The 72,089-nt window shown below is 36.0% G+C and overlaps 2 protein-coding genes across 3 annotated transcripts; both read right to left on the bottom strand.

The window, feature by feature from the left end:
- Positions 1-19,641: 19,641 nt before the first annotated feature.
- On the bottom strand, positions 19,642-34,631 carry LOC139137660 (tumor necrosis factor receptor superfamily member 1B-like). The gene is made up of 6 exons (XM_070705865.1): positions 34,220-34,631; positions 25,598-25,673; positions 24,949-25,224; positions 23,338-23,431; positions 21,684-21,802; positions 19,642-19,864 (listed from the first exon to the last, which is right to left on the bottom strand). Exons 1-6 carry the CDS (start codon positions 34,283-34,285, stop codon positions 19,674-19,676), a joined length of 822 nt encoding a protein of 273 aa, XP_070561966.1. The 5' UTR covers positions 34,286-34,631; the 3' UTR covers positions 19,642-19,673.
- Positions 34,632-40,299: 5,668 nt separating this feature from the next.
- LOC139137661 (tumor necrosis factor receptor superfamily member 11B-like) lies at positions 40,300-49,838 on the bottom strand. Of its 2 annotated transcripts, none has more exons than XM_070705866.1 (10): positions 49,549-49,838; positions 47,247-47,340; positions 46,176-46,448; positions 45,424-45,517; positions 45,126-45,226; positions 44,240-44,463; positions 43,378-43,576; positions 42,938-43,020; positions 42,370-42,447; positions 40,300-41,222 (listed from the first exon to the last, which is right to left on the bottom strand). In XM_070705866.1, exons 1-6 carry the CDS (start codon positions 49,606-49,608, stop codon positions 44,387-44,389), a joined length of 699 nt encoding a protein of 232 aa, XP_070561967.1. In that variant the 5' UTR covers positions 49,609-49,838; the 3' UTR covers positions 40,300-41,222; positions 42,370-42,447; positions 42,938-43,020; positions 43,378-43,576; positions 44,240-44,386. The 2 variants fall into 2 exon arrangements, with proteins under 2 accessions (XP_070561967.1, XP_070561969.1); XM_070705868.1 differs by having other exon boundaries at positions 44,240-44,460.
- Between the last annotated feature and the right edge of the window lie 22,251 nt (positions 49,839-72,089).

Genomic DNA, 72,089 nt, shown 5'->3' with positions numbered 1-72,089 from the left:
ACACGTACGCGACGTATGGGTATCACTGATCAGCTGATGATGGAACGTAATCATTACGTGTAACTAAACTTCTCCATAACGATATGTTACCGGCAGACATGGAGATAATAGCGAGTGAATAGAAATGGCGGTGACTGGTTTAAAAAATTCACAGTGCTGGTAAAAATTCTCACAGGCTTCTTAAGTAGTGGCCGACATCATCGGTGATGTCAGTTTGTGTTTCGATGTTGCGAGGTCACCGCTCAGGTGACTTTAGTGACGGGCTGCTCTGAGCCTCGTCAATCGCTTGTACGCCAGAAAAAGAACGGTCTGCGAGTAGTCATGTCGGAAAAAAGCTGGAAAAACTGCTGATAGTTTGGTGATTTTTGAGCGGATTTCTGGTAGTGGTAGGCCCCTAATAGGCCTAACCATGTTGTCGATGAGTGTTGGCAATTTGGTTGAAAAATTTTCGAAATATCGACAAACAAAGTTGCGACAAGCGTGCTGTCGGGCAGAACATGGACGTTCCCATGGCTGTGGTGGTGACGTTAAAGTGAAAACCAGCCGTAAAAGGCAGAAATCCCGTCCGAAAACAGCACAGCTATGGACCCAAAGCTAGCCTAACAGTACAAACGAAGTTTTATAGCCCGTGCGCCGCTTCTTTCGGGAATTTTGCTGAGCATAAGACACGATTGAAAATCGATGAATTCCTTAGACTAGTAGCGACCATGGAGCTAGAAACTAGCTCCACGTAGCGACCAACTCTCTTTTATTATGCGAAAAAAGAAACCGGCGGCTCTTTGACGCCGTACTGTCATTCTAGTCATGAGCTTGGTTGCTACCGTATACCAGAAAACAACCGACTTTAACGTCAAAGGCCTATTGCTGGTACGTACTTTGAGACAGAAAATAACGATATGTTAGCGGTAGACATGGAGTTAATAGCGAGTGCAGAGAAATGAAGGTGACTGGTTTAAAAAATTCACAGTGCTGGCCAAAATTCTCCAGTGTGTGCTCCTGCTAATGTGTCACCATTGCGCCTTGAATCACGACACGGTTTGTAAATTATACTTGGTATATACACTCGCAGAAAACGACGACGTGAAGCATACATCTATATAATTTTGTTGAAAAACTCATGAAACGGCAACTCCGGCGATCTTTTTCTGCTTGGTCGGTCGATACTTTCTGGGTGGCATTTGTTACATGGAGCAGGACCATGTCTGCTTAGTTATGTTAGAATTTGGCGCTTGGCAACGAAAAGCATGCGCGTTTCCAGCGTTCCTTTCGATCTAACTTCCCGTTTATTTTTGAATAATGAGCAGTGTTTGTTTGCGCATATCATGAATATATAAGCGTCCACTAGGTTTACGGACGTCCTCGGGACATGTTTCCCAAGATCTTCATACCTTCCCTTTTTCATTAACATCACTATCTTTCCGATGTTGACCAACCTCTGATAAGTCCACGGATTAGCATAATTAGTTGTGTTGACTAATTAATTACAGCATGTGTGTATGAGAGATATACGTCCTTGTAATGGAGTGTAAAATAAATAAAGAGTCACAGAGGCTAGGTTAGGTTATATAAACCATTTATTTTATTTATTCCGATCATTCAGAGCATGAAGAAAGAAGAGAAAATGATAGAGAAAACAGTGTGAAAAACTCAGAACCTATTGGGTCGCCTGTGGTATTACATCTGTGATTTCACAGATTCGGCGTGTCGAGACGCGAGGCATGTCATTCTGGAATTGTCCAGTATCGATTATGAGAGTCCCAAATCGCCGATAGGTATCAACCCGAGGTAAAATATCGGCAATTACGAAAACCTGGTGTGTCGCGACAGAAGGCAAGTCATTCTTGTATCGTCTAGTATCGATATTAGATCCGTATATAGATTGTTATGTATGACAGAAATATTTTGGACGTCAAACTTCGATACTAGAAAGTAAAATGTCCCGAGATTTAAACATTTTGCAAAATCGCGCCTTGATTGTAATTTGACCTTGATGGTCATTTGCCTTGGTCACATAAGATTGCATATTTGTGATTCGTCTTTTCACGTGGGTTCCTATACTTCAGTATTTTTTTTTTTTTCATCAGTTGCCCTAGTTTTTTTGTATTCCCTTCCTTGGATTTGATGATAGTCATCTTCCTTCAAAGAGGAGAAGCCAGAATCGTTTTTGAAATAGTCAACTGTTGTAATGACTCCATTTGTGTGTGATCCGGTGTTTGTACTCATCCCTGATCGGAGTTCTGGACGCTTAGCTTTTTCGTGTTAGCACATATTTCAAGCCCACGCTCATGCTTGTTTTCTCAATGTTAGAAATACTTGTTGTTAAAGGCTGTTTTAAGAAATAGAAATGTTTTATGTGTTTGTGCTTAACCTTTCACTGATTTCATGTTTTTTCAGTTGCCCAAATTTTTGGTTTTGATAGTCATCTTCATTTGCTTTCCTTTAAAAGAATTAAAAGGCACAAAATCAGTTTGATGTTCGGATGTTGAAGTGGTGTCTTTTTATTTTTTCGATCAAATTTTCTAGGCCCCTATACTGAGCGCGGGTAAAAAATCTGCACTATATTTGGATTTGACCTGAGGATCGGACCAGTTGATTTTCTTTAGGGCCAGTGATTTTCTAAAGTTGCTGGCCCGCTTGGCCAGTAGAGATTTTGTGTGACTTTCACACACTGAACCTGAGCCATGAACACCCCCACCAGTTTATGATATGACCCATCACAATGGCATGACGTCAACGGATCTTGACAGACAGAAGTCTTAACAGACGGAAGTCTTGACAGCAGCATACTGGTTTTCAACTCTAATACCTTCTCTGTCTATAAATAGACACGAGAAGATAAAAATCATCACATTTGTGTTCATTTAAAATTGGCATACATAGAAGTAGAACCACATACCAGCATTCATCTGTTTCATTCATTCACATCTTGTCAATTCAATTTTCAAAGCATCACCATTAAAGAGAGGTAAACAGTTCATTTCACACGTTATGTATTACCAGGAAGATTGAGTATAATTATTGAAATTCTCTTACAGACTGATGCACCTGAATGTTAGTGTGTCCTTTGCATTCCAAAAACAGGGATTCTGCAGAAAGCCAAGCAAAGACAGTTACACATAAAAACAGTCATGGGTACTCTTGATGTTTTAGAAATGACTTTTTATCGCCGACAATTCAGGCAAATTATCCACCGAACTCTGCATGAAACCCTGGTACTTGTTACGGTGGCAACCGTCTTAAAAATGCCCCTGAAAATGATGGCACCACAGAGGTATTTCAACTCCCACTTTTTTCATACAACCAGTGGGCTTTAAGTAGTTTATAGTAAGATTTTTTATCATGGCGTTCTTTGAATTGCTTGTCTTTGTGTAGGAACCTTGAAAAATGGCAGATCCTTGTAAGCTAAACATTATTTTAAATGGCATCTTCCTGGTAAGAATAATCATTTCTTCTCAAGACTACCCAATCTCCTTGCAGAGATTGAAGGGTGGTGTGGCAGCAGTGTGGCGAAGATAATTCTAACAAAGTTAGATGGTCTCTGAGTCATTAAACTCAACTGCTGAGACTCCCTAGCTAGATTAAAATTATCCATGCCCCGCACAATCTCTGTACGGATATTGAGGACTACCATGGCCTGTTGGGCCTAGACAACTGATGACTAAAAAAGTATACCTTTGTTCTTTAAGCAAAAACAAAGAAGAAAATTTACTCAATATTTTTCATGATTGTCAACATGTGCAGTTATTTTGGAAAGCAAATTTATATTATGGGGACAAAAATTAAAATTGAGAAAAAGACCAAAAATATGGCAGAATCATACTAGGTGATCCCAAACTTTCTGTTATTGTGAATTTCCTACTTCTTTGGTAAAAGGTACATTTATATCTATCGTAGTAAAAAGGAACTACCCAGCTTTATAGCATACAAAAGATTTGTTAACTCTGTACAAAAAACTGAGTTTCACATTGCCTTTAGAAAAGAGAAAATGTCTGCACATAATAAGAAGTGGGGAATTTACAGTTCTAATATCCACCGAGACCCATGCACAGCAGGCATGACACATGATAATGATAATGTATGATGAATGTTCAATATTTTATTGGCTTCTGTAATGTAACATTCTTTTTCCTCTCAGATTTTATGAAGAATGTATTCAAATCTTTTTGATAACTCCAATAAAAAATTATTAAAAAAAAGTATACCCTCACTAGAAGTGTGACAAGTTTATCGTAATGCATTTCCGACTATAACTCAATTATCCATAAAACAGTCCATTATCATTGTAAACAGTTCATAATGAAATCATTATAAAAAGGGTTATAAAAATGCTGGGGGAAATAATGAACTAACTATTAATGTACATTTAATTTCATACAAACATGAAAACTTGGAGTTAGCTGTGTAAACGACATATCAAATTCTCATAAGTTTTCTCAAAATAAAATATATTTATAAAGCCGAAAATACACTATCTCTAAAGATGATGAAGTCTCTCCTAAATTCACCCATTACTGATTTAAATATTATTGTAAAAATTCATAGGTCACATGAATATTAATCCCAGCAGTTGAAAATGACCATGGTCTGAAGTACACTTGCTGACCACATACTGTAGTGACCATTCCTGTAAGGCAAAGACAGATACATGTGTAAGCACAATTCAATATACAGGAGAGTATACAGCTTTTATCACAAACATTGCTATGCTCTATGGGTTGACAATTATAAGTCACATAATAGTTTTTGTAATTTTACTGAATATTTGTATTTATGACGCTATATTGTCGGGCTGAATTAACAACACTTTGAGGACTTTTTTCTCTTCTGTTCATGAAGTGCCTGCAGTGTGATGTAGCTAGCATACTTGCATTTAGTGAAGACATTACTCAGTTTACAGTAAACAATAGATGTGACTCCATGGTAATAATAGTAGGAATAACAGCCTTGCAACAAAGAAACTACAAAAACAAAAATACACAGAATTAAAGAATGATAATATTGGTCCTGTGTACAGAAACAAAGAAACTAAACAACACTTTATATTGATAACAAGCTTTAACAACTTATACAGAAAATAGAAAAAAACCACCTTTGATGATACCAAGATAAACGTGTAAAGACATAAATTAGTGAATTAAAAGGTATATAAGTAAAGGGAATGAATGGCTAAGAAGAAAAACAAACAAGCAAATAAATAAAGATAATAAAGGTAAATAAAACAAATAAGCAACTTCATTAAAACCTGCAAACTAAAGAATGCCATTGCAAAGAATCTTACCTTCCATGATTGGAGTTGTCACTTGACAAACCGCTTGTGATTATATGTAAATAATAAGTCACTTCACTTGTGGAACCTAAAGTAAAGATGAGGTACAGATGGGTAAAAATGTCTCTTATGTTCCATTTGTAAGTTTTCTACTGCATGTTTGAAGTTTACCTTTCTCACATTCTCTGATAATTGCACCTTACTGGTACTAAAAAGGATGGAAAATGGGCAATGATCAAAATCCTGACTCATATTAGACCAGTATTGTGATGTTTTCACAGTGATTGGGCAAGGCATGCCTACGCTGTATTGCATCATACCAGTTGGAGCCTGTCCCAGTGGCCCTGAACATGTATTAACCCTTCGAGTGCTGTAATTCTTTCCAACCAAAATTTTAGTACAACATTTTACCAATTTTGATGAATTTTTCTGTAATTTTTGGGACATTTTTGCCCAAATGGACATTGCATGTTATTGACTAGAGTCTTTTATCAAAATTTTGGCAAAAGTCTGAAAAAAAATTGACAAGGGTATATTATCTTTAGATGACAAAAATTCAGTTTTGCTCTCAAAGGGTTAATTTCATACGATATAATAATAATTATTGATTATTGAACAAATACTGAATATTGCTAACAAAAATGAGGAGGTTATGAAATACACGTAGGTTTACTGATTTGTCAACAGAAATTAACAAATAAGCTGGGGTATAATAATTACAATTTAAACTATTTTATATTTGAAAATGGAAGGTACAAATTTTTATTATTTGTGACATTGTTTGCAGGATCACCTTGCAGTCACTGTTGAGCCCCAGTATACAGAGAAACATATGACAGCTGTGCAGAAATTGGTCAACTGTAGTTAAGCAATACCAATATAACCAATATAATATATACAAATGCCTCTTGAGAATAATAACTTTCTAAATTTGCTTCAAAATATCAACATACTGTTCTCATATGAAAGCATAAACCATTCAAACAGGTATACTGCTCATTTTTGTCTGGTTTAGCTCCACACACAAACAAAGGGCGGTGATGGTGTGCTCTGGTCAAAATCTTATTGATACCGGTGGTTGGGGTAGTTAAATCATTACTTCAACCAGATATGAACTGAAAATGCTCACGTGTTTCATTATATATTGAAGTTATGTGTAAATTTGAACCTTTGCCACATGTTTGCAACTTCATTGAAATTATTATGATCAACATAATGAACAATAATCACCGCTGATTAATTCTAAAAGGTCATGAAGTATACAAATATGTCATTAGCTGAAATAAAAATATTAAAGTTATTTGACTGCTCTTATTGTATCACCACTTTATTTAGCAAGTGTAATTACCATTGGCCAAGTCCTTCAAGCCATATATGCCGAGCTGTGAAAGCTCATTAGATATGCAAATTATAAATTAGCTGACATGAAAATGTGAAATGACTTTCGATATTGTTTTAACCTAGTACCTGGTATAATCATCAATGTACATAGCATGTTTTGCCAACTTTGATCAAGTAAATTCCGGTATATATCCCTAATAAGCAAAGTTCATTAAATATGTAAATTAGGAATTGGCTTAAGTAAAAATGCTTAATGATTGTCAATAATGTTGTATCATGGTATCTGCAATATGTGTAGCAAATTTTGTCAACTTTGGTCAAGTCAATTCAGATATATATCTCTAATTAGGAAAGATCATTAAATATGCAAATTAGGAATTGGCTGAAGAGAAAATGCTTAATGACTTTCAATAATGTTGTATTATAGTGTCTTTAATGTACATAGCAAGTTTCATCAATTTTGATCAAGTCAATTCAGATAAATATCCCTAATTATGAAAATTCATTTAATATTCAAATTAGGTTTTGGCTGAAGTAAAAATGTCTTTTGAGTTTCAATAATGTTATATCACAGTATCTTTGATGTATATAGCAAGTTTCAACAACTACAATCAAGTTAATTCAGATATATATCCCTAATTGGGAAAGTTCATTAAATATGCAAATTCGGAATTGGCTGAAGTAAAAACGCTTAATGACTTTCAAAAATGTTGTATCATTGTATCTTTAATGTATACAGCAAGTTTCATCTACTTTGGTCCAGTCATTTCAAATATATATCCCTAATTAACAAAGTTCATGAAATATGCAAATTAGGAATTGGCTGAAGTTAAAACGCTTAATGACTTTCAATAATGTTAAATCATAGTATCTTTAATATACATACCAAGTTTGGTTAATTTTGATCTAGTCAAATCAGACATATATCCCTAGTTAGGAAAGTTCATTAAATATGCAAATTAGCATTTATCTTTCATGTCACCCCTTAATGGTTCCCACTGCTGATATATCTTGGTGTGATCAACATTTGTAGCAAATCTCATCAAATTGTGTGTAGTCGTTTTTAATGTATATCCGTTTTTTTCTAAAATCATTAATTATGCAAATGAGCAAAAAGTATGCAAGCCACACCCACCAAAAACTAATCAGTTCTTGCCATTTACTAACTGAATATATGTACCAGATTTGATTCTGATCTGATGAGCCGTTTTTGAGATATCAGACCAACAGACAGACAGACAGACAGACAGACAGACAGACAGACATCGCTGCGACATATGCTCACGTGGGTAACACGTGAGCAAAAAACTGATGATACAGGACTGTGATGGTGTATACAGGATTGACGTAGAGTGTATAGAATGGACTCCGGAAAGTTTACTAACTATGGCTTGGCAAGCTGTTTACGTGGGGAGGGTAAATATTCCAGTAACTTCACACTCTGGAAGGCAAGAGTACAAGTACTGGGATCAAGTGAGAAACAGAAGACCAATAATCTCATTAATTGATTTGGGATAAAACACAAAGGCAAAAAAACCAAATTATTTAATTATAACGGCTAGTAGGAAAAGGATTGACACTTCTGGAACACTCACCGTATTAAATGATACCGGTACACCAATTTCTGAGGTCACCTATTCTTCCTTTGTCAAGGTTACTATTGATGGTCTGTCATGGAAACAACAAAATAAAATTAGCAAGTTTACAGGAGTATTTTTGCTTTTGCACTCTGTTGTACCACAATCTATTCTTGTCACGTTATACAATTCTATAGTTCTTCCACATGTTCTTTATGGTCTGGAAATTTTGAGGAGTACATATCAAACGCATTTAAAAGAGATTTTGAAAATACAAAAACGTATGGTACGAATCATAACTTTCAGCAGTAGGAATTCATCGTCAAAACCACTATTCAAGAAACTTGGTATTTTAAATATATACCAACAACATAGTTTACAATTGGCGGTTTTTGTCCATGACGTTTTACACGCGAGGTTACCCACAGAATTCTCTGACTTTTTTATTTCCATTAATCATTCTTACTTCACCAGACAAAATGCTAGAAATGATCTTATAACCCAAAAATCAAACATTAATTGGGTCAATTCAGTTTAAAATTTGCAGGAGCAAAACTTTGGAACGCTCAGTACCATTGAATATTAGAGATATTAATCTCAGGTTACACAAACATTCGGAGTACAAAATTTTCTGAAAACAGAAAGTTAATTACACTGATGGTATTTATTCATTTTAGTTATGAACACATGTGCTTGTATGAGTTGAGGCGATTTGACAGAGTTATACAGTATGCCCTGTGATATGTTCTATTCAATAAAATGTAGTTAAAAGGGTTGGACTAGATTAGTTCCTAGACAGCTGTTTTCAACCCTTTTCCATTGATTGTATACTTATACTGTCCTGGATTTTGTAATCACCTACATTATACATTTATGGAAATAAAGAATTCAATTCAATTCAATTCAAAAGTAATCTTGTGACCGTCTGTAAAGAAAAAAAACCAGGTTCCCACTACTCACCATATCATCATAGAGTAACTGTATTCTTAAATGATGTAAGTCCCTTGGCCAGGCCTTGGACAACTTTGCAGGTTTGGCACATTTCTGATGAGTCAAGGTGATGAGACTGTAGTGCTGGGTTTTGGCTCACATTCAAGTCAGGAAGTAGGCATACACTTTGGATCAGTATAGCTGTACTTGAAGCATTTGAACTCTCCCTAGACCAACGGCCATCACTGGTAATCTTGACACAGGTTCACAATAAATGAAATGTCATTCACAAAAACAGCTTGGATGGCAATACACAACATTCCCTGGAAAGTTTCAATCCAATCCTAGTGTAAACTGCCTTAGAACACATGTAACCAAGTTCATAATTGTTTGCAGCTCAATGATGTCATTTTCCATCTTCCTAATATGGATTATGTACATGATAAAGAAAAGAGGTGTGCTCTCTCTTTTCGCAGATTGATGTAAATCTTCTCTTGCAATTCACAAGATTCACAGCAATATCCTTGATCCTGCGCAGTCTTTGTTACGAACACCCAACAGTGACACAAGAAGTTCGTTGTTCTGTCTCACCTGCTCACTATCATAATGCCCAATACATGCCAATACTCTTAATGAGTGTCATTTGAAAATGTAAATTCACTGCCAATGAGTAATTATCAATGGTGAATATTCATCAACCCAAAGAAGTACATTTGTACAGAATTCGTGATGTAAATTCAACCATTTCACTTGCTCCAGTTTTAGGCAAATATGGAAGTATTCTCTTCTTGGAGATGTAGCAAATATCAGCAATAGTTACAGAAACCAACAAAGTTATTGCTAATTATTACATAATTTCACTGACCAACTTTCACAAAACCTAATACTTTGAAACTTGGTTCTGATACTTTCCATCCCTTCATGCCCTTCAGTAAAGGTGAAAAACTGAGATTGTACTTTAGGAAATTCAGGCCAGCTTAGCACTGAACTTTTGTTAAATCCTTGCAATCCTCAACTGGATATAACAGTTTGAAGAGCACCACAGGATTGCATCTTAAAAATGCTAACTTTACATCATCCCCATCATTAGGGAGTGTTGGAATCTCAGAGATTTGACATTGCAACATGAATTGGGAAGGCTTTCTTGTAGCATTATCAGATTCCATGTTCACTGAGAGAAAATATTGTTATGTGAACATTTTTTGCACTGCTTTGATGATAGCACATTGAAAATGTCAACACTGTCTTGTATTTTGCTGATCTGTAATTCAAATGCATAGGAGTATTTCCAAGCTGAACTGCTTGTGTCCTGCTTTGGTATGTATCATTTGTTTCACTTCTCTGGACGGAAGAAAAATAAAAATGAAATAGAAACCAAGGAATAAAGCACAATATTCTAGTAATTATTAAATAGCAAAGTGCTTTTTTACAAAACATTTACCGCAAAATTCCTAATTTTTTTGTAAAGCCTGTCACATCTTTTTGTACCACAACTAGTTTTGAGAAACTAACATTTTGACTTCTTTACTTCTAGTAATGCTGTACTTTTTAACTTCTGTTATTTTTTTTACTTTTGCCAAATTTTCCTTGTACCTTTTTGTCATATTATCATATTATTCTTTTCAATTGGACTTTATGTTGCCATATGTACAAGGAAAAGTATCAAAATAAATTACATTGCACTGCACAAGAAAGAAGTTAACAGACAAAAGAATACAAAGCATTAATTCTTTCTTTTAGATTGTTAAAAAACATTATGAAGATGAGTGAATGAGAAATTGTATACAGATGAAGAAAAACTTATGAAATCCAATTTATGATTTGCAAAATGTAAATGTGGAAAACAGATCAGATGTACAGTGTATAATATATGGACAAACAAATTCCTTTTTGTACAAAAAAGTAAAAAGAAAAGCTTTTGCTGATTTTCACTTCAATTTACAACCCTTTCTCAAATACAAGATTCTTAATTGGTGTGGATCAACATCAAAATGATACATGTTACCTCAAATTAGGATTTGGTTTTAGTGCTCATGTAACTAATGGGTTGTTCATTAGGCTATTTTGAACAGTAGTATAATGCACATATTTACCAGTGTTCAACAATTCATTTATAATTTTAAATAATTATTGAATCATGACTAAAACTATTTCTTCCCGTGCCTACCAAACTTCCTTGTTCTTGAGGAGCCTAAAGACATTTCTCTGGCAAAAAACTCATGCATAAGAACTGAACTGAGTTGTGTTTTGGATTGCATAGCAGCATAAAAAAACAATGGCATGGTTTATCTCTATCTGTGAGTTGTCTCCCTGAAAATAACCATGCAAAACTTACACCAGATGTTCCAGTTTGATACTGAGTTATGTTTGAAAAGTAATTTTTGTGATTTGTTTTCTGAAGAAAAAGCAATCTAAATACTAGATAGGTTACTTATTGTTACTACGACATAAAAATGGTTCTGTATCTTTACAGTGAGTGAAAATATTGACCAACTAGCTTAAAAATTAAAAAAAAAGACTTGTTTGTTTACCTTTACAGAAAAATGATATGTCTAACTACTGCTGATCATGTTTTGTCTCTGTGAATACACATTTAGATATGTTGGCTAAACTTCTAAATCAATTTTGATTCGTGTTATAAAGAAAAACTGAAATGACTATGGGGTAGCAATAACTATATGTCAGTTTACCTTAAAACCTCTTAAGTACAATTTTACTGCAATGCGATAAAAAGTGACAATAATGAAAGTTTAATTTTTTTCAACTTGCATCTATCAAACTTCTGATATGTCTTGCAGAACTGCAGTACCTTAACACCAATAAGTATTGCTGCCACGTAGTGAGTGAATTTTCCTGTTTTAATTGTCTCCGTCATCCTCATCAGTATCAGAGTCAAGTGGGATCTTACTGTAAGGTTGTAAAAGTCTTTGCTGTTCTTCGACACCACCCTGAGTACTGTTTTCATCAACTGGAATTTCTGGTACAGCATACCCAGCCTCTTCTGTGGGTAACAATGGACAAATTTTTGGACTGTCAAAATCATTCATTCCATTAACAGCTCGTGCAGGCTCATTTGAAACATGAACATAGTTTTTGCTGTTTTCTTGTGAAACAAACGGAATGACAGACATTCAAAATGTCTTTTCCTTTAATTTAGTGTTATATTTGCTTCCTAATCCAAAAGTGTGTTGAGTGACCCTGGTTTTTTAGTCTTTATGAAAAATGAAGAGGTTTAAAAGGTTCTTAAGCAAAAGTAACGATCAAATGTGGAAAGATCTTCAGAATGAAGCTATCAATAGTGTTTATACAGCAATGTTATAAGCTGTGGTCTACTGACTGAAAAATGACACTGAATGTGAAAAGGTTGATTTACCGGTACCAGGACTTGAGATGTTATTGTTTCATGTTCAGTTTCACAAGAGAAAAATTTTAATACCACAATGTTTGTACTTACTTTCATGCAGATCATCAATGTTGCCCTCATTGTCTTGTGTACACTGTGCATGAACTTGTGGAGCACACTCAGCATTGCTGTTGGTGTCGGTATCAGCTGAAAATTGTTACAAATTTACAACATTAAGGGAGCCTTCAGTTATTATGAGGGAGTTCCATCTTGTAAATAGTGACCCTCCCCAATCCGTACGGCACACCCCCTCATAATAACTGAAGTCTCCCCTAGAGTTCTTAATATCCAATTATAGGATCATCCACTGTACAAGAACAATTAATTACACAGCTTGTGTTTCTTACTGGTCTAACACTCAAAACGTATTTATCACGTAAGATTGAAGAATGCTGGGTCCATTCTTAGCTGTAGTACAATTCAAAGTATCTTAGGGGGTTTGCTTATATTAATTCACCTTTAATGGTACCCTCAGACATACAGTGATTACTGCCATGAGGGGATGTGGCTCAGTATGATGTTCTTCAGGTGTGCCTTTGTCTCTTTATCAACTGTTCTAAAAATGTGACTTTCATGCAGGTACCCTCTTTTCTTGTCACCTCAGCTTAGTAATTCATTTCTGCAGCATTAGCAATGTAAATATCAAAACTGCAAAGTGGTCAATCCACATCTATTACTAGCCTGGATCCCAGCCTCCGCTTTTGGCCTTCATCTACATTCCGTCACCGTCCCTCCACCCACCGGTCCGAAACGCGACACGTGCGCTATTGTTTAAAGGTGTTAATTGCTCTACCGTTGGTACAAAGCACGTTACGGTGTAAATGCTTGCTTGGGGACGCCATCAGTAGCGTTTGGCAACATCTTGCGGTACGGAGTATTTTTATTTATCGTCATGTCTTTGCTCCTCAGGTAACTTTGTTACCATAGCCAGGATTTCTGCTACAACTGAGAAACTGTGTTTATTGAGAGTAATTTGTTTTTAGATTTTCGTCCATGATTTTCCGTGTTTTTCCGTCGAATTTTCGCGCACCAAATTTGACCTCGCTAGGTAGGAAGAGGCACCCTATTGTACGAAAGTTTCCCCGCCCCCCTTTCGCTTTTAGAAATAAGAAGAAATCGAAACGACTTTGGCGTGATCAATCAGCAATGGTGACATTAAAATTGGTAGTATGCGTGTTTTTGTCGTTTACTCTGCTCTGTTGTAGAAAACGCCTGAGTTTTCAACGATGCATTTGTTGTTAAAAATCAAGATGGCGCCCACATACGTCGGCCATGCGTTTTTTGAACAACGAAAATGCCAATCAACCCATAAAATCCCCGTGCATTTTACTTGTGAGGTGTATACCTTCCTAAAAGTTTATTTTCTAGAATCGATTTTCATTCTAACGTTACTCGAAATTTATGCTTTTCAATGTTTCGCAATGCTGTTGCCATTTTGAGACACTTAGTTTGATGTTTTTTCTTCCGAAACGATGATTTTTGGGATAAGTGATTTTGTTTGTGTCTTTGTTTATCCGTTTTAAGACTTAGGGGTACAGTCGCGTACAGTTGTCTAGCGGCGATTCCTTGCAAGCTCAATCCGTTTTGGAGGCCAAAAGAGTATGCAACAGCTTTGAAAAGAAACAAATTTTTATGTATAAAAATGTGAAAGAACCTTGAGGCTCCCATCTCAATATCGAAATGTTTGTGTTACAATATCGACAAGTTTATTCAGCAAAATCGCTGTAATGAATAGTGCAGTGCATTCTGGTCATTTTGGTTAAAAATTAGCATATTTTTCATGCAAATTCACGTACTTGTCACATTTAAGGTGTCAGAGATTCACAGATTTTTTGTAATTGATATGTTTACCCGCAACGCCCATCAGAACAAAGAAACAGGAGCTTTTTCTAGCCCGGTGGGTGGAGGAACGGTGATTCCGTCTACCCTGGAGATCCATTTTTAGCGGAGTAGAATAAAAAACAGCTCATTTGAAAGTGATTGCTCTCCAGGAGAGACGATGATGTCAGTGGCCTCCCTTTTGAAAGTCAGTTAGTCAAAATGTTCCTCTCATGATTGGCCTATGATTAAATTGGTGCCGCTCATTAATATTCATTATGCCATTGGCACACATTCTCTGGCTAGTTTATGAGCAACATCCATTTAATCATGGGCCAATCATGAGAGGATCATTTTGAGTGCTTGACTTTGAAAGGTATGCCAGTAACGTTATGGTCTCTGTTGGCGACCATTCACAATGAAATAAACAGTTTTTACAACTGTAGCTTGATCACTGCTCACGAGGCTAGACGGAGTGTGGTCTGAGGCACGGAGGCCAAAGCAAAGAAATAGGGTCTAGGCTAATCTATACATCTATGAAATTAGCTAGTGGTATTAGAAGCCTTGGGATAACAAATGAACATATCAGAATATAATACTACTAAAGATATTTACCCCTGGGAGATTCAGTTTCTTGCAATCCTGATGCAGATGCACCATCATCTATCAATAATTGACATGACACATCAATGATTACAAGATATTCATACAAGTAAGTGCATTCCTTCTCAACACTCCTAACAAGATGGACTTGGCTAAGGTATAGGCTTGACAGTGAGTAAAAATTTTAAGAAGCAAGTTGAGATGAACTTGGAGGAACAAAACCCTGCACTCAAACTAACCAATCTTCGTCTGTCATATGGGACTACCACCTAGCTGTTTATACATGCCATTGCATGGTATAGTGACAGTTGAATTGAATGAATGACCTTGACATTTCAGCTGATCTCAGCTGCTTTGCAAGCTTTTCAAAACCTGATGCAGTTATTTCTGAATGTCTTCTACTGGATAAAAGATTTAAGCCAGCTTAATTATAGAGACTGTCATTTATGTTACACAAATGTTTTCAGCCAATCAGGATACGTAGAGTGGAGGCAGACACAGATGGTAATTGTTCTATAGGAAATAGACATGATTATTTAGATCTGGTGCCCAAAAGAATCCCACATGCGAAAGCACTGCTTTTTCTCTAAAATTTTAAAACTATTCCATACCACAGGTCAACACAAGTTGACTTTGCAACAGAAATTAAGGCACAAACACTGCATTTCCACAAACCACAGCCAGGTGTGGGAGAAAATATTGAGCATCATCTGAAGACAGCACAGAAAACCCTCATGATAAAATGGACAGTCACAATTCCCCAAACAATGAGTTGAGTAAGCTGAATCAGAAAATTTGATGACAAACGATGAACATGCAGGGACTGCCAATACCAGTATGACACTGAGACTGATGTCATGAACTGTACACATTTGTAAACATAGGGCTTCTGCGCAATTTTCAAATAGAGTCTCATCCTAAATACATGCAGAGCAATTTTTGGACTATAAGGGCATTCATGAATCCACAGAGCTGCTCAAAGAAATAATCAACAAAGTTAAAATCCACACCATCTGGTGACCACTGGGATTGGACAATTAATGACCATGGTGGTCCCAGTGCTTATACTCCATGATGTGAATGACTTGAAATAATGTTTTGGACAAAATCATTCATTAATTTTCCCAAATTTGTTGACAGAAGAGTAATACTGTGAATTTTCAAATTGGTAAAAATTAAATTTTGTTCACTATATAGGTGAGTTACTGCATTTCAAACTCTCCTCCATTGTTGAAACAAGCAATATTTAATCTGTATTGATCCTCTACTGCTAACTTGCCTCGGTAGGCAAGGAAAAATAATTTTTGTAAGAGTGTTACAAGAATGTTGTCCTAGCTGTGACAACATTTTGATTTCAAAAGCCATGCCTTGCCTTATCTTATCAGTGTACATGTACATGGTATGGCTCATACATTAGAGCTTTGCTTGAAAACATCTTGAAAGCAAACACCCAGAAATACAGATTCACAAATTTCACTTCAATTGTTAGGGACTTTTACTGGTGAGGCTTACTGTTTTTTAGAACCAAAACCTAGCGATTCATGTAATAGAAAAGCAATGGGTTGACCATCACAATGGTGCTGTGGAAAAGCTGACCAAGACTGGCATAGGAAAAGACTGATTATAATGCGGTATGCCACTTGAAAAAAGTGCAAACTTTCTACATTTTGTTTCAACTTGGTTTCAGGGACGGGACTGACCTCTTGCAAATTTATACTCCCTCATGATATGTTCTTCAGCTGACATGTCTTTTTAGAATAACACATGTTGCCAAAACCTATGGTGAAAAGTATTTTCTCGTTCAGGGCCGAAAACATGGAATAATGACTGTTTGTTAACCTACACCATCTGAATTCATATGATTCATTCTAAAAGCTCGTTTCTTTTGGGAGTGGTCTAGTTTTGTCCTGTGCCAAGATTGGGTGCATCTCAAATATTCTTTATAATTATCAATCATTATTCCAAACACTAATCCATGCAAAAAATTGAGGGCACATTCAGTGCATTTCGAAATAAAAGAAACAAAGAATATTCACCCTTGGGAGATTCAGTTTCTTGCATTCCCTTTGCAGGTACAGAATTATCTGAAATAAATGTAACATTATAGATGAAAAAAACCAAATTTATAAACAAAAGTAATAAATGTTATCCGTCTAATTCTCTGCAGTAACTAATACTACTTATTTCTTATGTTTTAATTTTATTTTAAGATGATACTAAGATGAGGTTCGCACAGATCTTCCGACAGATAATTTTTTGCGGAATATCAGAATAAACAAGTTATCCCTATTTTGCGTGGTACCATTTGTGGCAGTTGGTTTGACAGTTAACATATGTTTTCAAATCAGTATTCAGAAAGATTAAATCTGTCTTAATCGATATTTGCTTGACAATTATCTGCTGAAAACCCTGTTTTTAGATGATCTGAAATGTATTCAGACTATTCTCTGTTGTTAAAAATTGTACTGATTTGTATGTGGAGTAGTGCTTTGAACGTCAGGGACCTCCTGCTATTGAAATCTTGACAGCTTGGCCTACTCTTAACTTCAGATTAAAAGGCACCATTTAGTTTACACACACACACACACACACACACACACACACACACACACACACATATATATATATATATATATATATATATATATATATATATATATATATAAAACACAGACATATATGCATAGACACACGATAAACAGGTCAATATGCATATGAATGGATATATAGAGGGATTGATTGATTGATTGATTAGATTAGATTAGATTAGATAGATAGACATTAGACACACACATATAAAGAGCTATGAATGAGAATCTACCTTCGTCATCCCTTTCATTACGATCAGTGTTGTTTTTATCTGTTGAAACTGTATCAGTCCTGGCACTTATGTTGCCTCCTGATGGGGGACTGAAAGAACATGTAAATAAAATAACACATACATGTTTTATCATGTGAATTATCAAAAGCTGCATATTTCCAGAAGCGAGATGTTCAGCCAAATTATTCATGCATGCAATTTATGTGACCAATCAGAACATTTACGATCAGTAAGGTAATGTTTGGTTTGAATAGTGAAATACCTTAACAACTATGATGTTCGATGTGGGAAGTATATGATCATTTTTACACAAGTTGAATTTATATTTATTGGTTGTTCATGCTCCCATCATCTTCAAAAATATAATAATGAGAATGTATAATTTTGATATTTTTGTAAAAAGTTAAGCCTTAGTTTACCGTATTCACAAATACAAGGCTTTAGGTCTGACTACATTGAACAACAGAAGTACACGTATCGTGCACGTCTCAAATAATGCTAAAGCGTACAATGTATGAGGACATATATATCCCTGTATTTTGTTAATAACTTATTAGTTTAGTCAAATTTCGAAAGTCGAAAGTATAGCATTTTTGGACACTTCAAAGTGTAATTGCATGTAGACTACAAATAGGTTCAACAAATCTGAAAAGGAGAGAAATAGAAAATACATAAAAATATTTAGTTCAGGATTATTTCACATAATTATAAATTCAAAGCTTTGGCCATCTTTTAACCACTTGGCTTAACCATGAATAGATTACATTTTTTGAAAATAATTGTGAATCTGTCTTGTGTTCCACATGTTTACATAAAATTTGTGAGGTCAAAGGTCAAATAGTCTCCAAAAACACCAAAAGTTATGGGACTCTACTTTAATGTTCCTGGATTCTGCATCCACTAATACTAAAACTTTCTGTTCTGTGAAACGCTATAGTTACAGATGTAGGTGTGCAATAATTTAGATATGAAATGACATGAAATGAATGGAAGATATTTTTATTTGTTTGTTGATTGGAGTGGGGTATCCTTTCAACAATATTAAGTCTATTAAGAGTACCCAAGACTTAAAGATTCAGTCAGGCACTGTCATGCCCTAAATGTGACCTACAACTCAAAACTGGTAGAAAGACAGGACAGCATATTGAATCAAAGATTTTACCTCCTTGAGTCATACTTTATATTCACACTCATATTATTGCCGGTAATAGTTACTACAGTTTGTGGACCACCATTGGTTGTTGGAGGAATTCCATTTGCCTGGTCACTTGTTGGTGGCTGACCATTGGTATGGCCAGATCTGTCACCTGGTCCATTAGTGGCATTATGTACATAGCCGTTCTGTTGATTTTCTCCTCTGCCTTTCAGTGAGTGGAAGTCTACAAAATCCATGTGAAAATAATGCTTGAGAAAGAAGACTACAGTTTGGGTTTGATAAAAGGCTATTCTAGAACCAATTATATAATGTAGTTGTATGGGAAGACTATCCAGGGATATCTGAACACTGTTGATTTCTATGTAAAGGTGAACAATATTTAATTGACAATGACTTATTTGTCCTTTACACTATACTAAAGTACCCTAAAACACTCTTTAATGGTAACAGTTTTCCTACGGGGTTGAACAAAATCATTTTACCAACCTGCCACATACATGGATATGTGTGATAATAAATGTACAACCTTCACTGTTAATCAACAAATACAAGTTCTTCTCTGTAGTTTGATTAATTTGAATATTAACCGATTGTTTTGTAAACTTTATGCGATGTGACCATTTTTTTGCAAACACTGAAGCTATAACTTCATTTGAAATGAAAAGTATACTTATTTAATGAATAGCAAGGGAAAAAGGAAAGAAAGTACTTCTTGCATACCATGAGACTGCCTTCTTTCTTTTTTCTTCTTTTTTTCTTCATTTGTGGATAACAATTGCTAGAATAATTATAACTGCAACCATCATGCCACCGATTCCAATTCCCATCCAAATATTTGCATTTCCGCTGTGAGGTTCCGGTGTTGGAATATTTGCAGTTGTGATCTTGTGAGTTGAATTCCTGAAGCTGGAAAGACTTGGATTTGAGGTTTCTTTGGTTACAAATGAAGCTGGTCAAGGAGAGAAAGGAAAAACTTGCAATTACTATGAACAACTCGGGAGAAGGGGAGGAAGGGGGTTGGCTGTATTTTGATTACCATATGCAAAAATCGCACTACATGTTTTTTTATCGCAATTAACATCTTGCTACAGTTTTTATGTATTGCAAATTATAGCGCTACATTGTTTGGCATGTACCAGGCCAGGTGGCACCTGCCCTACACTAGCATTCCTTTTAAATGCATGTGGTTCAGCGTACAAGTAATATAACGAAAATCATTTTTGATACTGTTTCATTCTGTTGGTTGCATCATTGTTGAGTTGGTACTGAACAAAGATTGATTTTAGAGGGTGTATGCCGGGCAGGGGGGGGGGGGAGAGATGGCAACGTATGCATGATTTCATATGATAATTACCGATTGTTGGATACAGATACAGAGTAAGGCTTGGTTGGATTTTTGCACTTCCAAACTTAATTGAGGGGAGGGGAAGGGGTTGAGGCCAAATGCACTTAGTTGCATTTACCGCATGCACATGTTTTTAATTATCCATGGTCTTTTATTTTATGCCTGAGGATCCCCATCAGTATAGAAAGTTTACACTTATTGACACAATGGTTGTGTCAGTCAATATTCATTATATGGTTATGGCACTAGCATATGAATGTGCCAATAAAGGTGTAATTTTATACTGTTATAGTTTCTGAAATTGTTGTCCACATGAGAGTCACCCTGACTGACGGGCTCACATGTGGTTTTTAAAGGTTGCCTTTAATTGTGTCATGGCTGATGAAAGCAGTACACATAAAGGAGCTATCTTTGAACGTTTTGCAATTTTAAGAATACATTAAATACTTAGGTATACGCCACCAGTTTGCCAAGTAATGTTTAATGAATTACTTGAAAAATAATCAAAAATAACTCCATGTGCTTCACACACGCAGTGTGTTTTGTTTGTGATCACCTCTAGACGACATGAACTCAGTGCTGTATGTGAAAGGTGCCACACAATACAGATTTTGTTACAAATGCTAGAATGACATGTGATATTGAGTAGCAGTTAATATTCAATGGGTGTGTCCTGGAGATTTGACCTTCATATCAGGCCGGGATTAAGGCACATGAGCTGCAACTTTTGACACATTTTCATGACTGTATATTTAGATTAAAATTAGTTCATAGAAATGTTCTTACTGCGAGAGAAGTATATTATATATCCACTGAGTGGGACTGCATGGGGAGGTTTCAGTAAAACAAATAATAAACGGGCGCCACACCCAAATATGGCCACCTCCATGCAACTACATGATAAACAGCAAAAGTGACGCATGTGCAAATTTGAATCTTACAAATACAACATGATCACATTGGCAGAAACAGACTGAAAGGACAGGAAAAGGATTCACTCCACTTTGACAAAAATTTCTGTTTTCAACATAATATGGCAAGATTTTGAAAATAGTGGTAAATTTAAAATGAACACAAATCTGCCTACTCTGCCATAAGCAAATGTTGTTGAAGCATAGTTAATGACTATATCATTCAATTTGTAGATTGCAATGAATATCTGAGGAAATCAGAGGTACCTTGAAGTTGGACAAATTTTGCAGAGTTGCAGCTCATGGGCCTTTAATACCAGCCTGGTGTTAACCCTTGACCCAAGCTTTTTCTATACTGTGCACTCACATGGGATGGAAATTGTCCACGGTCTACCATTTTTAGACATCTTTCAATCAGTCTTAGACAACATCAGTAACTTGTCATTTGTAACAGTATCAGTGAAAAAAGGTCAAAAGATAGTGACTTTGTCCCTATGAGGTGGTTTACTTACTAGGGTTGGCACTTGGTGTTGTAGGAAGATTGGCACTTGGATTTATTTCAGATATACGTATGCATTTTGTATCAGATTCCTTCGAGCCTGGTGTCTCTACCTCAAAATCATCCTCGCACCTGAAAAGAGTAAAATATAGCTTGTATGTAGTCAGTCTTGCAAATCTGATCCACTCGGGGGAGAAGCAATATCCTTGTTCTTTGTAGACGAGCAAAAAGCACATATGGGTATAGAACTGTTTGCTCATATATACTACGTGGGTAAAAGTTGGTAACTCATTTCAATCAATGAACAACATGCATACTGATTGTTCAAACTGGAAGATACTTCACAGAGAATGACAGCAGAGCTGGCTAACTTTATAACATTTTCACTTTGTGGATGCACTATTTATTGTATCTCAAGACAAATTGAATTGTATGTTTCCTTTGTTCATGGTGCTACATGTCATTTGGTCCACTGTGCCAAATTGTGTCATACTTGGGAATACGCAGTAACTGTCAGATATTTCAAGGCTTATGGCAAAATAAGATTTCATCACTTGAAGTGAACTGTGTAGGTCCAGATTTGGGAAATGGACAACAGCATCATGATCGCAGAATTCTATTGAATGATGCCCATATTTCAGAAAGTTTCACATTACGACACAATTAGTGAAACATTGAACCAATGATCCAATGCTGAAATTGATTTCAATAAAAAAGACAAAGTACTGAAGCTAAAAAATCAATACAATTTTTGTGTTTCAAACAATACAGGAAATAGTGCCAGTGAGTATAGCTCAACCTTACATAAGATTTTAAATAACAAAATCAAATTTTTCTCACAAATTATCTTTTTTGAGTTTACATATTTTTGAACATCAAGATCCATACATTTTCCAGCTCATTTCTACTACAAAAACGGAGTCACTTTGGACTCTCTGTAGTGCTGTGTGACAAAATAACGCAGCAACTGTCTTTTTTCTGAGACACATACAATACCCAAAATAAATGTCATCAAAGGCACACAAACAATCCAACAAATCAAACAAAATATTCAATTTGTATTCTTACTGTAACAAATGTTCCTCATGATGAGTTGAGAATAAACATAAAATAGAGTAAATCCTGAACAGAAAGCTCTAACAGCATTATACTGCCTCCCAGGGGCTGTATAATGGCGGGAACACACAGCATCGCATGCAGGACTTGGACAGCATCAACCAAACAAACACCGCAGCAAGCAGCTCAATATAGATATATGTATATTATACACCTTATATATTATTCAATACCACCACCATCATCACCGTACGTCTATTATAAATGTCCAGATGAAATTCAAATGACAGCGAGCACACCATCGCTGACTATGTGACCACTCCTCTGCCCTTTAATCATATCAGTAATATTATTTCCATAGACACTATCTGTGTTCAGCGTCAGTTGCTCTTCCCAAAGACAGTAAATCCTCACTTTAATTTCTGAGTTGGATGAGATCATTGATAATATTGAAATTCAACTTTTTCAGTTTTTTTTTTGTTTAACACATGGAGGCAGTGAGGCCTATCCACTATTACTGGTGGTGACCTTCGATCCCCACAAAATTCTCACAAGTAACTTCCAAGCCATTTGAGGACTTGCACTGACACAGAACAGTATGTATACATTACCTAGTGTGATTTCGACATTGTGAAAATGAGTTCTCTGTATCTGAGAAAGTACCATTCACACATTCTTGACATTGTACATTTACTTCTGAGGAACCTGGGGAAACAACAATTTAATTGATTGTAATATCATGCCCTTGCCAAAAATACAAAATTGGAACAATGACTAGGATTCAATCTACTGTGAAATGCAACAACATACATATACAACTGGAATTCATCCTAACAATAAGGGACTGGTCAGTTTCTTCGGCCTGGGGGGGCCGGTGGATTATTTTTTGCCGACGTCAAAAAGTGGCTGACCCCCCCTATTCCAAATTTTGAAAACAGGGTGACCCCCCCTATTCCAAATTTTGAAAACAGGGTGACCCCCCCCCCCCCCACGCGACAACTGTAATATGTAATAATATAATACTGTAATATATATACATATATATATATATATATATATATATATATATATATATATATATATATATATATATTATATATATATATATATATATATATATATATGTTATATTTTACATACATTTATATTTTAAGTCATTCTGTGTTTTAATGAAATTGTTGGCATGTCAGTTGTAAGATAGGAATTTCAAAGTGTCAATCTTAAAGTTTGAATACAGTACATTTGAATGAGCTGTGAATGTATTTCACACTTTCTATGCTCAACCAGATGTCCTGAACTGTTGTACAGAAATGGATGTCAATCATTAATATCAAACAGGAAAAAGCAGTAAATCAAAAACTTTGATGGGTGTTAAGACTTGCCAGCCATCCAATTAAATCTCCTGAGGAACAATAGAGAGGCATTTTAGCCAAATCTGATGTGTGCAGAGTTTGAGATGACCTTTTCTTGTAACATTGATATTTGTGCATGTTGCTTTCTCATACTGAATTCTCATAGAGAGAACAGAAAAGTATCAGGAATTTGTCATGCTTTTCATATGAAATGCAGATTTCATAATAGTACACTTTCACTTAGCAAACATCAAGATATCTCTGGCATATATCTCTGATTTATTAAAGTATGGCGCCCGAAGGGCGCAAAGAAAAATATGAAACATCCTGATATCTCTGATATATATGTCTTGTATATTAAAGTAATGCACAGGAAGGGTGTGCTGAAAAATGTCTGATATATTAAAGTAATGCGCTTGAAGAGCACGCTGAAAAATATTGAACATACATATATCTCTGATATATGTATGCCTGATATGTTAAAGTTGGGTGTGCTGAAAATATGTCTGATTATTAAAGTTACGCGCCCGAAGGGCGCGCCGAAAAATGCAACTGGATGAAATTTGTGGCTGACACGATGCATTTTAGGCAATGATGAGCCTGTGTCGAAATTCAAAAACACACTGACCCCCCCTATTGGGCATTTCAAAAACATGGTGACCCCCCCTATCACCAAAGTCAAAAACAGGGTGACCCCCCCCATGAATCCACCGGCCCCCCCAGGCCGAAGAAACTGACCAGTCCCTAAGTAAATGTGAGCTCTACATGTGAAATGGTCACGTTTGTGACAATTTTTTATTGTAACTATGTTTCTCATGTGCAGACAAGTACAGTGAGCTGAGATATGAGTTGATTGTCCCTGGCTCTTACCTTGTCTAACTACTCCATAGCCCTTCTTGCATTTTGTCCATGGAAGGCAGTCACCTCCCATAGACTTATACAAGTTTTGTTTGCATACACACTTTGTGTTAGTACTCCTTGTTCCTTTTTCTATCTCTATTTCAAAAGAGCGACATATGTAGTGAGGGAAGCAACTATAACCAGTATTTGGAACATCAACGAATGTATGATCTTCACAAGGTGTGCATGGAATCTCTCCATCCTGACAGGGTGAGGTTACTGAGCTGTCTGGATCTATGTGATATCCTGTACAGAGCACAAAGATGTACAACTTACGTAAGAGGTTCAAAATAATATCAATATGATGTACCATTAAGCAGCTTTTTAATGAAACTACCAGTATATCCTCACATTCAAATGAAAATCTCCTCTTGCTGTGACAATAGCTAACTATATTCTGTGAAGCATTTCAAATGGTACTATCTTGTACTCTAGCTCTGTTGATTGTTGTAACTCATTGCGGAATCCATAATTGTGTTGGACAACTGTATACATGTGCAGCAAGATCATAACAGTTCAAAACTAGAAACAACATCCTAGGTAAGATGACTTTCTATGATGAGAAAAAAAATGTACAAAAATTATGAAATCATTCCAGGTCTGGGGATTATCTTCTTACCTGCAGGACAAACAGATTGACAGTTTGTGTCAGTTGGTGCTGCTGATGATTGTCCAGCGAATGCTAACAGTAACGCCTGCAAATGATTAAACACAAATCAGGTAAGTAACAAGTTAAGTTCTATTATTTCATGCCTCCTATGTTGAACGTTGCATGCTCCACAGGATTCAATGGTAACTTGTTGATGACTTATTTGCATGCCACTGAAATTGAATGGGAACTTTTTTAAACTTAGCATCTTGGGGATTTTAAAATGATTAAATTACATATTTTAAATAGAAAAAAAAAACTTTTTACAAAATTTTGCATAAAATTTGATAAACCACATAACATTAATTAAAATACATGTATATTAAGGTAAAGTGCGACGAATTCGGACGCGCCACACAGCTTTAGACGTTTCTGCGCAGATTTAACTCCAGCCTGCCGCAAATGGGCTACTTTGTAGCGCATGTATTTAACATCACCTGTCATTGTTGAAATTGCGCTTTTACCTAATTTTTTGACCCAGTCTCTTAGAAATACATGTGACCTATAACCTTGTCATATTTTGACCCCCTAGGAAGCTGGTTTTTATTCAATATGAGCGAAAAATTAACATTTCTTTCCCATTTACATGGCGCATATTACCCATTCACCTTGAGATATTGTAAAAAGTAGCGTGGTGACACCCTTTTATTAAAAGTGTAAACTAAATGGTATTATGTCAGGATTTTATTCGCCAAGTTTGATCAAAATGACACCATTCAAAGCGACAGCAAGAAAGTTCGAAAATTATGTAGTGATATAATTTCGACATCGTCTTTTGTAATCGATACTTATATTAAAATTTCTTTACAAACATCATGAAAACTATACATTCGATAGATATGGATCTTAAGTTTTGGTATTTATTAAAATTAACTCATTTGCTAAGCGTTTTATAATTGCTTTCTTTAGTATAAGTGAATTATATCATTTTTATTTATTTCTAACGACGCCATTTTAACGTCCGTTTCCATGGAACGAGCATGGTGACCCCCATTTTTTATTACATTTTTGCACTGCACAACTTTCAAGAATATTTGTGCAAAGTTTCAAGAAAATGACACCACAACTTAATTTTGACGTAATTTGTAGTACTTCACCTTAATACATCGTTTGATGATGAAAATCATTCTATTTTCGAATGGAGTTTTGTCTTACATGGAAATGAAGCTTGTGAACGAACACATTTGGAATGAGAACTTTGTAAGAGAGGCATCAGTAATAAAACATTGTAGCTCAATCAAGGGATTATGTGCCATTTTCCCTCTTGACGTCAGGCAAATGACCAGCTATACTCATGCACATAGTCTCCTGTTTGGGCTATTGGTCTGATACATTATTGTTAAATACAACTGCATCTGTAACCAGTAGAATTCAATCGTACAGCAAGTTTTTGGTATCAGTAAACACAGACTCCATTGCAACAACTGCAAGACTAATTAATGTGTAGTCCGATGGGATGGGATGGGTGAATTAATTGGACATCATTTGACCTTTCACCCCATAACTTTTTTGTAAACATTGCAACAAACTTAACAGACCAGATTTTTATTTAGAGAAAGATATTTCATGATGGTTTACCCATAAAATATGAGGAATAATTTTGCTGAACAAAAGTTTTTTTTAAAGCTTGAATTGACTTTTCATTCTGTAAACAAAGACAAAGTGCTGGATATGTGCCTTAATTGTCATAGCTCGACTGAAGGTACCTAGAACATTTGGAAAATAACATTTTTGACTTTGTAAAATTCAACTTCAACGTTAACTGCAATAATTGTAGTGCAACCCGCACGACAGAAACCCACATCGCATGGCTCAGCCAACCAAGGCTACAATTATTGCTGCTACTCAACGTTTGTACAATAACAAGGTTATTCACAATAATTACAAGATTTTCTATCCTACCATACCATACACTTGAGCATTGCAGACCTCAACCTAAGGGGCAATCTTTGACAGTACCTCAGCTGTAATAATAAGCTGACATGCATCATGGTATTTCGAAACTCATATTATTGTTGAAATGATAAATGAAAAAAACCATTGGTATGGAATAATTATTAGGTTGTGAAGGGATTATTATTTGTTGAAGGCCAGCTGTATCTTTTTATTAAATTAGCATTTTTTTTCAAGAAGATGAAATCCAATGCAACAAATGTTAATAATAAATTGTGACTTCATACATTTTCAAACATTGGAAATAAAAATGAACAACTCAGATTTTAAGTGTAGGGTATCCGTGTTTTGTGACACAGACATGTTTTGTGAACGAATGCCACAGCTAGTGCTCCCTTCCAGCTTCTTCACACTATCAGTTGTTACAACTTGTTTCCTCCAATTTCTCTAAGCCTATCAGCTCCTCCTCTGCACATGGCACATTGTTTAGCCTGTCTTTGTTCTATCACTTTATTCATTCAGTTGTCATTGTTCACAGTGTAGAAAACACTGTCAGTTTTATCATCAATGCAGTTATGGTGTGTTCACAAACAACTACAAATAAAACTGTAAATATGAGTTGCAGCTCAAATATAACCACTTCCAATATACTTATAAAACATCTGAATTCAATTCACAACCAATGTAGTAGCATTTCATAGACAACACTGCTTCAGAACGGGAATCCAAAACATCTTCCAAAATTAAGACTGGATGGTATTTTTGGTAATTATTATGCGAAAACATATAGCTGGGGGCCCTAAATTTGAAACAAGCATTCGATCAACAATTATTCTGGCTGAAATAAACCATTTTCAACCATTCCAGGACAAGACTCGGTTTTATTCCTGTTGTTCTTAATTAATAGCGCTGATCGCAAATATGACATCATTTATCTTTCATTAATATAAAAAAATAAATATTTGTCTGCATTTTCTGTAAGAACAACAAAAATGAAATCTGCTACTCTTAAAATGGATATTAAAGGTCACACTAATTCATATCACAGAATACAAGCTGCAACAACAGCCATGCATGCAAAAAAGAATTTGTCCAAATTTTGTCAGATGTTGTATGCAGCTATATTTAGTGACAAACCTGAAATCGGGATCAGCGCTACTAGATGCAGGGACTCGTGTAAATTGAAATGAGGGTAAAAGGATTACAGTCATGTTTATAAATACCAGAGATTTCATTTTAAAGCCAGAGATGTTTACTCAAGTATAATTATCCACTGAGTGGGACTGCATCACTGGGGGGTGGGGAGGTTTCAGTATAGATGGGTGCCACACTGGTAGAGTTGACTTTTCAGATCCTCAGATTGAGATCCTCAGATCCTCAGATTCAGATCCTCAGATTTCAGACTTCAGATCCTATAACTTCAGATGCAGATTCGAATTTACAGGCCTTTTACAATACCCGTATTAACAGTATGATTGCAATATTTAAAATAATAATTTGAATATGACATGTACAAGGCAGTTATGAAAACAAAAACAGTCTGAACGTTTTCGCTCAATTGCAGATTAGCTAACTTGCCTCTCCCGACCCCTGAATTCTGATTTAGCCCGTGGTGACACTGGCCTCCAACATGGATTGTTATATTCCCTCGCCATAAATATTACGAACGATGGTAAAATACGGACTGTTGATAGCCAGCACTTACATGATCGTCGCGGTCTTGATCGTTCGATCGCGCGCGGGTGTGTTTATCTCTATGAAGGAACGTTCACGTGATGACATAAGAAGTGGAATCATTGCGCACCCTGTCTTCGACAGATGACGTTCTGATTCTGAGATCGAAGTTTTGAAGTTCAAGATTCAAGATAGAAATAAATAATTTCTAAAGCCTTTTCAAATCTAAATTATATTTTATTTATCAGTATATTACATCAAACTTTGAAAATTGTAAAATTTTAATTATGAATCTGCGTCTGAAGTTATAGGATCTGAGGTCTGAGATCTGAGGATCTGAATCTGAGGATCTGAAAGTCAACTCTACCGTGCCACACCCAAATATGGCCGCCTCCATGCAACTACATGACAGCATAATGGTGCATGCATGTACACATTTCAATCTTTACAAATACAACATGGTGCAACCCACTGAAAGGACCGGAAAGTGAATCACTCCTTTTTGATGAAAAATTTTTCTTTTTGCATAATATGGCAAGATTTTGAAAATGGCGGGATATGAACAAAAATCTGTTCAATTTCTTGCCTATTCCACCACAAGCAAATATTGTTGAGCCGTTATAATTATTCACTATATTGTTCAATTTGCAGATTGCAATGAATATCTGAAGAAATTGGAAGTAACTTGAGGTTGGACAAATTTTGAGTTGCAGTTCATTGGCCTTCAATCGATGGAAAAAACTTTCTTGTTTTACCATATTGAACTCAATTCATTGTATAGTGAAATTCATCGTTAATTTAAAGGCCTGTGTTGTCACTAGATTATCTCATCAGAAAATGTACCCACTTAGACTAGGCCAAAAAACTGTTCTGGTCCTTGTCATTGATACAGCAACGTGCTTTTCTGTTGTTTCATTTTTCTTATTTTTCCCTTTCCTTGTTTTTATCCCTAAATATGCTGGTTTTGGCAGTATTCATGCAACAGTTATCTTTTATCACTTTAGCTGGCCACATAAGACTTACGTTTTCTTTAAGCATTTTTTGCTCACATGTTTACACACGTGAGCATATGTCGCAGCGATGTTTGTCTGTCTGTCTGTCTCTCTGTCTGTCTGTCTGCGTCTGTCTGTCTGTTGGGCCAATATCTCAAAAACGGCTTATCAGATCAGAATCAAATCTCATTCATATATTCAGTTAGCTAATGGCAAGAACTGATTATTTTTTGGTGGGTGTGGCTTGCATAATTTTTGCTCATTTGCATAATTAATGTTTTTAGAAAAACATATATACAATAAAAATGACTACACACAATTTCATGAAATTTGCTACAATGTTGATCACACCAAGATATATCAGCGGTGGGAACCATTAAGGGGTGACATGAAAGATATTGCTAATTAGCATATTTAATGAACTCCCTAATTGGGGATATATGTCTGATTTGACTCGATCAAACTGACCAAACTTGGTATGTGTTAAAGATACTATGATTAAACATTATTGAAAGTCATTACGCGTTTTAACTTCAGCCAATTCTCAATTTGTATATTTAATGAACTTTGCTTATTAGGGATATATATTTGAATTGACTGGACCAAAGTTGATGAAACTTGCTACATGTATTGAAGCTACTATGATACAACATTTTTGAAAGTCTTTAAGCATTTTTACTTCAGCCAATTCCAAATTTGCATATTTAATGAACTTTCCAAATTAGGGATATATATCTGAATTAACTTGATTGTAGTTGTTGAAACTTGCTTATACATCAAAGATACTGTGATATAACATTATTGAAAGTCACGAGACATTTTTACTTCAGCCGATTCCTAATTTGCATATAAAATGAATTTTCATAATTAGGGATATTAATCTGAATTGACTTAATCAAATTAATGAAACTTGCTATGTACATTAAAGACACAATAATACAATATTATTGAAAGTCATTAAGCATTTTCTCTTCAGCCAATTCCTAATTTGCATAACGATTTTTCCTAATTAGAGATATATATCTGAATTGACTTGACCAGAGTTAACAAAACTTGCTACATATATTGCAGATACCATCGTACAACATTATTGACAATCATTAAGCATTTTTACTTAAGTCATTCCTAATTTACATATTTAATGAACTTTGCTTATTAGGGATATATACTGGGATTTACTTGATCAAAGTATGCAAAATATGCTATGTACATTGATGATTATACCAGGTTAAAACAATATCGAAAGTCATTTCACATCTTCATTTCAGTTAATTTATGAATATCTAATGAGCTTTCACAGCTCGGCATATATGGCTTGAAGAGACTTGGCCAACGGTAATTACACTTGCTTTATAAAGTGGTGATACAATGACAGCAGTCAAAGAACTTTAATATTTTTATTTCAGCTAATTACATATTTGTATACTTCATGACCTTTTAGAATTAATCGGCGGTGATTATTGTTCATTATGTTGATCATAATACTTTCAATGAAGTTGCAAATATGTGGCATTAAGGTTCAAATTTACTCATAACTGCAAGATATAATGAAACACGTAAGCATTTTCAGTTCATATCTCGTTGGACATGCAAACAGGAATATCAAGGATAGCTGCTACACAGTACTGTAGATTTCCCATAATTCATTATGATTTGTATCCTCGGAGATCCCTGAGTGAAGTCTACCATGTCTCCCATGTGTAGACAAATTCACAGACTGTTTATCAAAATTTTGAAAACGTACTTTTATGCACACCATTCTTCTTAATTCTCATTTTAAATAATTTTGAAAATTATGCATAATTGAGAGAGGAGATAGCATTTTTGTAAAATTTGCCACAGATTGTGTCCTCAGCCATACAGAATAATGTGATGGAAAGTAGGGAGACTAGTTGCACCTGTTTTATGAAACAAAAGGATATTGATTTTTTCAAATGGAAGAGACAAACGAAATTTGCATGCTAAGTTTTCTCAGAGAATGACCCCTTCAGTTCGTCATAACTTGCTGCCCAAAAAGCAAGGCATTTGTATTACCTAAGTATGTGACTTTTATGGTTGTTTAGTGGTTATTTTGGAACTTTCACTGAAATATCTAAACGTACTTTTACTAGATATTTAAAATTTTTTCTGATGCTGCACATTAGTGCTTACATGCAGAACTGAAAAAGATTTTAGAAAAGTAACCTTCAAGGATACAAATCAAAGAGAATTGTGGGTAATTTATTGTACTGTGTGCTGTACTGATGCGTATGCATGTAGCTGTGGCGGGTTGACCTTTTGATGACCTGCATAGACGCACCCTACCCCGCCACAGTAGCTACATTTCAACGGCTGGCTGCGTTCACAAATAACGATGGGGGGGTGGGGGGGTGGGTGGTGGGGCGCTGGAGGAATCTCGATTGAAATCTTATTTTTTTTCTGATGCCCCCCTAAGTACCCTAACAAATTTTCAAATGCCCCCCCCCCCCTCTATATGGTCAAAATTTTTCAAGTCCCCCCCAACTATCACAGGCCGCATATTTGTAAAGGATGTGAGCGTAGAAAAAATAAACATGTATTGCACCGTTCTGCTCACAGGTGTTCAACACTACCTGTATTAGCACTTTGTATAGTCATATTCCAAAGGCAAGTTCTTTAAATGCATCAGTGAATTTTTTAGATTTATTGGTCTAAAAGCCAACTTGAGTTAATCCAACTCTGGCCAGGTCAATTGCTCCTGCTGAAGAGCACACAAAATGACAATCATTAGAGAGTAGGCAAATTGTGAATTCTGGCTAATTGCCATATTGCACAGTGACCTACCAAAAATTTGTTTCAAAACTACAAGACATATATGGATTAGATGCTACTCAAAATTGACAATACTGGAAGGTTAAAATATTCCATCAAATAAATGTTTTAATCTCTGAAATTTTGGGTGTAATAATTGCAAATTTGGTTAAAAATAAATAATTCATTTGGTCACAAATTTTTCCTTTTTGTCTTTACTGTTCAAAGTTTTACTTCTGTATCATTTTATAACAAGAATGTGAAAATTTAGAAAATCAAGCATGGTGACGCTATCTTTTTTCTTTAATATTTGATTATTCTCATATTCTCAGAATTCAAAAATTTCTGTGTGTTCTTCCATGTGTTGCTCTCTGGCCTGATCTTGTGTACAAGTATGTTTCACTGTCATGAGCGTCATTTGACCCAAACTCTTCTTCAACTACCATGTACATCAGAGTCAGAGCTATCTCTGTCACTGTTCAGGTATGCAGTGACAGTGACACTGCAGTAGCAGAGCATTAATGATAGTGACACTACCCATAGGCAGTAGCTGTATTAACTTTGATAATTTTGGCAATATTTTTGTTCAGTTTTACAACTGCGTTGTGTGTTCTACTCCCTACAGCATGTTGAATTGTCCAGTATTCAGCTTGCTATGTGTACCATGTATTTGTATCACTGACAACTGACTGTCAGTCTGGACTCAAATTAAATTATTACAAAATACATATTTATATTTATATATACAGGCTTTGTCGACAAATTAAATATTGTGTGTTTGAGCATGCTTTAGGGAGACAGCAAGAACTGTAGTTGTTATATTGCATAGAAATATTGCAGAAATCATTAGCAGTTGTAGCTTCTGCCCTGTTACTTAAGGCTCAAGTTTGTTTTTTAGGACAATTAAATCACACATTTAGATTTTTTCGAGATAAAAGTCATGAACTGTGACAAAATGGTTCTAGATTTTGTTAATTATTACTAACATTACAACATTTTGATGACATAAAAATGGTATTCATATTTCATTGGATTACCTACAAAAACTTGGAATTGGAAAATGTAAAACACAAAAGGGAACCAAAAATGTCCCCCCCCCTACAGGTACAGCAAAATTTTCAAGTCCCCATCTCTACAGCATGACGTCATCAGTTTCTCACAGGTTTATACTTGACAAGCACCCCGCTACATGCATTTTCACCGGAGAAGAGTTATCATGGCAACGTAAATACAAAAGCTCGGTGATATGATTAAAAAAACTTACCGTTAGGATGCCAACTAGGGCGGTTTTCATTTTTTGTTGTTTAGAAAGTCCCGAAGACGCAAACATGTCGTTTCATCATAGTCATAGCACAGTCCCTAAACAAAAGGACCGTGGTCAAAATTAAGCCACAGCTAGAAGGCCGTTGTGTGCCACTTCGTTAGCTGGACAGCTGGGACATCGAATCTATCCAACGCGGACCAATTAACACAATCCCTGCGGACCGTACGATGCAAACTTTGTTGATACCGAATAGGCACAACACTTATTGCTATTGATTTCTGGGGAAGTTGAAGGATTTGTTTTTCTTTTAGACACCTCAGAAAGCAAGCAGGCCATGGCACATAACGTAATCGCGGTGGTCTGTGGTGGCAGGTGGAAAGGTGAAGAGTCAGGTGATTTGGGCTTGGCTCAGGTAAACAGGTAAAGTGAGGTTTGGCTCGTTTGACTGTGGGTAGGGGAAGTGACGTCACGGAGTAAAACTAAAAGAGTGCAGTAGAAAGTTTTTTTGACAAAAGTTTGCGACAATGAATGCAAAATCATGAAAATACGCAATTTTCTGGGTGGTGTCCATGTCTGTCTTTGTGTCCGAATGACCTGTGACCTCTGTGACAAACTTTGATTCCACTCCGGGGGTACGTATACGGGCGCCCGACAAGCCACTTGGCGAGGCCCACAGGCGGTATACGGCATTAGTATGAAAGACCAATCAGTTAACTTCAGTCGCAAACGTAATGAATGATTAATCATGTTAATCCAGGCTTGTTTTAAAGAAGAAACCGAACTTTGTTTCATAGGAGAGTTCTTGTTGCAGAAAGATTTAACATTTTCCCCCGGGGCGGGATGGGGGTGCTGGGCAACAGGGGAAATTGATCGAACATCGTGTCCCGGCAGTGGGGAATAATAATAATAATAATAATAATAGGTTTACATCACATTTATGACAATAAAAGTGTAATACACAGAATACAAAAATAAGTTCAAACTTTAAAGATAAAGTAGTACAGTATAATAATAATAGCTACCAATAAACATAACTAGGTATTTATTTGTTTATATAAAGTAATAATATATTCGAAAATTGTTCATAAAAGACAACTCTTGTTTTGTTAGTAGAGAAATAAGCTGATTTTCAGTTGTATCATTTTGGAGATTAATTTTAAACACGATTGGAACTAATTTGGGATAATCGGATGGTGAAGTAATGTCGATTTAATCTAAAAATGTTATCTCATCTGCTTTTCTGTCTACACCACACACTTGTTTTTATGAGTAATTTGCAATATTGCAACATACAGCTATATGGCACCTAAAACTTTTGAGAAATTTGCAAAATATGAAAATCCAATTATCCCAAATTAGTTCAATCGCGTTTTTACTGAAAATGTTTTTTCTTTGTAATTTGTATTTCTGACAGACTAATAAAAGTGTTTTCATCTTCAATATTATCATTGTTACATTGATTGCAGCATCTTTCAGTAATTGGGGTTTTTGAATTTGATCGATACGGTACGCCAGGCAGGGGGATTGTACAATGTCCCAAAATGGTAATGTTTGTTTTGCGACATTTTACATGTAACAAAAATTACTCCGATCCTCGTCCTCCGATCCCGAGGTGTAGCTAGTAAAATTATGCTTGTAATGGTCCGTTCAGTTCGGTATCAATTACGTCTGGGCATGCATAGTCTAGCGGTAGAATGGATATCGATTTTGGTGTAACAATGTGATGCAATACTATAATCAGTATAATACATGTTATACTCGTCTTGTGTGTTCTCCCGGTAATTTCAGCATATAGTGCCAGGCCTGATGATGACGACAACACCCTATCACTTCAGTTCAACAAGTTCCATACTTCGACCGATTCGGAATTTACATGAACACATAAGGCAGTGTTCAAAATTAAAAAAAAAAAAAGAAAAGAAAAAAAGCGGTGAGAGGCTGAAGGAATTGAGGGGAATTCGAAAATGTTGGGGGTAGTGGAGGTGGGAGGTGGTACGGTGGTGGAAGTGGCGCTGCCTATTGGGGAGAGCCGGAACATTTTTCACTTCCCTTATTCCAAGTTTTGGAGGGTAATTCAACGAAAAATGAACAACATGTCAATGTTATCCAATTGTTCTAATGTTAATTATTATTTAACAAAATCTAGAGCCATTTTGTCACATTTCATTACTTTTATCTCGAAAAATCTAAGCGTATGATTTTTTGTTAGGAAACCCAAACAAGTCTGCCAAGTAACGGAGCAGAAGCTGCAACAGTTTTAAATTTTTCTTTTCAATATTTCTGTTCAATATATCAAATACAGTTTTATGCTGTCTCCCTACAGTATGCTGAAACATACAATATTCAGTTTGTCGACAAATCCTACATTTATAGATATGTTTCGGATGATAATTTAGGTCGAGACTGAAAGTCATTTGTCAATGATACAATGCACAGGACACATACACAGGCTATGTGAGCAAGCTGAATACTTAATTTAGACAGATCAACATGCTGTAGGCAGGTGCCGCCAACTGGTAAATTTCATGAATTTCGCAAAATCATCGCAAAACATTTTTTGAAGGCTGATATACGGATTTTTCTTATTTTTGACCTTGACTTAAAATTTGGAGGGGAAAATGAGAGCTGTTCGTAACTGCCCTCCCACTAAATTTGGTTCAAGTCTGTGATTTGTGAATGTTTGAGTGGAGTGAACGCAATGATTTGTATTCTGCTTTCATGTGAAACGCCCGCGCGTGAGTGGACGCGATGAGTCGAGTGAACGCTATACAAGGGAGTTTCACCTGGAATGAATCCGGCAGAAACTAACTCACTATACGGCGCAGACTCAAAGGTAACGCATTTAATTTCTGGGAAAACCTGGCCTGGGCTACAGTCTGCCCGCTAACCGCTCCCCACAGCAATTAAAGCTCCCCGCTGCCCTCTCCCCACTACTAAAACTCCTCATTGCCAACTAGATGCCCACTAGGCAACCCAGATCAACACAAAACCATGCTGGTCGTTAGCAGTATACCTTGGAACATTGCTCCTCTCTAAGTTAGGCGGTTAATTTCTCCTCAAGTTCTATCAACCACGCCGCTTTCCCCTCGCTCTACATATTTTCCGGTGCCCACGAAATGGGCCGACGAAATGAATGGCATACGCGTCGCCACTCGTGGAAATGAATGCATATTTTCTGATCGAACAGTTTAGTATGGAACGCCGACACTATAACTTCTGCTCTTCAATTGTAATATGTTCAGACGCTAATATGTTGTGTATAAAACGTTTATATGTTGTGGATAAACTTTAATATATTGAGCGCAAACCTTAACATGTTGTGTGCAAAACGTTTATATGAGGTGGTTGAACTTTAATAACACGATTGGGACTGATTTGGCATAATTAATGATGAAGTAAGGTTGTTTTAATCTGCAAATGTAAGCTGATCTGCTTTTCTTTTTAAGTTATACACTTGTTTTCATGAGTAATTTGTGCTATCGCAACGTTCAGCTTTATGCAACTAACAATTTTGAGGAATTTGAAAAATATAAAGATCCAATTATCCCAAAAAAGTTCCAATCGTGTTAAATGTATTCAGCGCAGACCTTAATACGTTGTGTATAAAACGTTTATATATTCAGCGCAAAAAATGTCAATTTGTCGTATTAGTTATCAATGTAGCATTTAGTACCAAAGTTGCAAAATCTGTCTTTTTATCCAAAGTCATAACATTTGTGGCTTTTATACTTGAAATCATATCATTCAAGTACCGAATAAAAGTGCTATATTTATGATATAGCAAAGGTGGAACACACACTCAAAGTATGAGAAATAGTAATTCTTTTTAACTTTTCATGCAAGAATTTAAATATACGTTTATAATATACAAGCAAATAACATCTCAGCAACAGGTATACTACTCATTTTTGACCAATGCACTCCGTGCATGCACTCTCAATTGCTGGTGCATGCATGTCGTTAACTGGTCAAAATCTCATATTTTAAGCTTACCCATGGTGGAGGCGGTTTATTGCTGATAAAAGCAAGTTGATTTGATGATATAATTTTGTGAATTTATGAAATTTTTGCGCACCTGTTGATGTATCTATTTACTTCATTCACTATTGTTAACAACCATTTTATTGTCGTTTCATATGTACAAGTGCATATGAACCATTAAAAACAGCATTAACTTTATACTGAGTTTCAATTACAGGCCTGCTACTTTTTGTATTTAAGATGTTTTATTGGTAACAGTTTCTTTAGTAACAGTAACTTAAATTAAAATGAAGTACTTTCTGTTAACCAAAACAAAGAAAAATCTTTAAAAGCTACTGTGGCTTTGAAATAGGGTTTGAATCTTCACATTGTGTAAGCTTAGAATTTAAAAAAAATATATTCCATCATCCAACGGTACTAGCCCATTTACAGGATGAGGTACACATAACCACTACCCCAATGGAGCACTAAGGAGTAAAGTGCCTTGCTCAGGGCACAACACCGAGCTAGAGTCTCGAATTCACCGTCCCCCGACAGTGAATTCGCTACTCTGTGGTTTTGAAATAGGGTTTGAATCTTTATCACATTGTGTAAGCTTAGAATTTACCAAGGTTAGGGTGGACTGAATGGTCATAAATTTATTTCAGGCATATTATATTGTTTAAAATCACATATAACCTGAATTTTGTAGATTTTTGTTGTTTTTCTTCGGTATTTTAAGATGTGTAAATTTGACCTCTGTACATCAATAGTGCATTAGGAATAATTGGGAGGTGGGTGGTTATAGCATCTTTCAGTTGAAGTGTTCATCAACGTATTTTCCATTAGTCTACTAGATACCTGCATGTCAGTTTTAATAGGACGCCATTTTATACAGACCACTAAACCTCGGTTTTTTCTCGAGGGTCTGAGTGCAGACAGGCATATGTAAAGATCACTGACCTTGCACTGAGAATGCCAGGTCACATAATGATTTATTTGTACTCACCTTCGCATACTGCAGCGCTGACTCACACTCCCTCACGATAACCGCTCAGTGTGATTTGATAAAAATTTCTGAGTTGTGAATTAACAAAGTTTTCTTTACCTATCACACTCATCAGCTGTTTGTTGTCTAAAACTTTGTATTGCTTGTTGTTCAATGTGGTACATTAAAGTCTTGTTTACTTGAGGATGAGGAGAACCAAATAGGAATGTCTAACAGTGATTTACCAGTGAGATTATACTGAGTGTTTCTCCTAAAGTATAATTAAGAAGAAACTTGCTGGGGACGGTATAATGGTGCTCAATCATGTAGCTCAAGCTGTTGAATTTGAAATCTGTTCAAACTGACCACGTCAAAAGAGAGTCTATCAGTTTTAACTGCTAAAAATGTTTTGTGCTTTCAATGATGCAGTCAGAAAGGTAGGAATATTGGCCAAGTGAAAAGCATGTCGACTATACAGTGGTAACATTGAGACATCGCGCGCGCACACACACACACAATATATATATATATATATATATATATATATACACAGCTTACGGTAACTGCATATGTATTTATTTACGTGCATATGTCAATCAACATAAAAAAGTCCACAAATGCAGTGCTTAATTACCATCTTAGTATTTGATGTACAGGTGCATCAAGGGTTCGAGATGTGAATTTGTTCAAATAAATGAACATGTCAGTGCCAAAAATATGCAAATGAGGGGAAAAAGGCAAAATCCTGAAAATTGCGTTGTTTAACCATGGGCCAGATTTGGCCCTCGCCTTTGAGAGGGCGCTGCAACCAACACGGTTCATTTTGTTCAAAATTCACGTTTTTGCAGATATTCATTCAAATTTCACTAATATGTTAACGCAAGATTAAAATATTGGTTGGCTTCACCTTTTACCTTGTCAAGTTGTCGTAAGCTTTTTAAATTGATAATTTATGCAAATGTATGCAAAACACCCGATTTCCTAGCTTCTTTTCCCCAATTTCAAGATTTCCCAAGAATTTAACTCTCCTCTGGCTGGGTCAAATTTTCTGACATTTTCACATCATGTTCTTTAAATTGCATTTAAGAAAGCCACTATTTTGTTTGGCAATGAAGTTCTTGAATGAGATGCATTTTAACTTTGCTAATCATGATTTTAATTACTTTTTTAGTGTCAGTCTTTCAACCCGTGCCATTTTAGAATAAAGATAGATAATGCAAAACAATAGTCGTTTTTTCTACATAAACTCTTCTTAATTGAAATATTACATTCCTGAAAATAGCGCCGTTTTTTACTCAAATTAATTTTTTATCATTTATACCAAATTGAGGTTTTTTACCTTAAATGCACACTCACTTAATCCTTCAAGCAAATTACTGCTACAACACTAAACTTAAGATTCTCCGCTTTTTTTTGAAATGTCATCTTTGATGAGAAATATTGCTTTAAAAAACTTTGTAGGCAACATGCAGCTCCAGCTTGAAACTATAGCCCATCGAGTTTCCCGAGGGTCTATGTTTATTCTTCTTACACAATACACAATGGCAAACTACCTCAAAACTTTATTACAGTATCTGATACAACTATACGCGAGGGTGAAATAGCTTGATAGTAAATATTAAACTAACTGACAATACCAGAATTTAGAACTACAAAGTTTGTATATTTCAAATCCGGGAAAAAGAGTTTAAAATACGATCAGCTTTGGTAAGCAATTCAGTCCAGTCAGCTTTTTGTAACTCATATCATACTGATTCAGCTCTTACTTGGAGATATTCCTGAAATGTAGATTTCCACAATAATTCCATGATTACTTGAAAAAGAGACACATTGCGTTTTCAATGATGGCTGTAAGTTTGAGAAAAATTTGTCACTTTGGTGATTTATTACAATATTAGCAGCAGTCATCCAAAATTTGAGCGACCTTAGTATTTACTGTGTCCACATCAAAGTCTGAATCATCTCTGTGTCCTGAATTACTACAAGAATCATCTGGAAGGAGTGGATATCTCTGTTCACTCAACTCAATTTCACTGACTGCGTAGGTGACCTGTTCTGCAAGGAAGAAGAGACATGCATGAAAGCATTATCCCATCGCAAGATAGTGTAACGTGCACTGTCATTAACAAATATGAGTTTTTTGACATTCAATATTGTGATTTCCTATTCCTTAATTGTCACAATTACATTTGTGTTATAGACCTGGAATCATAATTTTCAGGCACCATGTAGTGATGATTAACTGAGTTTATCTCCACTTAATTACTCCTGACTTGTATCTGAAATCGCAACCAATTAAAGCCCCACTAGCTGTAACTCTTGAAATTTGTTGACCTCAAAATGTCTTCCTATTCTCTCCTGATTTTCTCTGAATTCTACCCTCTGAAGGGATATGGGCTTTTATTGCATTAGGAAACCATTCCTTTACAAAACATTTGACAAGTAAATTCAAATTTTAATGGTCATTTTGATTTCCTGGCATTTTCAAAAATTGGTAATATTACAAAGGAAACAGAACACACAATGTCACAGTTGAAAACATTCATCCCTATGCATTACATTGGACTACTCTGTGTAGTTTATGTGAAGATTTCAGTGCAGATATGCACAGTATCCATGGTTTTTGCTTTTCAGCACGGGGCAGCAAATTTATTGTTTTGGCAAACGTTTAATCACAGTGTAATCTTTATCTTGTTCAGAATTGCATATACAGTCCCAGCGGGTAGTTAATAATGCGTGTATATACGCACATCTAAAGTAGTACATTCTCACAAACTTATTTTAGCTTAAACGTAAAATCATAAAAATAATGCTAAAAGATACAGTTAGTGGGGCTTTAAATGTAAACTTTGTCCATAATTTCAGAGAAATGCAATAGTCATTTTCAGAAGTGCTTGATGTGTTAGTTTGGTATTTGTAATGCAAAGCATGTATTTCATAGTCATAACGTACGAAGAGACACAATCCTTTATTGAGGATTTGAAAGCGACAACATTGGTAGGCAGTACTTAGACCTAAACATCTTGTACAACTTTTATATATTTTGTTTACCGAAGATTCTCCTTGTTTTATGGGTCTGAATATGAACTGCATACGCTATTGTCCGGTCTGTCAATTATAATTATGATAATGACCAGAGTTTTAAGAATATCATTGTTGTGATTGTTGATACTGGCTTGACATTCAATATTGTGATACTTACTTTCATGCAAGTCATTAATGTTCTCTTTTGGGTCTTCTGTGCATTTTTCAGCCCTTACCAACAAGCTGTCGTCATTGTCTGCAAAGGAAGTTGAAAATTAGAATGTGACCGTGATTATGCCACGAGATTTAATAGTGTCCCATTCAGGGTGGAAGCTTACAACCCAGGCTTACATTCAAGGAAAGATTTCAACAACAGTCTTGCGACCTGTTCCACATATTACCGGCGGCTGGATTAAGTGTAGAACTCTTTGCCAAAAGATTTATCAGTAATCAGGGATAATGTAACAGCAGTGTCAGTTCCAAATGGACGGCATTCAATGTCTACTTAAATAAAACTTAGACACTGATTAAAACTTCAAAGGTATATCGTTATGCGATTTTAAAGCTGATATATCAAAACAAGATAGGCTGAGATGAAATGGTATAGTTGCATCGAACATTGGAATAAGACAAACAGGCACACACACACACGTGTGTGTGTCTGTGGTGTATTGTGTCTGTGTGTAGAGAGAATAAAAGAGACAACACAGGGCGAGAGGGAGAGATATTTGCTCGACAACGTTTACCTTCCAGGTCACGATCAACAACCGTTCTGCACGACCTTTGCCCGGATTCTTCACCATCTAATGAACACCTTTCTGACGGATGCCTAACATTAAATTCAGATCGGATTCACAGTCATAAAAGATCGTCAAAGTATAAAAACACGGTTACTAAGCATAATAGATTTGGAACTTTTGAAAACTTTGATCTCTTTGTAAAGGCGTATTATGTTGAATATTTGTTCTCGAAGCATTTTCAAAAATGTAGAAAATCGCTAATGCATGCTAAAAGTAATACGTGCAGTGTGAATGCTTCACTGAAAGCTGATTGTCAACGATATAGGATGTAAAATTGTTCAGAAGAATAGTACGTTTAAGAGGCAACCTTTTTTTAAAACCCTTGAAGTATAAAGAGCCGCATATAACACTCTGTTCACACACGAACATGGTTAGCTACTATTGACCTTTTGCAAGACGAATTACATCTGTGTGGTCCATTGGCCATTGTTGTGACGTTGACATTGATATTAACATCGTTCTCAATTAGTGGCCGTTGATGTGGTTCACCGTTTGGTTCACTGTTAAGTTGGCCATCCACTTTTCGGACAGGTCCATAGTAACCGACAGATCCATAGCACCGATCGCCATTTGGCCCACCATGACCTGCAATAGCATCGTGATATCTTATGAGACCATGCGTTGCACGATTACAATACGTTTTTGCCGAACAATAATGTTATAACTGAATTCTTTAAGAGCATTTAACCTTTCTGCTGACACAGCACAAATTTAAGCAGCTTTGAACGTCGTCAGTAAGATCAAATACCTGACAATTTCAGGGCACTTGATTTCAAACTCTCGCTACCACCATTCTCATGATGTTAGGTCGTTGGTAGTGATACTGTGGCAAGAGAGAGCGCATGTTTTGCTCTCACTGCAGTTTTCCATATGACCCTTTTAGAAAAGATTTATTTAGCATACATCCTAAAAGCCGTAGGAAGAGAGTAAAGACATTTATTGCAGACGTACTTCGTCTTATTTTATTGGAACTGATTTTTGGACATCAATTTCTAGCACGAAAAAACTAAGAGAGTTTTCAGTTCATATAGTGTGAATTGCAGTATGAACATGTGACCATGAATAGAGTCTGAATGTATATTTTGATTGCGACAATATGTTAATTCGATATATTGTCGATAATCAGGAGGGCTGACGAACTTTTTCTCGAACGGCCTACAAGATGGTTGTTATGGTTATGGGGTTTCTACAGGGGCGATCTAAATTGCCATAACAGAATAATATTATTTATTAAGAGAACATAAATACCATTTTTCGCGGATTCCCGTCTTCTATAAGTACATATAGCCACCGGTGTGGCAATGATAGCAATACATATTACAGTTGCCAAAATGTATACGACAGGTGATCCAAAACTCAGTCGACTTTTAGTGCCGAAGGCTTTATCTCCTCGATCTACTTCGGAATGTATGTCAGTAAAGATTTCTCCACCAGGTCGTGTTGGAAAACAACTTCGTTGAACGGCACAGCTGCTGAAAAATTTATTTGATCGTTCACATTTAAAATAATTACATAGTGTGATGCATTAGGTCTTGAACTACCAGTAATATGGAAAGCACTAACAAATAATTGATATGTTTTTTTTAAGTATCCAGATAATCTTGGCGATTGTTTTTGGCGACTTTTAGCGAATTCTATATTTTTTCACTTGAAACTCAGTTTGAAATTTTATGATTTCGATTAAATTAAGAAATATGTAACTGTGACATTTACTTAGTACTAATGTACATATTTGGTGAAACATGCTTACAGGCCAAAGGTTGTAGGAATTTGTTTAATCAATGTATGTTAAGATGACTGTTATTTCTGTCTTGTCTCCGTACCACATAGATCACACCACAGAGGTCTCCTTAAAAATTCTACAGCCCAGCGATGTGGGCAGGGAATCAAATCTCAGTCAGGAAATCTTTTCCTTGGAAGTATCACTGATGTGATTCTGCATTAAACAAATTTCATGGTGGATAAAGCTTAGCAAAATTAAGCTTGCATGAAATCGAGAAGAGCACACTTCATTCAGTACTCTAGGTATCAGCTAAACACGAGCATCATGTATTTCATTACTTGACATAAATGCGTTTGCAAGTCTTAGGTCTTTTTTATATCAAAAACACAAATTTTTAAGCAAATTACTTACAGATTCCGATGGTTCTAGATTCATTATCAGGATCTGCGTCACAAGTAGTATCACGTATTCTAGACCCCTTCCTAACTGTCTTCCGGCCATATTCTTCACATCTTAACATTCCGAGTAAACAATATATTCACCGGTTAAAATAATGTGTTAGAATTGCGCATGAAGTGTTATCATATAATCAATGCAAATGAAAAGTTGTACGAAGAGACAAACCAAGAAGTAACATCACTAGATTTCCTTGAGAACATGTGTAACACTTTACTTTATATCCAAAAAATGATGTTTAGAACAATCATACCTGGTGTGAAGTTGGCACTCAGTTGACCAGTCCTCTGTTACAGAGAAAGTGCCACTGGGACATTCCTCACAGTGAACATTGTGTGTCGAGTTACCTTATTTGGACAATTAGAAAGAGAGAAACTTGAAGTTATATATATTTCATCTAGAATGTGTAGACATCTTAAGCGACTTTGCAAAGACTTTACCAAGCAGTCCACAAAACAAACGTAGAAAGGTTCGACATACCTGGCATTTTTGTGGTCTCATTAGCGGGCATAGAAATTTCATTCTTTATCTAAGTGGGCAACATGAAAAGGCCAAGCCATGCAAATTTAAGAATGTTGATTGGAAACAAAACATAGGCAAAGAGTCAATGATTAGGGTCCTATACACGAATGGGGAGGGGGCTGGTTGGTTAAGGAGTTTTGTGGGTAGGTTGGCAGTGGAGATGTTTCATGTGAAAAAAAACTTGAAGGTAAGGGATGGTGCAGTTTTCCAAGTGTTAGCGGAAACAGAATTGCAAAAAAAGTTTTACTTTCCCATCTCAACTTATATGTCGCTTGAAATACTGTAACTTTGGCATATTCACAGGTAAAACATAAATGGTTACAGTTTCTCGAAATCATGTGGTTGGCTACCCCTAACTTTAAGCTACAATTGAAAACAAAAATGTAAGAAGGGGAATCTCTTCAGTAGGAGCAACGTTTTTAATCGATTCTTGAATAATTTTGCTGAAAGAAAATCATAGAAAGCTTATTTTATAATTCTCACCTGGTATAAGTACTCCTTCACCTATTCCACACTTTCTCCAAGGGACACAGTCTCCAGACACGGAGAGGTACGTGTGGCCAATGCACTGACAGGTAGTGTCTTTGGTCCTTGTGCCGGGTCTTAAAATCTTAGCATTGAATGTACACGGTCTGTGAGGGAAACACTGTCTTAGCGTGTTAAACGCCTCTGTAAAGGTCCCTTCTTTACACGGAGCACAGTAGATTTCACGCGACGGACAATTTGTTGAGATCTTTGCCACTGCCATATGGTAACCTACAAAATAATAATAGTGTGACCTTGTAATATGGCATAGCTAAATTTAGAGACAACTTAGTATAAATGTAGTGAATAGAATCGCTGAATATAGTTAAGTTACAAGGGGGCAATATATTTAACTTTTAATGTATTTCAAAATGAGTTGTTCGTTTAATCTTATTCTCCCACCCTAAGTATTAATGTTGACACGATGTGATAGTGGAACTCTCCTCAAGAATTGTACATTTCAAGATGGAACTTAAATAATGAAAAATACGACACAATTTACTAATGGTGGAGATTTCAAATCATCATCAGAGACCATACAGATACTTGTGGAGGAATTAACACTAAATATGTGTATTAATGTTTGTGGGCAAAAGCTTGACCGAAAACGAGAATTTTTAAAAGTCTTCTATCTATCATTTTTTGAAAAATTAATTGTAATCATGCTTGCTTCAGGTTGTATGAGCCTTGAAAGTAAAGGACAATTTTGCTCAAACTTTCCTCAATAAAACTTTCGACCACTCTTTTATTTAATCAAAAATATAAATCAGGGATTACCTTGCAAAGTATTTTACAAGAGTAACAAATAACCTAACATTACTTATATTTGAAAATATTCAAATCGCCATCACACCTGCGTCAACTCAATGTGCAAAACATAATTTTCGAAAATCAAGACGGTAATTTTTTTTTCAACTCACAAGAGCTTTAAAATGAACCCCTCATGTCGTAGACCAGAAGAGCATGGGAACAATTTGATCGTCCGAATATCTAATCCCGAGGCGCATACTACCTTAAGGCCACACTCACCTGCAGGACATTGCGTGTTATTATAGCACATAGATGTTTCTACAATGTCAGGGATCGGCAACGCAATCGGCAGTATGACGTAAGTCATGAAAACCTGAAAAAACATGTAAACAATCAGAAGTCAACCATTATTTTTGTGAGACAAAACATGCAGACTTGTAGAAGAGAAATGCTATTTATTTTCACATGCCATTTAAGACGCGAGATCATTGATTCACATTTACCTCGACACCTATAATGCTCCTATAGTCTTCACAGATTGAAGAAAATCGTCCGAGGTTGAGAAGCTTTTTTTTGGTTTAAGATTTAGCTCATTAAATTTCCATTCAATGTAAAAGCGGAAAGTTGAAAAAAAATCAAACGAAGTCAAATCATTATTAAACACCGCATCCGGCACTCGTCATTCATCTTATAAATTTAAATACGTGAGGTTTAAAAATTAAACAAGTTTGTTGAACTTTGTGCATGTTAGGTCATTCATTATTCATGAACTGAAGCAAAGGCCCACATGGTGGGATCTCGGTACTGAATCCAAGCGTCAAGTAATGTACTAACTAGTTATATCATGTTCTCTTTGTTGTATATGAAAATACTGTAGCATCTTCGAAATAATGTGACGATTTCACTGCTAAACCGTATACGGGTATTCTAGCGATGTTGGTATGGTTACGGGATAAGCATAAGTATGACATCATTGTCGGTGATGTCACCGTGAGGTGTTATTGTTCTCTTGTTGTTTATACAAGGACAAGCATGTCATTTTGAACATGTAATTACAAGAGCGAGTTAAATAATTTTTGTCATGATGTGTTAAGGACACTTAATTTATATTGTAATTTACCTAATGTAGGCGTTGCTGGCAAAATGTAAATCGTAGTTAATACTCAAGGTTTAGTAAGTTTTCTCCGTCGGTCATTTTACTCTCTTGGAATTTGTTCATGTCCACCTAAAACGACCATATTAATATGAATTACAGATTCATCAATTATGATCTAATCATTATATTTAAGAAGCACAAAGTTTAGTCGGACCAGAAATTGACGAGAAATATCACTCAACAGTTAATATATATATAACAATACTTTTAAGTACGAGTCAAGAGAAAACCTAAAATGGCGGACTATTGGAATTTTCCATCACATGATGGTGTACGTGGTAATGTTATCAGGGGTAAAGTGAGGGTATCAATCGTTTTGACTTTGAAACGATGACTAATCTTTGAATATTTCGAGTGTTTCTATTGTTCCCTTCGTTTTCTATGGAATTCTTCTCTTCAAACTACTGTAGAAAATAAGACCAGCAGGTACAAGTACGTATAGAATTGCTCATGAATCTATGACTCATAGCCAACCCTATCGTATACTGTGGTTAATAACTGCCTACAAGTACCAGGGCATCTATAGTTTTGACTAGGCAGGTTATTTATTTAAATCTTACCTTCCCAGAGGTTAAGATGTACATAATTTCAGACATTGTTTGCAGTGCTCAAAGGAGAGATATAACATGTCTGCAGTTTGTCAGACATAATTATCAAGGCATGTACCTATTTTGCCCGGACAGCTAGCCCTTCAAAGTTACCTGCCCGGATGTCCACTTGTATTTTTTTTAATTCCTGTACCGATTTGTGTGGTTTGTGGAAACAAAATCATAGATATAGCTTTTTTTCGGAATCTCATAAATTTCATAACCGGACTTCGGAGAGCTAGCCGTCTACCTGTCAAGAATGTTTTAATCTTTGTCGAGCATATAGCGCCACGGGCCAAATTTTAGATGTAACACCCGCTCATTTACTTTGGGTCCTCTCATTTATTTATTGCTGAGTCAGCACAGTCATCAGAGGAAAAGAATAAAAATGTGTTGCAGCACGGTTACTACAAATAAATGAAGCAAAAATACGGCGAAATGTTATTGTACATTTAATTTATTTTTGAATCAAACTTAACGTTATCGTAGCGGGTGTTATATGAAGTCATCGTTTTAGACCGTTTTAAAGTTTAGAAAAAATAAATTTGGACATCATATGTGTCCCTTTTAACTGACACTGCAGCAAGGTAGTAGAAACTGCTCGAAGTCATTAGAGAGGTTTTGTTATATCCGCGAAACTACATACAAACACCGTTTGAGCAAACAACACTGGACGTTACGACGCGCCCTGTACAGGAGTAGGCCCTACAACCAAGATTGCAGATACACCGAGCACAGATACTGATCATTCGTCGAAAGTTTTATAGAGTTACCGGGAGATTGAAAAGAAGTTAAAAAAATGGCATAAATAGATGACGACATCGTCGTATTGACTTACCGCAAACTGGAAAAAGTTCGCTTCTTTCATTCTTTCACAATGAAACGTCCGGCGTGCCATCGATTTACAAGTCGCACGTTCGATTGAGAACACTTAAAATTTATACCCAATATGAAAGTCACAGCCAGATAACTGTATCCCGCTTTTTTGTGGCAAATAATAGCAGAGATCTTGCTTGAGGTCTACATATCAGGATACCTCCCGCACAAGAAGATGGAACTGAATACTTCATTCGTTAACGTTGCTAGCTGTTAGGTATGGGTTTCGTCTACGAGTGCGACCAAGTCATGAATGACATCATGGGTATTATTGTATATATCTTTATACTAGTATATTAGCTTTTTTCAAATCATGTGATTGAGTGGGCTGTGCTACAGTAGTGCCAAACTTCGACCTTACAGTCGCTTGATAATTCTGATAAAAAGAAGAATTTGTCCTTGGAAATATCACCAAAGTTCATAACGTCAGCATCGAATCATCAGTATCATTTTTCTAGTGTGAATATAGTTTAGTTTTTGTACGTCAATGGCAATGCTTCTATTCAGATCTCGTTCGTCCCTAGAATTTCCTTCGCATATGCAAATTAAAATAGGCGTGCTCAAAATTTTCGTCTCCATATTAAAACAAATGTGACACTTTCGATCACTCAGATTAAAAGTTCTACTAACAAGCCTTCGTGGAACACTTTAGGCGTGTTGCTTACAATATTTGAAAACATCTAATTTCCGGTGAGATTTCAGTAAGAAGTCCCCTTTTGGCAAATTTAACTTTTGACCCCATCCCACTGAACCACAGTTACTCTACTCCAACTTTGTGTGTTTCAGTCCAACTCTGTTCTACGTCAGAATGTCACTTTGCTACATAATATTATTTTTGTCCAATTTTTGTCGCCCTTGTCTGACTGTATTAAACATTATAGTGATTATTTTCCCTTTGTCATTTAGACTTGCGCCAAGTCTGTGGGCATATAAAATACAAAACAGTACGTTGAAGAAATTTACCCTGGTTTTTGGCCATTAAAAGTTGATATGCGAGCAGGAAGAAGCTGTTTGTGTTTCAACAAGACCAGCAACCAGATATCAGCTCCCTGAGATTATACTTACACACAGACCAACTGAAAATCTTTTTAATCTTTTATTGAAAACATGCAAAAATGACAAAGAAATATTGAATGATATCAACTGACTTAAAAATCTAAAAAGAAATATTAACTGCCCTGGCTAGGAGACAAAGCCTTAAGGCTTGGATAGTTGTCAACTGATATTATGGCTACACCTTACCCTCTACTGTGCACAAGAAAATATATAGAATCTGCATGTGCATGTACAAAACCTATCCATCGAAATGACTTAACAGAACTGTAGTAAGATTGACAAGTTAATTTTGGTCTTCACAATTAAGAGTTCAAATGTAGACAATAACAGCGTATTTTACATACATAGACACTGTGTTGACAAGCTAAATCATTGTGTTTTAACATGATTTGTCAAGTAGCAAAAAGAACTTGCTATTCATGCACACAAACAGTGAAAACAATTCTTAAAAGTTACAGATACTGGCCCTTTTTAGTCTTTGAGATGCTCTGCATCATCAACATCCCCACAAGCAAATGAAAGTGAACTGGAGGATGAAAGAAATGTGGTAAACCATAATTGGCAAATGTTCATAGCATTGACAGTGGATATAAGTGTGCTTATCAAATTAATACAGCATTGTATTCAAAACATCTGCACACAGATGAGAAACTGTGACTTCATCCCTTGAACCTACTCATATGAAAATTTCCATGCAATCTAAAGTTCTGTCTGATCTCTACAAAGTTAGTAGTAACCAGGAAACCATGCACTCTACACCTTCCAAAGATAATTCTCCCTGTGAGAATACATTTTGACAAGCTTCAACCCATCATCATTTTTATTTTCAATATTTGTGTTTCTCTTCCATCTCCTTAGAGGTCAATACCCTGGTGCTATGATGTCTATTTGTGGTCCAATATTGACAGTTTATCATTAATTATTCTCTTAGTAAAAACTTCACACACAAAAAACTATGGCCTTGCTTGGACAACTACCATTAGATCTGCCTATATATTCCTGTACAATATTTGTTAGGCACATGTGAGAAAAATACAATATCAAAGTGCTATTGCAAAATTTAAAATCATCACATTTGTGTTCATCTAAAATTGACATACATAGAAATAGAACTACATACCAGCATTCATCTGTTTCATTCATTCACACCTTTTCATTGAATTTTAAAGCAATTGACAAGTGAAGAGAGGTAGACAGTTCATTTCCCACTTTAATGTATAAAAAGATATAGCCCCGCTATAAACACAGACATTCATCAATACCTAAGCCAGCATAGAAAACTGCCATCTATGCCCGTAAAAATGGCAAAAATTGCCCCAAAAATACAAAATTGCAGATTTCATCATTATTTTGATGCATTACAAATGAGATAACCCCTAAGAACTGTGTACCAAATATCAAAGCTATCAAATGACTAGTTTTTGAGAGACAAATGTTTTCATCGAAATTGGCAAAATATTGCCCAAAAATTACAAAATTGCGATTTCATAATAATTTTGATATATCAAGTTCACTTCATGACTACAAACCTGTATACCAAATATCAAAGCTGTCAGACAAGCATTTTGATGAAATAACCTTTTGACCAAAAATGACAAAAAATTCTTTAAAAATACAAATTTGCATATTTCATCACAATGTGAACAAATCTAAGTAAGGTTATCCCTAGGGACCTGTATACCAAATATCAAAGCTGTCTGACCAGCGGTTATGAAGAAGATTTTTTACCAAAAACAACTTTTTTGAGCTAATTTGCATATTTTCAACAATATAAAAAAAAAGTCTCTCAAAATCATATTTTTCATCTTCACAACAAATATCAAATCTGTAAGTACTGCGGTTCTCAAGATATTTGAGTGGAAGGACATCCTCGCAAACAAACATATCAATTCCTATTTATTACCAAAAATACATATAATGTACAGGTGTAGTATGACACTAACATTAGTGAACACACTACAACTCCTTGGAAAATGTGGAAATGCCCTACATGAACATGAAAAGTGAAGTCAATTCAGTCGAAACGGAAACCTTACACATTGTATTTCCTGCACCTTTATCTCCAAATTTTGTTAGAACCCATGGCACTCGGATTGCAAAGTTTAGTAATGAATTTGGCATAATTTCTACTTAACCCAGTTTTAACGAGACCTGTTATTACTTTCTGATGAACGTTACCAAGGCTACCTATAATTAGTACGATGATCTCGGAGCGAAATCCCAAGCTATTGATTTCAAGCGTAAGAGGATAATACTTATCAAAGTTTGACTGGTAACATCTTGAGACATGTGCATCAAAATTAGGGACAGCTATTTCTGCGAGTGTTGCTTGTCTGTTTGCTTTGTCAATAATAACAATGTCTGGCCTTGTGTGTGGATGTTGAAATGTTTGTTAAACATTATCTTTGAACAGCTTGTGAGTAAGTACTTTGTCTTTAAATAATTATTTGTTTTGCTTACATTCTGACACCCTTTGATAAAGTAAATCAATTATTCTGTTATGGCTAAGCTGATATAATTGCTTAAATTTAGTGCATCCGTTTAAAACATGGGAAACAGTTTCAGGGGGTGATTACAGATTTTACACGATTTGCTGTAACTGTCTGGATTTGTAGATAACAAACTTTCACACTGCAGAAGTTGCAATCGACCTCCTCGCTACAAAAGATACATACATACATACATACATACATACATACATACAGACTGACATACATACATACATACAGACTGACGCCGGACAGATACCCATCCCAATAACTTCTATAGACTGTAGTCTATAGTAGCTAAAACATGCATTTATAAAATCAAAAATACACTATCTCTAAAGTCTCTCCTAAACTATACCCATTACTGATTTAAATATTATTGTAAAAATTCATAGGTCACATGACTGGGGTCAAGTGAGAAACAGAAGACAATCCCATTCATTGATCTGGGACAAGACATAAAGGCAAAACAAAGAATCTTTTGGCAACATGTCTGTCATGAAAAAAATAGGTGATGCCCACAACTCACATAGAGTATATATTCTGAAATGATCAAAGTTCCTTTGCCAGGCAGGAATCCTTGGTAAGATGGGCACATTTCTGATGAGGCAAGAAGGTGAGACTGCAGTGCTCAGGAAATAGCCGTACATTTTGGATCTCTATAGCTGTACTTGAAGCATTTGAACTCTCCCGAGGCCAACATCCATCATTGGTAATCATGACAAGGGTTCATTGTACATGCAATGTCACTCACACAAACAGCTTGGATGGCAGTAAACAACGTCTTCCAGGAAAAGTTTCAAGCCTGATACGAACTGACATTATACCACGGCTAACTAAGTTCACAAGTGTTTGCAGACATACTTGTAATTTTCCATCCTCTTGATATGGATCATTGTAAACAATAAACAAAACAGGTGCTGCTCTCTTTATGCAGAGCTGAAGTAAATCCTCTCTCCCACTTCATAAGTTTCTTTGCAACATGCCTGTCCTGTGTGCTGTCTTTATAACAAACACTCAGCACTGACACAAAAGTTCAATATCCTCTCAGATGCTCACTTTCATAATGCCCAATAAATGCATAATGAGCGTTATTTGAAAATGTAAATTCACTTATAATGAGTAATTATCAATGCAGAATATTCACAAACCAAAGCAGTACATTGTGTAAAGATTTTGTGAGATAAACTCAACTGTTTCACTTGCTGTACTTTTCGGCAAATATGGAAGTCTTTCCCTACAAGGAGATGTTACGAATAACACTGCTCTAACAACAACATGCTGTAAATATGGAAACTTTTAAAACTATTGCTAGTTAATTATTACTTGATAAATGTAAAGTGTCTCTGACAATGGAAATAAGTTTTTTTCACCCTACAAGAGTTTCAGAGACAAACCTTTTAAAGCTTAAATAATTTGAAACTCTGTTCTCAGACTGATACTTTCTATTAATTCCTTCAAAGCAACAATGTAAAATTGGTGAAAAAGTGAGGTTGTTCTCTAAGAAATTCAGGCAAGTTTAGCACTAAATTTTGTCAACTCCTTAAAATGCCCAAATAGATATAATGGTATGAACCTTTGCTAATTTGCACTTCAAATTATACCCTTTCTCAAATACAAGGTTCTTAATTGGTGGGATCAACATCAAAATGAGATACATGATACATGTTACCTCAAATTAGGATTTGGTTTCAGTGCTCATGTGATTTATGGGTTGTTCATTTGGCTATTTAGAACAGTACTATAATGCACACATTTACTATTTTTCAATATAAAATTCATTTATAATTTTAAATAATTATTGAATCATGACTGTAAAACTATTTCTTCCCATGCCTACCAAACTTCCTAGTTCTTGAGGAGCCTAAAGACATTTCTCTGGCAAGAAACTCATGCATAAGAACTGAGCTGAGTTGTTTTGGATCACATAGCAGCTTAATAAAACGATGGCATAGATGTGTTTTAATCTCTATCAATGAGTTGTCTCCCTGAAAATAACCATGCAAAACTTGAATCACACACCAGATATTCCAGTTTAATATTGAGTTATGTTTGAAAAGTATTTTTTGTGATTTGTTTTCCGAGAAAAAGCGATCTAAATACTTGATAGGTTTTACTCAAATACTGAAACACGTCTACATATTGTTACTATGACATTAAAAATAGTGACAATGTCACTGGTCGCTCCCATATAGTTATCAAAACAAGCTAAAATCAAGCTAAAGATTTTTTTATCACAAATAGAAACAATTCCCCCAATAAAATAAAATTATGCAAATTTCACCAGAATTTGATCAAATCTTACTGACGTCACCCGTAAAAACCTCTACACTAAGTTTCAACTCAATCGGACGTGTGGTTTCAGAGAAAAAAAAAATTTTGATCAAAAATGAAAAAAATAGCCCAAAAATGCAAATATGCAAATTTCACCACGATTTGCCCAGATTTGGGAAAGGTCACTCCTATGCACTTCCATACCAAGTTTCAAATCAATCAGACTTGTGGTTTCAGAGAAGAAGATTTTTTGACCAAAAAGGGAGAAAATTACAAAAAAATTCATGAAAAATAGCAAGTCCAAGATACTGACCCAAGATGTGCACAATCATTTCAGGTCAGCCCAAAGTACTTACATGCTAATTTTTCATCTAATCTGCTCAGTGGCTATTGAGATTTTCAATAAAATGTAAACTTGTAAACATATATACATATGGCTATGGGAGCTAACAAGCGACCCAATGGTCGACAGAGCTCTGCTGTGTTATGAAGAGAGCAACGTTTTGTGACATATGTATTGATGAAGGTTGAGATCTTTGATAGCTCATTTCAGGATGGCCTGACCTAAAATGGCAAAATTAGCTGCAAAATACAAAATTGATGATTTCATCATAATTATGTATAAAATGTATACCAAATATCAAAGCTATCACATGAGTAACTTTTGAGAAACAAATATTTTGACCAAAACGGCAAAAACTGACCAAAAATACAAAAATTGAAGATTTCATCAAATTTCACTATATCACACTAAGAGACCCCCAGGAACCTGTATACCAATTATCAAAGGCATCAGACAAGTAGTTTTTGAGAAACACATTTTTTGACCAAAAATGGCAAAAATTGCACCAAAAATACAAAATTGCAGATTTCATCATATATTCTGTATATCATATTTAGTTTATCTGTAGGAACCTGTATACCAAATATCAAAGCTGTCAGACGAGCAGTTTTGATGAAATAAATTTTTGACCAAAAATGACAAAAAAATTCCTTAAAAATACAGATTTGCTTATTTCATCACAATTTGAACAAATCCAAGTTGGGTTATCCCTAGGGACCTGTATACCAAATATCAAAGCTGTCTGACCAGCGGTTATGAAGAAGAAGATTTTTTACCAAAAACGCCTTTTTGGCACTAATTTGCATATTTTCAACGATATCAAAAAATAAAAAAAAGCACAATCATTTCAGGTCAGCCCAAAGTACTTACATGCTAATTTTTCATGTAATCTGCTCAGTGGTTATTGAGATTTTCAATTTTGACTGTTTTTACATTTTTTCACTTAATTTGCATATTTTTGGCAATGACAACTTCATTTGAACAAAATCTCATCTACAGCCCATCATCCATGTACACACCAAATATCAAGATGAAATGTGCAGCGGTTTTGGAGTTTTTGATGTTGACGGACAGACATACAGACATACATACATACAGACATTTCCCTAGCCTATAAGAATAGCTTCCATTGCCATATATACATATGGCTATGGGAGCTAAAATGGTTCTGTATGTGAGTGGAAATATAGACAAACCAGCTTAAAAATTAAAAAAAAAAGATTTGTGTTTGTTTTTACCTTCTTGGACTTTACAGAAAAATGATATGTCTAACTACTGTTGATAACATTTTGTCTCTGTGAATGCACATTTAGATATGTTGGCTAAACTTCTAAATCAATTTGATTTGAGTTAGGGAAAAGGTCATTTTCAAACAGGCCGGTACCGCCGGATACCTCCCGCGGTATACCTCTGCCTCGCTTCCCGCCAGGATTACCGCCGCTAAGAGCCGTGAATATTCATGAGAAAGTCATTACGCGGACTTGAAGTGAAACATTCACACCTCTTCTACTCCTAACGATCGCGGTAATACCGCGGGCACAGCGGTAAATAGCCTGAGGAACGGCTACAGTTTGCAGGTTTTTTGTTGTTGTTGTTGTTTTTTTTTTTTTGGAGAGAGAGAGAGCGTGTACGTCTTGGTCAAATAAACTAGTACGTTGTTACGGTTGCGTATGTTCACTTCGACCCGTATGTAAAATATTGCAAACTAAATACATAACAAAAAGGTTCAATTCATGAACACCCTCTAACATGTCTTAGGTGTAATCGATGTCACAAAAAACAGTTGACGATTTATCAAATGTAAAGTTCAATTAATTGCAACACCCAAAATTTGTTCAATTTGTGCGAGATCTGGAAGTAAAACTCGAGTCTTTAATACATCGGCAGAGCCATTCCATGATAGCAAATATCGACATCGCGTTTGTCGTGTCTGTTTTTTGTCTGCATCTGATAGCAGCATGAATATCCTTGCACTCAATAAAGAAGGCATTGAAATTACCAGCTAAAATCGGCGAACTACTACGACGGGGTGCGACGTTTTAGCCATTTGAGTCAACTCACTTTATTCACCCCACGACTACGTAACAGCCGATCACCAACCCGACATGCGAACTGGGCAGGCGAAGTTTATTCCTTAAATTTATGCCATTTTGATAGTTATAAATGCCTACAGACTTGGAGCAAGTTTACGATCACATGTTTATGTTAATAAACTTCATAAACACGTTCAATAAAGAAAGCATTCTGCTATAAAGTTCGGGTCAATAATATACGCTGCTGGTATAATTGTTTTGAAGTCTGAAGCTCTGTATTCAAGATTGTTCAAGATGGTAGGTATTCTTTGAACTTTGAGCAAACGGAACGATGAATGAAGCAAGGAATAAACTAGAAATATATGTGTTTATCACACGACACCGATGTTATGTCTTGTGTTGATAGCATTGTAGTTTTTTACAGAGTGACAGAGATATTGCAAATGTAGTTGGCGCGAACACTATGAAATAATTATAATATAATCAAGAAAAATATAAATTGACCGACATATCGACGTACGTAGTTTACGGCTCTGCACGCATCGATAACCATAGCCGCGACGGGGTATGTGCCGCTATGCTACGGACCACGCTTCTCTAGATAAAAATCGCTCTGCATTTCGATGATTTTGAATGAATGTGTCTGTGCACTATTGTAGCTGCACTGTAAAATTTCTCAGATCATTTCTGCGCTGATCGCCATAAAACGCCGACGTTTTGTCAAGCGACGCCGCTCACCGGTACCATTTTTTGTATATCCACGGCGGTACGTAATTAAGCCCACTGCAGCACTGAAACTTCCGTGAACTGATTTGTTTGAAGTCCCGTCAGCTCCTGGACGTTCAATAATGATTCTACAGAAATCAGACTTGTTATCCAAAGACTCTTGGTGTTGAAAGGTCAATTTAGACGTTGCCTGATTAAAAACATTGTCCCGAATTCGTTTGCTGAACGTGACACTCGATGCAATGATCGTATTTTGGACGTGGGATTCTATGCATGTGATGACGACGTCGAGTTCGTGAACCCTGTGACGTATTTGATTTGCATAATTGATGTCCGCCTCCAACTGCCCGAAAGTCAGTAACATTGCATTGACCATGAAAGTACAGTGCGACTTTACCGTACGTATTTTTTGAATATCAGCATCCAGCTTTGATGTCCAACATATTTCTGTCATAAAATCGATACTTGACATGATGTTCGGTCTGTAAAATCACCAATAAACTTATATGTCGGAAATTTGTGACCTCATTCCTCAACACTTTTTATTACTGACGCGTCATGTATCTGGGCACGCTAGGTTCGTAAAATTTTCGTGGTTGCCAGGCAACTTGTGGCCATGACTCAATGCTGAGCTAATGTCGTTCAACGGCAACAGCACTCTTGGGGATTCCGATACTGATTACAAGTCAGTCACTGCCAGGTGGCCATGCATAAGGCCCATTCATGCAGTTTCCAAATGGCTGACCGCAAAAATCAGAAGACTTGAAAACAATAGTTTACTAATGACGTACTAAGCAGCGCGGTTTTCCGCGGTCTCATTATGCATGCAAGCTCATTAAAAGCTGCTAACTGCCTTACCGCTGGTCCTTCCAGGGTTAGAGGTATACCGCGGGAGGTATTGGCGGTACCGCCTATTTGAAAATGACCTCTTCCCTTATAAAGAAAACTGAATGACTATGAGGTAGAAATAAGTACATGTCAGTTTAACTGCTTCAACTTAAAACCTCTTAGGTACAATTTCACTGCAATGGGATAAAAAAGTGACAATAATGAAAGTTTATTTTTTTTTTCAACCTGCATCTATCAAACTTCTGATATGTCTAGCAGAACAGTAGTACCTTAACACAATAAGTATTGCTGCCACGTAGTGAGTGAATTTTACTGTTTTAAGTGTCCCCGTCATCCTCATCAGTATCAGAGTCAAGTGGGATCTTACTGTAAGGTGGTCTTTGCTGTTCTTCGACACCACCCTGTGTACTGTTTTTCATTAACTGGAATTTCTGGTACAGCATACCCAGCCTCTTCTGTGGGTAACAATGGACAAATGTTTGGACTGTCAAATTCATTCCATTAACCCTTTGAACCTGGCTCAGACATAAATGTCCGATGACACCATAGAGTACCAGGGGGTCAGGGTGCAAAGGGTTAACAGTTTGTGCAGGCTCATTTTGAAACATGAACACAGATTTTTGCTGTTTTCTTGTGCAAGTAAAAAATTTCTTTGAACAAACGGAATGACTTTTCCTCTAATTTAGCGTTATATTTGCTTCCTCATCCAAATGTTTGTAGAGTGACCCTGGTTTTTTGGTCTTTATGAAAAATGAAGTTTTTAAAGGTAAAACGCGTCTCGGGGACTCAATTTGGACTCTCAAACTTTTAAAATTCTCTTCTGATATACCACTTGTAGGGGTTCATTGTAAAGCTCTTGGTGTAAGAATGCTTTTCTGCGGCTTAGTTTTTCGTAATTCGAAAATTTATTTTTCTCCATAGAGTTCACACAGGTATGTCGGCCATTTTGAATTTTAAATATCGGTAAATCTTGAGTTATTTATTTCCCTGTTACCAAAATTTGCATGGTGACCTCTGATTTTTATTCATGATTTTGAAAGAAAATGGTTGAAAGATTCCTTAAGGAAAGTTTGAGCAAAAGTTTAAGTCTTTCACTTTCGAGGTGCGAACTACCTTAAAAGGTTCTTACGCAAAATTATCAATTAAATGTTAAAGATCACCAGAATGAAGCTATCAATAGTGTTTATACAGCAATGTTATAAGCTGTGGTCTACTGACTAAAAAATGACACTGAATTTTGACATTGAAATTTGGTATGTTTGGAATGTGAAAAGGTTGGTTTACCGGTAATATGTCTTGTTATTGCTCCATGTTCAGTTTCACAAGAGAAAAATTTACCACGATGTTTATACTTACTTTCATGCAGGTCATTGATGTTGCCCTCATTGTCTTCTGTACACTGTGCATGAACTTGTGGAGCATGCTCAGCATTGCTGTTGGTGTCGGTGTCCACTGAAAATTGTTACAAATTTACTGCATTTAGGGAGCCTTCAGTTATTACATCAATCAATCAATCAATCAATCTATCTTTTATTACTCAACACACACTGACAGAGAGTGTGATATGGTACATTTCAGATGAAAGAACAACATGTCCAAAACTGAACACCATCAAATGGATATTAAGGTAGCGGTAAAGGCTATTTTTGCACCAATTCTTTTCTCAGAGTTAATGTCAAGTTTCAAGTGTTAGAATCAAGATATTAAGTTCAAATTTTCAGGATAACTCCCCAACTTAATACTTTCTCTAAAGATATAAAAAATTGTATATTTGCAGCCATGGTTTTGAAATATGACACCAGTAAATATTAAAATTTAATTTTTCATATTGTTTTACATATTTGAATTTAATAGTAATTGGATAGTTCTTAATTCCCAAGATCCATAAACAAGACACACCACTCAGACCAATTATTCCACAATGCAATTCTCTAACTACACCTCTAGCAAAATTTGTTGACCATCATCTCCAACCAGTAGTCAAATCTCTCCCCTCCTATGTCAAAGACACCACACATCATCTGCAAGACCTTGATCAAATCAAGTTAACAAACGACTCCCTCATTGTCACTATGGATGTAGTTTCCCTATACACAAATATCCCACACGAATATGGTATCACATCTGTTAAACAAGCCCTAGATAATTGCGCACATAATTCCACTCACCCTGATCTTATAATAGACATGTTAAAATTCATTCTCACCAGAAACTACTTTAAATTCAATGACAAATACTATCTCCAAACACATGGCACCGCAATGGGGAGTAAAGTTGCTCCATCATATGCTAACATCACCATGGGTAGACTTGAAGGTGACATTCTAGCCAACTATAACCCTAAACCATCCCACTGGAACGTTTCATAGACGACATCCTTTTATTTGGTCACACGGGCTGGAAAAGCTCATTGAATTTCACCAGTACAGTAATGCGGCACATCGCACCCTGAAGCTTACAATAGAGCATAGCTCATCCCAATTACCATTTCTGGACACACTTATGATCTTGCAAGGTAACAAAATTGAAACCACTATATACAACAAACCCACAGATAAACATATGTATCTTCTAACCACCTCCTGCCATCCACACCATATCTTTCGTTCAATCCCCTGGAGCCAGGCCCTAAGATACAGGAGAATTTGTTCCACAGATCATCTTTATGATTCCGAAGTCATAAACCTGAAAAAACACCTCCTCAACAGAAATTACAAAACCCCTCTAATCAACACTGTCATTAAAGAAGCCAAAAACATAAAACGCCCAGATCTCATCACATGTTCCAAGCATACAAAAATCGGCCCAAATCGCATACCATTCATCACCACTTACAACCCAGCCGCTACCAAAAATATCGAACATCATAAGAAACATTTGCCCATCATTCAGTCAAACAAAATAACAAAAGAAGCCTCCCCAACTGTTCCCGCTGTAGCCTATCGCCAACCGCCTAATCTCAGAAAAACACTTGTGAGATCAAAATTGCACACCACTATTAACACCCGAACCCCAGGAAAATGCCAGCCATGCACACAATGCAATCAATGCAAATTTATGCTAATTCAGGGCCATGATGTCATCATCAACCACACCACAGGTAACTCATACAAAATAACTGGCCAATTATCATGCAGCACCCGGAATGTCATCTACACAATACCATGCTCCAAATGTCACCTTCTGTATGTTGGAGAAACAAAACGCGAACTCCGGAAAAGAATCTATGAACACCTGTACAGCATACGTTCAAATAAACCCACCCTAATCGCCCAACATTTCAATAGCCCGGATCACAGCATCAATCATTTCACTTTCATCGGTATTTGCAAAGTTTACTCGAAACAAGATAAAATAAGAAAATCACTCGAACTGAAAATCATATCCAAACTTAATACCCTCCACCCTTATGGTATCAACAAAAAAGACTGGTGACCCCCTAACTCCATATCCATTTTCACCATTGTATTAGCTACTAGGGAGCCCTCTCATTCACACTCTGTTCCACCTAGAGTCTGAGCCACACACTACCGGCTCTACGCTCCTACAATGTAAGTTTCACCACTGTAAATAGTGTATTTCCTTATCAGTTCATCTTCTTTATTTTTTGCAACTATTACATTGCATATTGCATCCATTAATTTAGCAACCACTATACTGTATTCATTTTTACCACTTCTGTACGGTTTCACAAATAGCTTTGTTATCGTTGTATTTACGTTTTGAATATGTTTTCTTTCATTTGTTTAGTGCCCTGAAGAAGGACCCCCGTGTGGGTTCGAAACGTCTGCTTTAGAAATAAAAGGAGTCAATGTACAACCAGAGACTGCGAGTGACTTGTTTATTTAACAAACTCGTTTATACCAAACTCGTTTATACCAAATTAGTTATAAATATATTGACACTGTTAATTGTAAGATGTGTACGGCAGGATTTGTAAATAAAATTTGTTTTTATGATTTAAGATGGGTTTACATATCAAAAAATTAATTAAAAATTCTTTCAAATTTCAAATGTAATTTTTCAAAAAGTACTTCAAATACAGGAAAATTGTGCCGTAGTCATCTTGTCTGTAACCTTGTTAATAGGCTGTAAAAATTCCATGTCCTATCTCATTTCAAAGGTTGGATTAGATTGGCATAAAAGTATGTAGGAAAACTGTTATTCTGTCAAAAATGTTGAAAACAAGCCATATTTGCACCCCTCTTTTGAAGTCATGAGAGCAGTCTTTTGGTTAATCTCACTTTTGACACCTCTTTGACACTCAAAGAATCTAAAAACGCATTTACAATAGCAGTCACGCATTCTGAAATATGCAAGCACTGCCTTGTCAAACTTTCCTGAAAAACAGCAAAAAATGACTTTCCTTTTCCAACATTTTTTAAAAGCTAGGGGACCTCTACCATAGTAAATACACTAAGGACTCCCCAACTTCCTCTTATTTGGTCAGTTTTTCAGAAGTTTCAACAGGCTATAACTCTGCAATGCCTTTGACCCCAAATGTCTAGGTTTTTTATTCCACAGAGAATGTTGACTACTTTTACATTGTAATAGTTTTATTGAAGTTTATAACTGACGCTCTAGCCTTTACTGCCACCTTAAATCCAAGTAAATTGAATTGAAGTACACATATTATGAGGGAGACTTTCCATCTCGTAAATAGTGACCCTCCTTGATCCCTACGATCATCCACTGTACAAGAACAATTAACACAGCTTGTGTTTCTTACTGGTCTAACACTCAAAACGTATTTTATCTACGTAATATTGAAGAATGCTTGGTCCATTCTTAGGTGTAGTACAATTCAAAACTGCAAAAGTGGTCAATATTATCCACATCTATTACTAGCCTGGACCCAGCCTCTGCCTTTTGCCTTCGTCCACACTTCGTCTTGGCCTCGAGATCCACTTTAATGCCGTCGAATAAAAACAGCTAATTTGAAAGTGGTCTCCAGGAGAGAAGATGATGTCACTGGTGTCCCTTTGAAAATCAGTTAGTCAAAATATTCCTCTCGTGATTGGCCAATGATTAAATTGGTGTCACTCATTAATATTCATTATGCCATATAATGGCACACGTTCTCTGTCTAGTTTATGAGCAACACCCATTAAACATGGGCCAATCATGAGAGGATGACATGTTGAGTTGTTGACTTTGAAAGGGATGCCAGTGACATCATGGTCTCTGTTGGCGACCACAAAATGAGCAGTTTTTAGTTGTAGCTACTGCTCATCAGGATAGATGGAGTGTGGTTGAAGGCACGGAGGCCAAAGCAACTGGGCTAATCTATACATCTATGAAATTAGCCAGTGGTATTAGGAGCCTTGGGATAACAATGAACATATCAGAATGAAATACTGTTAAAGATATTTAACGCTGGGAGATTCAGTTTCTTGCAATCCTGATGCAGATGCACCATCATCTATCAATAAATTGACATGATACATTAATGATTAAAAGATATTCATACCTGTAAGTGCATTCCTTCTAAACATTATTAGCATTGCAAAATTTGGAGGGCATATGTGCATTTTGAAATAAAAGTAACAAAGAATATTCACCTGTAGGAGATTCAGTTTCTTGCATTCCCATTGCAGGTACAGAATCATCTGAAATAAATGTAATATTATAGATGAAAACAACAAAACTTATAACTGAAAATAATAAATGTCATCTGTCTAACTCTCTGCAGTAACTAATACTACTTATTTCTTATTTTTTAATTTTACTTTAAGATGATACCAAGCTGAGGTTCACACAGTTGCTATATTCTGACAGATCACTCTTTTTGCGGAATATCAGAAATAAAAATAAGTTATCTCTATTTTCAGTTGTACCATTTGTTGCAGTTGGTTTGACAGATGACATATGTTTTAAATCAGTATTCAGAAAGATTAAATCTATCTTAACATTTGCTTGACAATGATCTGCTGAAAACCCTGTTTTCAGATTTGACATGATCTGTAATGTAATTCAGACTATGCAATCTGTTGTTAAAAGATTGAAATGATTTGTATGTTTAGTTGCTTTGAACGTAGAAGTCCTTGAGCTATTGAAATAGTAACAGCTTTGCCTAACCTTTACTCTTAAAGCCAGGGATTTGATCCCTGGGATCAAGTTTGTTCTGGCCTGTAAGGGGATTATGGAGGTGTCATAGCCTTTTGTTTTCAATTGAAATTGTAATCGAGTAAGTTAATTTCCTTGCAAGACAATCTGACATCAACACAGGCTTTAACTTCAGATTAAAAGGCACCTTTTAGTCTAGGCAAGTACCATAGGCTCATCCTAAAATTTTCCATGTGCAAGTTTGTCTAATGCATGTTCTTGATAAGATCTTTGTGTAGGATTTGATGTTTTATATATATATATATATATATATATATATATATATTATATATATATATATATATATATATATATATATATATATATATATATATATATATACATACACACACCAAAATGTATACAATGTGCCCTCCCGGTTATCACCATTATATATATATATATATATATATATATATATATATATATATATATATATATATATATATATATAATCCCATGGTATTCGGCGAGAAGTTGTGCGGCTCCGCGAAAAACACCAGTATATGATGACGTCAAACAGAGAAAAATACCATGTGATTATATATTTATCACATGAACAGTCTTCTTATTTCTCTTTTGATGTAGATGGATCAAAATTATCGTAACAAACTGCATGAATTTCGCCACGATTGTGTTTTACTCACACAGATTACTCTTATTTAAGGAGTAAAGCGGTCCGTAATCCAGGAGATACTTTCATTCATAAATCCCATCAAGCTAAAATTGGATACATTGATTGGTATCTCCACCACACAAACGTAAAGATTCGGTCACGTGAACGTGTCAATCATTGTCTCGCACTGTACCGATGCCAAGGCAAGTCGGCTATCGGTGGACATAATTTTCATCCTGCTAGCGACGGATAGCCAAGTTTTCAGAGTTATTTAGAATATTTACAAATGAATTTATGAAGTAAATGCAACGACACAATCGAAACAGTAATTCTCATTCTCTGAGAGATTCCGTGGCTTTTCAAATATCACACAAGTTTACGACTGTGGCGAGGTGCGAAAGGTTCCATTTGATGACACACAGAGTGTACCTCATTGCATGTTTATGCCCACAACGTTGCCGTCACCGGTCTATGCCATGCCAGTGTCAACTCGTTAATCCCGATATCGGTCGTCAATGTTTTCGTCTTAAGGACTTTGATGTTTGCAGTGACATATATCTCACCTGTAGATACATCCTAATTTTACTTTACCGAAACTCTGTTTTGAGTGTTGTCTGAGTCAACTTTCGAAGTGCATCGGATTCCACAGCGCTGCACTGCACAGCTCAACAGCTAATGTCTTCGCTACAGCCTTACATTTGATTCCGAGCGAGAATTTACGGAATTTTTTGTATGATGATGGAAATTTATCGTTGTTAGTCAAATTACTTTATGCTTGTGCCTCCTATGTCGCTTTCCCGAAGATTATACGGCACTCATTTATTCAGTTGAACTTCCGTTGAGGTGTAGATTTCAGGTTTATCGCCAACTGGGATCGCCAGGTACGACGTGCACATTGAGCCCTAGCAACTCGACTGGCGCTGCGACATTCTCTGCTACCTCCATGTTCATACTGAACTATTCCCATTAACATAAAACGATCGGCGGTATCCCATTCGATTCTCGGGAACAGCTATATAGTTTAAGCGACTCGGAATTTCGCTGGTTATGCCTTCTATGTTTCCATGTGTGGATTTACCGGGTCACCTTTTGTAAAAATGTCATGGGAGCATGGCATCCATCATGACAAATCTATCATGTCGCGACCCGCATGTATGAACGGTACCATGCAAGAAAAAAGTTCCGGTTGATGACGTACAACAGGGGTAATTCGGATTTCTTATCTGTCCTGTTCTACGTCACACAGGTGGGAATTCGGGCAAGTTCATGTGATAAATATATATATATCATGTATCTATATATATATGCATAGATACATGATAAAGAGATAAATATGCATATGAATGTATTGATAAATTAATTAGATTAGATTAGATATATTAATAGATTAGATTAGTTTAGATGAAATAAATAGATATTAGACACACACACACAGAAAGAACTATGAGTGACAATTATTATACCTTCACCATCCCTTTCAATACGATCAGTGTTGTTTTTATCTGTTGAAACTGTATCAGTCCTGGCACTTATGTTGCCTCCTGATGGGGGACTGAAAGAACATGTAAATAAAATAACACATACATGTTTTATCATGTGAATTATCAAAAGCTGCATATTTCCAGAAGCGAGATGTTCAGCCAAATTATTCATGCATGCAATTTATGTGACCAATCAGAACATTTACGATCAGTAAGGTAATGTTTGGTTTGAATAGTGAAATACCTTAACAACTATGATGTTCGATGTGGGAAGTATATGATCATTTTTACACAAGTTGAATTTATATTTATTGGTTGTTCATGCTCCCATCATCTTCAAAAATATAATAATGAGAATGTATAATTTTGATATTTTTGTAAAAAGTTAAGCCTTAGTTTATTCATAACAAGTCATCGTTGATGACACAGTCCCCACTTGTTAATTGGTACTTTGATTACAGGTCCTCAGAGAGGATAGAGTCCTCTTCATTAGGTCTGTGATAAAAATACTTTTGAATAAATTCGCTTGATACATGTCTGAGTTGTAGTTCAGGACATGAAAAAATCGTAATAATATGGCTGCCTGGCGGCCATATTGAATCGTATCACAAAACAAATCGACGTGAATATGTATGACATTGGTCAATGTCCTTGTACTAAGTTTGAATAAAATACGTTGAGATATGCCTGAGTTATGGCTCTGTACATGAAAAAATTGTAACAAAATGGCCGCACAGCGGCCATATTCGATCGTATCACATGAAAAATTGACGTGCATATCTATGACATTGGTCAATGTCCTTGTACCAACTTTGAATAAAATCAGTTAAAGCATGCCTGAGTAATGGCTTTGCACATGAAAAATCGTAATAAAATGGCCGCCTGGTGGCCATATTGAATTGTATCACAAAATAAATCGACGTGAATATGTGTGACATAGGTCAATGTCCTTGTACACAGTTTGAATAAAATCGGTTGAGATATGCCTGAATTATGGCTCTCTACATGAAAAAATCGTAACAAAATGGCCGCCTGGCGGCCATATTGGATCATATCACAAAACAAATTGATGTGCATATCTATGACATTGGTCAATGTCCTTGTACCAGCTTTGAATAAAATCGGTTGCAACATGTCTGAGTTATGGCTCTGTACATGAAAAAATCATAATAAAATGGCCGCCTGGCGGCCATATTGGATTGTATCAAAAAACAAATTGACGTGCATCTGTATGACATATGAAGTAATCCTTGTACCAAGTTTGAATGAAATCGCTCCAGGCATCTCTGAGATATCTGCGTGAACGGACGGACGCACGGACGGACGCACGCACGCACGGACATGACCAAACCTATAAGTCCCCCCGGACGGTGTCCGTGGGGACTAAATACAAGACTTAATGTCTGACTACACTGCACAATAGAATACACGTATCGTGCACGTCTCAAATAATGCTAAAGCGTACAATGTATGAGGACATATATATCCCTGTATTTTGTTAATAACTTATTAGTTTAGTCAAATTTCGAAAGTCGAAAGTATAGCATTTTTGGACACTTCAAAGTGTAATTGCATGTAGACTACAAATAGGTTCAACAAATCTGAAAAGGAGAGAAATAGAAAATACCTATCCTATGCATGCACATATTAGTCGAGGATTATTTCACATAATTATAAATTCAAAGCTTTGGCAACCTTATAACCATTTGGCTTACCCACACATGAATAGATTACATTTTTGAAAATAATTGTGAATCTGTCTTGTGTTCCACATGTTTACATAAATTGTAAGGTCAAATAGTGTCCAATAACACCAAAAGTTATGGGACTCTGCATTATTGTTCTTGGATTCTGCATCCACTAATACTAAAACTTTCTGTTCTGTGAAACGCTATAGTTACAGATGTAGGTGTGCAATAATTTAGATGTGAAATGACATGAAATGAATGGAAGACATTTTGATCTGTAAGTTGATTGGAGTGGGGTATACTTTCAACTATATTAAGTCTGGTCAATTTAAGAGTACCAAGAACGTAAAGATTCAGTCAGGCACTGTCATGCTCTAGATGTGACCTACAATGCAGAACTGGTAGAAAGAGAGGACAGCATATTGAATCACAGATCTTACCTCCTTGAGTCACAATTAATATTCACAGTACTATGATCTCCGGTAATTATAACAGTTTGTGGACCACCATTGATTGCTGGAGGAATTCCATTGGTCTGGATACTTGTTGGTGGCTGACCATTGGTATGGCCAGATCTGTCACCTGGTCCATTAGTGGCATTATGTACATAGCCGTTCTGTTGATTTTCTCCTCTGCCTTTCAGTGAGTGGAAGTCTACAAAATCCATGTGAAAATAATGCTTGAGAAAGAAGACTACAGTTTGGGTTTGATAAAAGGCTATTCTAGAACCAATTATATAATGTAGTTGTATGGGAAGACTATCCAGGGATATCTGAACACTGTTGATTTCTATGTAAAGGTGAACAGTACCTGATTGACAATGACATTGTCCATTAGATTATACTGAAGTACATGTACCCCAAAACACTCTGGAATGGTAACAGTTTTCCATCAGGATTGAACAAAATCAGTTTACCAAGCTACCACACATATGTACAGTAATAAATGTACAACTTTCACTGTTACTCAACATATACAAGTTTCCCTCAATTGTCTGATTAATTTGAACATTGATCAATTTTTGTAAAGTTTATGCGATTTGACCATTTTTTGCAAACATGGAAGCTGTAACTTCATTTGAAATGGAAAACACTACTTATTTAATGAAAAGTAAGGAAAAAATAGTGTCAATGACACTGTGCACATCGCATTGTCCTTTAAAAATTTGCTTGTTCAATTACTCGCGCATGCGCCAACTCTTAGCCAATAGGAATTCGTAATTTCAACTTGCAAAGTGTAGTGCCACCACTGATAAAATTCAAATATTTCTACCGGACATATCCCTTTTTCTAGCCGTTCTATCCGATATTTACTCCCATAACCCCTATACACCATTACTGAGCATTTTCAGAATGCATTATCAGCGGCTAGGGTAACTGCCCTGTACGTCGAAAACTGGAACAAAATCGGACCGATACTTCGGAAAGTAGGTAGGTTTTCGCAGTTTCTCGAATCTTTTTCAACAAATATCGTTATTTTCAGGATCTAAAAATGCCCTCCCTAAAAGTCTTTATAACCGGTCGGCCGTATTTTTCCGTGCAAGACAATATTTTTTCGTGAAAGATCGTGTCACGCTGAATCAAACAAGACGTGTCATGACCAAATCAATCAGCTGGTTTTCAACGGCCGTGATTTTGAATGGCGTGCTGTTTTCTCGGTTTTCAGCATTTCAGATAATGAACGACCATGAGAACGAAATAGGCAATACCTGTAGGATATGTTCCAGGAGTAAATTTAGCGTAGAAACCAGACTTAAATTAACATTGTTTAATATCATGGACGTCAATATACATAATTATATAGGGCTAGACCAGCCCGACGCAAGTCAACCCACAATTTACAATCGTGTCATATAAATTGTAGGAAGATTTTGATTTGATTTAGATCTAAAACTGGTGACCGGCGACGGCAGCTTTTTACGAGTAATGTTCGTTGATTTCAAGCCACACAATGATGATTGCCAGTTGTGTTTTTCCAAACGTAATTAGATAGCGTGGAGACAAAAATTAAAACTTTTTTTTAACTTTTCTCTTGAATTGACAAAGTAATTTGTGCATGCTATCACGCTTACTGTGAACAATAAAAAACTATCACTTCTGTCAAGTGCATGGACATATACATATATTTATCATGAATATTTTTATAATGTGACAGTTGCTCATGCATTCCATTCAATCTACTGTACATTAATAATATTAATGTTATTATGTTTCTCATATTTTTTTGCAGAAGGACATATCAGTACAGTGCTATTGACCACTCTTATGGACTGGTGACAGACTGTGAAAAGAGGGAGTTCCACGTTTTGAATGCAGAGATAATTTATTGTACAATATTTTTTATGTAACAAATGTATGCAACTGAAGTATGTACACCTATAAGGTCACATTTTCAATAAAAAGAAATCATTGCAACTAGTACTGAGTTTGTTGGCAGTAAGTGACTGATAACACTGAAAGTGTGAGAGTGCACTGTTATGATGTTGAAAGAATGGCAAAATTCTCATGTAATTACTGTCTTCTGAGTTCACATGAAGAAAGTCTTGAGCTGGTTATATGACATGCCAGGCTGGTTCGTTTTTTACTGTTACCTCCTCAAAGAGACAGATATGTATCATCAGATACAGCAGCTGCAGTTTGACTTCTGAAGGAATAAACAAACCTTCCTTCACCTTTTGCAGTATTTGTCTTCTTTTTTAGTCCCCACGGACACCGTCCGGGGGGACTTATAGGTTTGGTCATGTCCGTGCGTGTGTGCGTGCGTGCGTGCGTCCGTTCACGCAGATATCTCAGAGATGCCTGAAGCGATTTCATTCAAACTTGGTACAAGGATTACTTCATATG

The sequence above is a fragment of the Ptychodera flava genome, chromosome 7 (genome assembly GCF_041260155.1).
Source record: "Ptychodera flava strain L36383 chromosome 7, AS_Pfla_20210202, whole genome shotgun sequence".
NCBI classification, from domain to species: domain Eukaryota; kingdom Metazoa; phylum Hemichordata; class Enteropneusta; family Ptychoderidae; genus Ptychodera; species Ptychodera flava.
The sequence above is the reverse complement of the archived record's forward strand: the minus strand, read 5'-3'. Positions and strand labels throughout refer to the sequence as shown.

Excerpts from the sequence above, each read along its gene's own strand:
- LOC139137660 (XM_070705865.1), bottom strand. The coding sequence starts at position 34,285 with ATGTTTGCGTCTTCGGGACTTTCTAAACAACAAAAAATGAAAACCGCC. Across the intron at positions 25,225-25,597 it reads TCAATCTGTTTGTCCTGCAG|GATATCACATAGATCCAGAC; the intron begins GTAAGAAGATAA and ends TGCTCTGTACAG. Across the intron at positions 21,803-23,337 it reads CAATGTCGAAATCACACTAG|GTGCGAGGATGATTTTGAGG; the intron begins GTAATGTATACA and ends TACTCTTTTCAG.
- LOC139137661 (XM_070705866.1), bottom strand. The coding sequence starts at position 49,608 with ATGGCACGCCGGACGTTTCATTGTGAAAGAATGAAAGAAGCGAACTTT. Across the intron at positions 46,449-47,246 it reads TAACACGCAATGTCCTGCAG|GTTACCATATGGCAGTGGCA; the intron begins GTGAGTGTGGCC and ends ATTATTTTGTAG. Across the intron at positions 45,227-45,423 it reads GAGTGCCAACTTCACACCAG|ATGTGAAGAATATGGCCGGA; the intron begins GTATGATTGTTC and ends CGGAATGTTAAG.